The 71,343-nt window shown below is 45.1% G+C and overlaps 2 protein-coding genes and 1 long non-coding RNA gene across 3 annotated transcripts; 2 read left to right on the forward strand and 1 right to left on the reverse strand.

The window, feature by feature from the left end:
- The first annotated feature begins 13,305 nt into the window (after positions 1–13,305).
- On the forward strand, positions 13,306–16,500 carry LOC123733152 (CD5 antigen-like). Its single transcript, XM_045712520.1, has 7 exons — positions 13,306–13,345; positions 13,572–13,877; positions 14,304–14,609; positions 14,728–15,042; positions 15,500–15,820; positions 15,924–16,012; positions 16,140–16,500. The coding sequence occupies exons 2-7, from the start codon at positions 13,676–13,678 to the stop codon at positions 16,272–16,274; spliced, it is 1,368 nt and encodes a 455-aa protein (XP_045568476.1). The 5' UTR covers positions 13,306–13,345; positions 13,572–13,675; the 3' UTR covers positions 16,275–16,500.
- Positions 16,501–30,427: 13,927 nt separating this feature from the next.
- LOC123733151 (CD5 antigen-like) lies at positions 30,428–39,575 on the forward strand. The gene is made up of 8 exons (XM_045712519.1): positions 30,428–30,576; positions 36,364–36,393; positions 36,625–36,933; positions 37,361–37,666; positions 37,792–38,070; positions 38,527–38,847; positions 38,951–39,039; positions 39,167–39,575. Exons 1-8 carry the CDS (start codon positions 30,486–30,488, stop codon positions 39,299–39,301), a joined length of 1,560 nt encoding a protein of 519 aa, XP_045568475.1. The 5' UTR covers positions 30,428–30,485; the 3' UTR covers positions 39,302–39,575.
- Positions 39,576–41,214: 1,639 nt separating this feature from the next.
- On the reverse strand, positions 41,215–42,583 carry LOC123733155 (uncharacterized). The gene is made up of 3 exons (XR_006763627.1): positions 42,488–42,583; positions 41,665–41,719; positions 41,215–41,442 (listed from the first exon to the last, which is right to left on the reverse strand). It is a non-coding gene; the product is annotated as an uncharacterized lncRNA (long non-coding RNA).
- Positions 42,584–71,343: the final 28,760 nt, after the last annotated feature.

A 71,343-nucleotide genomic window follows, 5' to 3' on the forward strand; every position in this document is an offset into this window, starting at 1 on the left:
TCTAAATGAATGAGAGTATATTTTATATATTATATTGGTGTTATGTTAGAGTAGGAGAAGGGAGGGGTGTAGAAGCTAGAGGTCTATGAGTCAAGATCAACAGGTCTGATGCTATATGTCAGGAGGAGAGAGAGAGAACGAGGGAGAGAGATTTGTGGAGGAGAGAGAAAGAGTGAAGGGGAGGAGAGAGAAAGAGTAGGGGAAGGGCACCACTAGGGCCCTCTCAGTCAGCTGGCTCCACTAGGGCCCTCTCAGTCAGCTGGCTCCACTAGGGCCCTCTCAGCCAGCTGGCTACACTAGGGCCCTCTCAGCCAGCTGGCTCCACTAGGGCCCTCTCAGTCAGCTGGCTCCACTAGGGCCCTCTCAGCCAGCTGGCTACACTAGGGCCCTCTCAGCCAGCTGGCTACACTAGGGCCCTCTCAGCCAGCTGGCTCCACTAGGGCCCTCTCAGTCAGCTGGCTCCACTAGGGCCCTCTCAGCCAGCTGGCTACACTAGGGCCCTCTCAGCCAGCTGGCTACACTAGGGCCCTCTCAGCCAGCTGGCTACACTAGGGCCCTCTCAGCCATCTGGCTCCACTAGGGCCCTCTCAGCCAGCCGGCTCCACTAGGGCCCTCTCAGCCAGCTGGCTCCACTAGGGCCCTCTCAGCCAGCTGGCTCCACCAGGGCCCTCTCAGCCAGCCGGCTCCACTAGGGCCCTCTCAGCCAGCCGGCTCCACTAGGGCCCTCTCAGCCAGCTGGCTCCACCAGGGCCCTCTCAGCCATCTGGCTCCACTAGGGCCCTCTCAGCCAGCCGGCTCCACTAGGGCCCTCTCAGCCAGCTGGCTACACTAGGGCCCTCTCAGCCATCTGGCTCCACTAGGGCCCTCTCAGCCAGCCGGCTCCACTAGGGCCCTCTCAGCCAGCTGGCTCCACTAGGGCCCTCTCAGCCAGCTGGCTCCACTAGGGCCCTCTCAGCCAGCCGGCTCCACTAGGGCCCTCTCAGCCAGCCGGCTCCACTAGGGCCCTCTCAGCCAGCTGGCTCCACTAGGGCCCTCTCAGCCATCTGGCTCCACTAGGGCCCTCTCAGCCAGCTGGCTCCACTAGGGCCCTCTCAGCCAGCTGGCTCCACTAGGGCCCTCTCAGCCAGCCGGCTCCACTAGGGCCCTCTCAGCCAGCTGGCTCCACTAGGGCCCTCTCAGCCAGCTGGCTCCACTAGGGCCCTCTAAGTCAGATGGCTCCACTAGGGCCCTCTCAGCCAGATGGCTCCACTAGGGCCCTCTCAGCCAGCTGGCTCCACTAGGGCCCTCTCAGCCAGCTGGCTCCACTAGGGCCCTCTTAGTCAGCTGGTGTGTGTAGGAGAGTGTGAGCTGTGTGTCCAAAAAGTAGAAGTACAAATGTCAAGGGAAATGAACTAAAGCTAGCATATAATGTCACAAAAACCCAGAAGACAGCTAAATGCAGCACTAACCTTTGATGATCTTCATCAGATGACAACCCTAGGACATTATGTTATACAATACATGCATGTTTTGTTCAATCAAGTTCATATTTATATCAAAAACCAGCTTTTTACAGTAGCATGTGACGTTCAGAACTAGCATACCCCCCGCAAACTTCCGGGGAATTCGCTAACATTTTACTAAATTACTCATGATAAACGTTCACAAAAAGCATAACAATTATTTTAAGAATTATAGATACAGACCTCCTCTATGCACTCGATATGTCCGATTTTAAAATAGCTTTTTGGTGAAAGCACATTTTGCAATATCCTAAGTACATAGCCCAGGCATCACGGGCTAGCTATTTAGACACCCGGCAAGTTTAGCACTCACCATAATCAGATTTACTATTATAAAAGTTTGATTACCTTTTGTTGTCTTCGTCAGAATGCACTCCCAGGACTGCTACTTCAATAACAAATGTTGGTTTGGTCCAAAATAATCCATCGTTATATCCGAATAGCGGCGTTTTGTTCGTATGCTCCAGACACTATCCGAAATGGTAAAGAAGGGTCGCGCACATGGCGCAATTCGTGACAATAAAATTCGAAGTATTCCATTACCGTACTTCGAAGCATGTCAACCGCTGTTTAAAATCAATTTTTATGCCATTTTTCTCGTAGAAAAGCAATAATATTCCGACCGGGAATCTCCTTTTCGGCAAACAGAGGAAAAAATCACAAAGACGGGGGCGGCCAGGTCACGCGCCTAAGCCCAGAGTCACTTGATCGGCCACTTGAGAAAGGCGATAATGTGTTTCAGCCTGGGGCTGGGATGACAACATTCAGGTTTTTCCCGGGCTCTGAGCGCCTATGGACGACGTAGGAAGTGTCACGTTAGAGCAGAGATCCTTAGTAAAAGATAGAGATGGCAAAGAAGTTCCAGAAATGGTCAGACAGGCCACTTCCTGTAAAGGAATCTCTCAGGTTTTGACCTGCCATTTGAGTTCTGTTATACTCACAGACACCATTCAAACAGTTTTAGAAACTTTAGGGTGTTTTCTATCCACGCTAGCGGAGGAATTTTAAACGTGTTACGGGGAGAGGAAATGTTCCCTCTCTGTTAGCTTGCCCGTAATGCTAAGCTATTGCTACTTGGTTCAGGAGTATCCTTCCAAGCACCAAAATAGGATCCTTTCACTATGGAAAGGGTGGGTTTTCTAGTGACGTCTCACCTTAACCCCATTCCGCATATTCTGCTAGCGTTTATGCTGACCGGAGCGACACGGTACTTAAATACCGATACGCATACGGTCTGCCCACACTGTCTTAATGCGGTAGGCAAATTATTCGGCTCGGTTACCGGACAGTTAACTTCTAATTTCTAACCTTACTCTAGAAGTTAATATTGACCGACAGAAATAGTACCGTTTGGCCTAACGGACTAAAACTGGAATTTATCCCTCACTGCTATCGACATAAGACCGGAGCTACTCTAAATAGCTTCTCTCAATGGAAAATGCACAATCACTTTGTTTAGATAGCAGGCTGTTTGTACAATTCTGTTTGCACAATTGATATATAGAATTTCACAGCAAAGTCCAATTCTATCTTAGATTCCTCACACGGGGCACCATATATGTCGTGTCTTTGGGGTACCATTAAACTGAAGACATGTTTATCAATTAGCTCCCTGTAATTATTATCACGCGATTAAACTGATTAATCGTTTAATTGTAATTAACTAGGAGATCGGGGCACCAAGGAGAATATTCAGATAACAAAGCTATAATTTTCCTAATATAACTTTCCTGTACTATAATATTATATTCTATTATAGTATAGGCCGATTATCTTCAGGTTTAAATGGTGTATTTTACCTCGCGTCCAGTCTCATTCCAAACGTCGTAAATTGTTGTATCTGCACGAACCCAGTCTTTACTAAGAGTCATCCATACATCAATTGTCTTAAAATCATTTATTTACTACACTAAGTAATTAACAGAAAACATACAAACAGTAATTATTGTCACAAAGGATTGGTATAGTAATGTGCGCTAATGGCTAACAGGCATGGCTGGTCTGTTAGACAATGGGTCATAAACGGTCAGCTGAGAAGGTACACAGAGTTCATTAATATTAACAATTGACAATTGAAGGCTCGCTCATTCGGGAACAATTGCAATCAATATATATTTACGCTCATGTGTCGTCGTTCTTTGTTGGAGCTTCGTTCTTTGGAGAGTTTTGTCTCTCTCTCTCTCTCTCTCTCTCGGTTAGAATGGATCTTTCAAAGCGACATTCATTAATGTCGTCATAGAATGGTTGTTTCGTTGGTCTTCGCGTTCGATGATATAATTTACTTAGCCTGTTAGGGCTAGGGGGCAGCATTGACACGGCTGGATAAAAAACATACCCGATTTAATCTGGTTACCACTCCTACTCAGTAACTAGAATATGCATATACTTATTACATATGGATAGAAAACACCCTAAATTTTCTAAAACTGTTTGAATGGTGTCTGTGAGTATAACAGAACTCAAATGGCAGGTCAAAACCTGAGAGATTCCTTTACAGGAAGTGGCCTGTCTGACCATTTGTTGAACTTCTTTTCCATCTCTATCATTTACTAAGGATCTCTGCTCTAACGTGACACTTCCCACGTCTTCCATAGGCTCTCAGAGCCCGGGAAAAAACAGAATGTCGTCATTCCAGCCCCAGGCTGAAACACATTATCGCCTTTCTCAAGTGGCCCATCAAGAGACACTAGCTTATGCGCGTGACCCCGACCGCCCCGCCTTTGGGATTTTTTCCTCTGTTTGCCGAAAAGGAGATTCCCTGTCGGAATATTATCGCTTTTCTACGAGAAAAATGTCGTAAAAATTGATTTTAAACAGCGGTTGACATGCTTCGACGTACGGTAATGGAATACTTAGAATTTTATTGTCACGAATTGCGCCAAGCGCGTGACACTTCTTTACTATTTCGGATAGTGTCTGGAACGCATCGAACAAAACGCCGCTATTCGGATATAACGATGGATTATTTTGGACCAAACCAACATTTGTTATTGAAGTAGCTGTCCTGGGTGTGTATTCTGACGAAGACAACAAAAGGTAATGACATTTTTATAATAGTAAATATGATTATGGTGAGTGCTAAACTTGCCGGGTGTCTAAATAGCGAGCCCGTGATGCCTGGGCTATGTACTTAGAATATTGCAAAATGTGCTTTCACCAAAAAGCTATTTTAAAATCGGACATATCGAGTGCATAGAGGAGGTCTGTATCTATAATTCTTAAAATAATTGTTATGCTTTTTGTGAACGTTTATCGTGAGTAATTTAGTAAAATGTTAGCGAATTCCCCGGAAGTTTGCGGGGTGCTAGTTCTGAACGTCACATGCTAATGTAAAAAGCTGGTTTTTGATATAAATATGAACTTGATTGAACAAAACATGCATGTATTGTATAACATAATGTCCTAGGGTTGTCATCTGATGAAGATCATCAAAGGTGAGTGCTGCATTTAGCTGTCTTCTGGGTTTTGGTGACATTATATGCTGGCTTGAAAAATGGGTGTCTGATTATTTCTGGCTTGGTACTCTGCTGACATAATCTAATGTTTTGCTTTCGTTGTAAAGCCTTTTTGAAATCGGACAGTGTGGTTAGATTAACGAGAGTCTTATCTTTAAATGGCTGTAAAATAGTCATATGTTTGAGAAATTGAAGTAATAGGATTTTTAAGGTTTTGAAAATCGCGCCACAGGATAGCCGTGGCTGTTACGTAGGTGGGACGAATTCGTCCCGCCTAGCCTAGAGAGGTTAGCTGCAGACTAATAATTAATATCAAAGACTTGTTCTTATTCTGTCAGTATCAATAGTCTAAAAGTTAACCACGTGGTCTAGTTCACTTTCAGTAGAGGAATTGGATGGTAAAACCTATTGGCCATGGAGTGGAGGCCTGGTCTAAAGAAATGTAAATCAGGGAGTGTTTTATAGTGCCCATAGAACATCTTGTCAAATGACGCCTGGTCCTGTATGTGTCCCTGGGGGCGTGCCTATGACTGAGTTAGACTTGGTTACAGAAATACAATTCTATCACATTACATCAGTACATAGCATCTCAATGTATTACAAAAGCTTTATCCTTATTAATACATTCTATACAACCATTATGATGCAAGTCTCAAGCTGAGGCTATTATATAAACAGTTTTATGGTAATATGGCTATATTGTCTCTTCTGAGTATCACAAAATTGTACCAAGCGGATCAGTTCGTAGCTGGATTCTTCACCAATCTTCCATACCTTCTCCCGAACACACATGTCGCTCGGTTCTCCAATTCTATGAGTTGGAAGAATTTCCTTTGTCTCTCTATGGGCCATGTGGTAGGAGATTCTCCTCTTAGGGTTTTTACAACCCTTTCACACAGGGCCTGGGTTGGGGGGAAGGTAGGTTGGGTGGTGGTGCAAAAGGGAGGGGGTCAACAGTCCTCCCTGTACCAAAAGAGGCCAACGTCATGACAATGGGGAGGGGGAGAAGAGGAGAGGGGGAGAAGAGGAGAGGAGGAGATGAGAGGGGGAGAAGAGAGGGGGAGAGGAGAGGGGGGAGGAGGGAGGGGGAGAAGAGGAGAGGGTTGGAGAAGATGAGAGGAGAGGGGAGAGGTGTAGAAGAGGAGAGGGGGAGAAGAGAAGGAGAGGGGGAGAAGAGGAGAAGAAAGGGGAGGAGAGGAGAAGAAAGGGGGAGGAGAGAGAGAATAGAGTGTCGAAAGAGGAGAAGGGGAGAAGAGGAGAGGAGGGAGAAGAGAGGTGGAGAACAGGAGAGGGTGAGAAGTTTAAAGGGAGAGAAGTGGAGAGGGGCAGAAGAGGAGAGGGGCAGAAGAGTAGAGGGGCAGAAGAGTAAAGGGGGAGAAGAGGAGAGGGGGAGAAGAGGAGAGGGGAGGAAAGGGGAGGGGGAGAAGAGTAGAGGGGGAGAAGAGTAGAGGGGGAAAAGAGGAGAGGGGCAGAATGTGAAAGAGGAGAGGAGAGGAGAGGGAGAAGAGAAGAGGAGAAGAGAGGGGGAGAAGAGAGGGGGAGAAGAGATAGGAAGAAGAGGAGAGGGGAAGGGAGAGGAGAGGAGAAGAGAAGTGAGGAGAGGAGAGGATAGGAGGGGGTAAAAGGGGGGAGAAGAGAAGAGTAGAGGGGGAGAAAAGCAGAGGGGGAGAAGAGGAGAGGAGGGGAGAAGAGGAGATGGGGAGGAAAGGAGAGGGTGAGAAGAGTAGAGGGGGAGAAGAGGAGAGGGGCAGAATGTGGGAGAGGAGAGGAGAGGAGAGGGAGAAGAGAAGAGGAGAAGAGAAGAGGAGAAGAGAGGGGGAGAAGAGAGGGGGAGAAGAGAGAGGAAGAAGAGGAGAGGGGAAGGGAGAGGAGAGGAGAAGAGAAGTGAGGAGAGGAGAGGAGAGGAGGGGGGAAAAGGGGGGAGAAGAGAAGAGTAGAGGGGGAGAAAAGCAGAGGGGGAGAAGAGGAGAGGAGAGAAGTGGAGAGGGGAGAAAAGGAGAGGGGGAGGAAAGGAGAGGGAGAGAAGAGTAGAGGGGGAGAAGAGGAGAGGGGCAGAATGTGGGAGAGGAGAGGAGAGGAGAGGGAGAAGAGAAGAGGAGAAGAGAGAGGAAGAAAGGGAGAGGGGAAGGGAGAGGAGAGGAGAAGGGAAGTGAGGAGAGGAGAGGAGAGGAGAGGAGGGGGGGAAAGGGGGGAGAAGAGAAGAGTAGAGGTGGAGAAAAGTAAAATGGAGGGGCAGAAGATGAGAGGAGAGGGGGAGAAGAGAAGAGGGGAGAAGAGCAGAGGGGGAGAAGAGGAGAGGGGAGAAGTGTAGAGGGGGATGGAGAGGAGAGGAGAGGAGAGGGGGAGAAGACGAGAGGGGGAGATGAGGAGAGGAGAGAGGGAGAAGACGAGAGGGGGACAAGAGAAAAAGAGAGGGGAAGAAGACGAGAAGAGAGAGGTAGAAGGTGGGAGAAGGGGAGAAGAGAGGGGGAGAAGAGAGGAAGAAGAAGAGACTGGGAGAAGACGAGAGGGGCAGAAGAGGAGAAGAGAGGGGGAGAAGACGAGACGGGGAGAAGAGGAGAAGTAAGGGGGGAGAAGGTGGGAGAATAGGAGTGGGGGAGAAGATGAGAAGAGAGGGGAGAAGAGAGACTGGGAGGGAAGAGGAGATGGGGAGAAGGGAAGAGGAGAGGGGCAGAAGAGGATAAGCGAGGGGGAGAAGACGAGAGGAGGACTAGAGAAGAGGAGAGGAAGGAGGAGGAGAAGAGAGGGGGAGAAGAGGAGAGGAAGGGGGAGCAGAGTCGAGGGGAGAAGAGGAGAAGAGAGTGAGAGAAGAAGGGGGAGATGAGAGGGGGGAGAAGAGGACATGGGGAGAAGAGCAGAGGGGGAGAAGAGGAGAGGTGGGAGGGGAGGGGAAGAAGAAGATGAGAGGGGGAGATGAGGAAAGGGAGAGAAGAGAGGGAGAGAAGGGGGAGAGAAGAGGAGAGGGGAGTGGGAGAGGAGAGTCGGAAGGACAGGAGAGGGGAGGGGAGAGGGGAGAGTGGCAGAAGGGGAGAAGAGGAGAGGAGAGGGGAGGGGAGGACAGGAGAGGGGAGAAGTGTAGAGGGGGAGGAAAGGAGAGGGGGAGAAGAGGAGAGGGGGAGAAGGTGGGATGAGAGGAGAGGAGAGGAGGGGCGAGAGGGGGAGAGAAGAGGAGAGGGGAGTGGGAGAGGAGAGGAGAGTCGGAAGGACAGGAGAGGGGAGGGGGAGGACAGGAGAGGGGAGAAGTGTAGAGGGGGAGGAAAGGAGAGGGGGAGAAGAGGAGAGGGGGAGAAGGTGGGATGAGAGGAGAGGAGGGGGGGAGAAGAGGAGAATAGACAGGGAGAAGAGAGGAGGAGAAGAGTAGAGGAGAGGGGAGGAGAGGGGAGAAGAGGAGAGGGGGAGAAGATGGGTGGAGGGAGGAGAAGAGAGGGGAAGAAGAGAGACTGGGAGAAGAGGAGAGGCAGGGGGAGGAGAAGAGGAGAGCGGCAGAAGAGGATAAGAGAGGGGAGAAGAGGAGAAGAGAGGGGGAGAAGACGAGAGAGGGGGAGAAGACGAGAGGGTGAGAAGAGGAGAGGAAGGGGAGGAGAAGAGAAGAGAGTGAGAGAAGAGGGGGGAGATGAGAGGGGAGAAGAGCAGAGTGGGAGAAGAGCAGAGTGGGAGAAGAGGAGAGGGGGAGAAGAGAGGGGAGAAGAGGGGGGAGAAGAGCAGAGGTGGGAGGGGAGGGGAAGAAGATGAGAGGGGGAGATGAGGAAAGAGAGAGAAGAGACGAGGGGGAGAAAAGGAGAAGAGAGGGGGAGAAGAGAGACTGGGAGAAGAAGAGAGGGAGAGAAGGGGGAAAGAAGAGGAGAGAGAGAGAGGAGAGGAGAGGAGAGGAGAGTCGGAAGGACAGGAGAGGGGAGGGGCGAGGGGCAGAAGGGGAGAAGAGGAGAGGAGAGGGTGAGAAGAGAAGGAGAAGGGGAGAGAAGAGGAGAGGGAGGGGAAGAAGCGGGGTGGGAGAAGAGAGGGGGAGAAGGGGAGAGGGGGGGAAGAGAAGAGGAGAGGGGGAGAAGGGGAGAAGAGAGGGGAGAAGAGGAGAAGAGAGGGGGGAAGAGAAGAGGAGAAGGGGAGAAGGGGAGAAGAGAGGGGGAGAAGAGGAGAAGAGAGGGGGAAGAGAAGAGGAGAAGGGGAGAGGAGAGGGTGAGAAAAGGAGAAGAGAGGGGGAGAAGGGGGTAGAAAAGGAGAGGGTGGAGAAGAGGAGAGGGGCAGAAGACGACAGGGGGAGAAGAGGAGAGGGTGAGAAGAGAAGGAGAGGTGGAGAAGGGGAGAGAAGAGGAGAGGGGAGGGGAAGAAGAGGGGTGGGAGAAGAGGAGAGGGGGAAGAGAAGAGGAGAGGGGGAGAAGAGGAGAAGAGAGGGGGAGAAGAGGAGAAGAGAGGGGGAAGAGAGGGGGAGAAGAGGAGAAGAGAGGGGGAAGAGAAGAGGAGAAGGGGAGAGGAGAGGGTGAGAAAAGGAGAAGAGAGGGGGAGAAGTGGACAGGGGGAGGGGGAGACAAGAGGAGAAATGGAGAAGCGGAGGGTGAGAAGAGGAGAGGGGGAGGAGGAGAGGAGAGTCGGAAGGACAGGAGAGGGGAGGGGAGAGGGGCAGAAGGAGAGAAGAGGAGAGGGGGAGAAGAGGAGAGGGGAAGAAGAGGGGTGGTAGAAGCGAGGGAGAGGGGGAGAAAGGGAGAAGAGAGGGGGAGAAGAGGAGAGGTTGAGAAGGGGAGAAGAGAGGGGAGGAGAGGAGAGGAGAGGGGGAGCAGAGGAGAGGTTGAGAAGGGGAGAAGAGAGTGGGAGAAAAGTAGAGGAGAGGGGGTGAAAAGAGAGGGGAAGAAGAGAGGGGGGATGGGTTGGGAAGAAGAGGAGAAGAGACGGGGAGAAGATGAGAAGACAGGGGGATGAGAAGAGGAGAGGGCGAGAAGAGAAGAGGAGAGGTGGAGAAGAGGAGAAGGGGAGGAGAGGGGGAGAAGGGGAGAAGAGAGGGGGAGAAGAGGAGAAGAGGGGGAGAAGAGGAGAGGATAAGGAGAGAAGAGAGGGGGAGAAGAGGGGTGGGAGAAGAGAGGGGGAGAAGAGGAGAAGAGAGGGGGAAGAGATGAGGAGAGGGGGAGAAGGGGAGAAGAGAAGAGGAGAGGGGGAGGGGAAGAAGAGGAGTGGGGAGAAGGGGAGAAGAGAGGGGGAGAGGAGGAGAGGAGAGTGGGAAGGACATGAGAGGGGAGAGGGGCAGAAGAGGAGAAATGGAGAAGAGGAGAGGGGGAGGAGAGGGAGAAGAGGAGAAGAGAGGTGGAGAAGAGGAGAAGAGAGGGGGAAGGGAAGAAGGGTAGAGGGGGAGAAGAGGAGAATAAAGGGGGATGAGAGGAGAGGGAGGAGGAGAGAGGAGTGAAGGGGAGGAGAGAGGAGGAAAGGGGATGAGAGAGGATGAAAGGGGAGGAGAGGGGAAGGAGAGGAGGGAGCGAGAATAGGAGAGGGGGATAAGAGGAGATTGAGGAGAGGGGCAGGAGAGAAGGGGAGAAGAGGAGAGGGGCAGGAGAGGAGGAGAAGAGACTGGGAAAAGAGGAGCGGGGGAGAAGAGGAGAGGAGGAGATGAGAGGGGGAGAAGAGAGGGGGAGAGGAGAGGGGGAGGAGAGAGGAGGGAGGGGAGGAGAGGGGAGAAGAGGAGAGGGTTGGAGAAGATGAGAGGAGAGGTGAGAGGTGTAGAAGAGGAGAGGGGGAGAAGAGAAGGAGAGGGGGAGAAGAGGAGAAGAAAGGGGGAGGAGAGGAGAAGAAAGGGGGAGGAGAGGGTAGAGGAGAGGAGGAAGTGGGGAAAGAGGAGAGGAGGTGGAGGAGAGGAGAAGAGAGGGGAGACGAGGAGAATAGAGTGTCGAAAGAGGAGAAGGGGAGAAGAGGAGAGGAGGGAGAAGAGAGGGGGAGAAGAGGAGAGGAGAGGAGGGAGAAGAGAGGGGAGAAGAGAGGGGAAGAACAGGAGAGGGTGGGAAGAGTAGAGGGGGAGAAGAGGAGATGGGGAGAAGAGGAGAGGGGAGAAGAGGAGAGGGGGAGGAAAGGAGAGGGGGAGAGGAGAAGAGGGGGAGAAGAGTAGAGGGGGAGAAGAGGAGAGGGGCAGAATGTGGGAGAGGAGAGGGAGAAGAGGAGAAGAGAAGAGGAGAAGAGATGGGGAGAAGAGATGGGAGAAGAGGGGGGGAGAAGAGAGGGGGAGAAGAGAGAGGAAGAAGAGGAGAGGGGAAGGGAGAGGAGAGGAGAAGAGAAGTGAGGAGAGGAGAGGAGAGGAGGGGGAAAAGGGGGGAGAAGAGAAGAGTAGAGGGGGGAGAAAAGCAGAGGGGGAGAAGAGGAGAGGAGAGAAGAGGAGAGAGGAGAAGAGGAGAGGGGAAGGAAAGGAGAGGGAGAGAAGAGTAGAGGGGGAGAAGAGGAGAGGGGCAGAATGTGGGAGAGGAGAGGAGAGGAGAGGGAGAAGAGAAGAGGAGAAGAGAGAGGAAGAAAGGGAGAGGGGAAGGGAGAGGAGAGGAGAAGGGAAGTGAGGAGAGGAGAGGAGAGGAGGGGGGAAAGGGGGGAGAAGAGAAGAGTAGAGGTGGAGAAAAAGGAAAATGGAGGGGCAGAAGATGAGAGGAGAGGGGGAGAAGAGGAGAGGGGAGAAGAGCAGAGGGGGAGAAGAGGAGAGGGGAGAAGTGTAGAGGGGGATGGAGAGGAGAGGAGAGGAGAGGGGGAGAAGAGAGGGGGAGAAGAGAGGAAGAAGAAGAGACTGGGAGAAGAGGAGAGGGGGAGAAGGTGGGATGAGAGGAGAGGAGGGGGGGGAGAAGAGGAGAATAGACGGGGAGAAGAGAGGGGGAGAAGGTGGGAGGAGAGGAGAGGGGGAGAAGGGGAGAAGAAGGGAGAAGAGGAGAAGAGACTGGGAGAAGAGAGGGGGAGAAGAGTAGAGGAGAGCGGGAGGAGAGGGGAGAAGAGGAGAGGGGGACAAGATGGGGGAGGGAGGAGAAGAGAGGGGGAGAAGAGAGACTGGGAGAAGAGGAGAGGCAGGGGAGGAGAAGAGGAGAGCGGCAGAAGAGGGATAAGAGAGGCGAGAAGAGGAGAAGAGAGGGGGAGAAGACGAGAGGGTGAGAAGAGGAGAGGAAGGGGGAGGAGAAGAGAAGAGAGTGAGAGAAGAGGAGAGGAGAAGAGAGGGAGAGAAGGGGGAAAGAAGAGAAGAGAGAGAGGAGAGGAGAGTCGGAAGGACAGGAGAGGGGAGGGGCGAGGGGCAGAAGGGGAGAAGAGGAGAGGAGAGGGTGAGAAGAGAAGGAGAAGGGGAGAGAAGAGGAGAGGGGAGGGGAAGAAGAGGGGTGGGAGAAGAGAGGGAGAGAAGAGGAGAGCGGGGGAAGAGAAGAGGAGAGGGGAGAAGGGGAGAAGAGAGGGGGAAGAGAAGAGGAGAAGAGAGGGGGAAGAGAAGAGGAGAAGGGGAGAAGGGGAGAAGAGAGGGGGAGAAGAGGAGAAGAGAGGGGGAAGAGAAGAGGAGAAGGGGAGAGGAGAGGGTGAGAAAAGGAGAAGAGAGGGGGGAGAAGGGGAGAGGGGGAGGGGGAGACGAGAGGAGAGGAGAGGAGAAATGGAGAAGCGGAGGGTGAGAAGAGGAGAGGGGAAGGAGGAGAGGAGAGTCGGAAGGACAGGAGAGGGGAGGGAGAGGGGCAGAAGGAGAGAAGAGGAGAGGGGGAGAAGAGAAGAGGAGAGGGGAAGAAGAGGGGTGGTAGAAGTGAGGGGAGGGGAGAGGGGGAGAAGAGGAGAGGTTGAGAAGGGGAGAGGGGAAGGAGGAGAGGAGAGTCGGAAGGACAGGAGAGGGGAGGGGAGAGGGGCAGAAGGAGAGAAGAGGAGAGGGGGAGAAGAGAAGAGGAGAGGGGAAGAAGAGAGGGAGAAGAAGATAAGAGAGAGGGGGAGGGGAGGGTAAGAAGAGGAGAAGAGACGGGAAAGTAACTGAGCTCTTCATTAAGGCCATTCTACTGCCAATGTTTGTCTTTGGAGATTGCATGGCGGAGTGCTTGATTTATCCATCTGTCAGGAAGGGGAGTGGCTGAAATAGAATCCACTAATTTGAAGGGGTGTCCACATACTTTTGTATATATAGTGTATGTACACATGGGTGTTGTTGCACCATACCAACGATAAGCCTGTCTTCCCCATCACATCATGAAAGGTCATGTTGATGTTCATTTAACCTCTGTCTCTCTCTTCCTCTGACTCCTCCCTTTCTCCTTTGTTTCTCTCTATCTCTCTGTCTCTTTCTCTCTCTTTCTCCTCTGTCTCTCTCTTCCTCTGACTCCTCCCTTTCTCCTTTGTTTCTCTCTATCTCTCTGTCTCTTTCTCTCTCTTTCTCCTCTGTCTCTCTCTTCTCCTCAGATCTCCAGGCTCAAAGCGTCAGTCCACCAGGTAGGTAGAGTATAAATCTACAGTGATAATAGCAGTTCAATATAACTTTATTATCCCACATGGAGAAATTCATGTGTCCATACAAACCATTCTAAACCCCAATAACAAGTAGTGTTTTATGGAACTACTAATACTTGTCAACCACAAAGCACTACTGCTGTTAGAATAACAGAATCACTGTCATCATCTGTCCTCACCACTGTGTTTTCCTCTCTGCTGTTTACAGCTGAACTCTCAGTCAGACTGGTGGATGGGACCACTTCCTGTTCTGGGACAGTGGAAGTCTTCCACGAAGGAGAGTGGTTGGGTCTATGTTCTGTGTTGTGGAGCATGAGAGATGTTATGGTTGTGTGTAGAGAGCTGGACTGTGGGAATCCTGTAGCTGAATCTAGAGGACCTCTGGCTGAAGATGGAAGAAGAAGAGTCTATCTATATAGTTGCTATGGAAATGAGTCTTCTATTAGACAGTGTGACATCATAGGAGAACCTGGTGACTGTATTGGTAGATATTATCATCATGTGACCTGTTCAGGTAAGAGACTGGTCATATTGAGAGATTTATTTATACATTATACAATATTACCATGTATCATGTTTTATGTGTTTTTATTTCATTTAAATAGAGGGAGATGTCAGATGTATTTAAACATTATATTTGTGTTTGTCATATTGGTTTATGGGAGATGTTCATGGGCAGATCATTGTAGTTCAGATGGTACTGAAGTGAAGCTGCCTGATGGATGTCCAGCTGTTTATTTTCTATAAAGTGAAGTGAACTTATTCCTGTCTCCTGCCTGCATTATTCCCAACCCTATCCTGAGTGACTAAGAACCCATTTCTACCTCTTACAGTATCAAACATAGCAAACTACAATCTTTTATCCAACATATTTGTGTTTAGTCCTTGACAGTGTCATCAACAAAACTGATTGAATGTTCAACCAAGTCTTTTTCTCCAGAGTCTGTGCGGCTTGTGGATGGAGCTGGTCTCTGCTCTGGGAGAGTGGAGGTGAAGTCCAATCAGTCCTGGGCCTCAGTGTGTGAAGCTGACTTTGACCGGCAGGATGCAGAGGTAGTCTGTGGGGAGCTTGGCTGTGGGGCTCCTGCAGCTCTACAGGGGGGGCTCTATGGAGAAGGTGAGGGTCAGACCTGGGATAAAGAGTTCCAGTGTAAAGGCAAAGAGTCCCTTCTCCTGGACTGTGACACCTCAGACAGAGAAAACAACACCTGTCTACCTGGTAATGCTGTTGGACTCACCTGCTCAGGTAAGAAACAGTTTGTCACTCAATCAACATTGTTTCTCACCTGGAGTGAAGAATATGAGAGACAATATAGGTGTGTTTAGGTGAGAAAATAGTAAGATTACTGTCTTTCTATTCTCAGAGCCTGATGATGTGAGGCTGGTGGGAGGAGGCAGTCGCTGTGCTGGTGGAGTGGAGTGGTACTACCAGGGAGAGTGGAGAATTGTGGGAACTGACTGGCTCTTACCTTGGGGATACACATACAGTGGCAGTGCCAAGATCAGGAAGAATTTAGCTGTAGTAGTGTGTAGACAGCTGGGTTGTGGCTCCACTGTTTCAGTACTACCTGGAAAAACCACTCGAGGGTTTGGAGTTCACTGTGAAGGTTTTGAGCCTTCACTGAGGGAGTGTTTGTCAATTTATGATCTCCTTCCTGGACTCTCAGTGATCTGCTCAGGTAATAACAAGATATTATAATTATATTCAACTGATTTCCTTCATTTATACAACTTCCTCTGCACCTCTCATGATGACTGTTTAGCTTGTCAGTCTGCTTTACTAAATAGATCACTCAGTCAAGTAGGAATCAAATACAACTTAAATATCCCAGAATGCTTTTGTATTTGCGTGTTATCTCAGTGAACGTCTCTACTCACTACCACTGTCACATGTCATGTTATTGTCATATCTAAATGAGGAAAGTAGTTGAGGAGCTACGTTTTCTTTTTCTCTCCTCTTGTTCCAGATGTCCTGCTTAAGCCTGATATCAACATATGTTGTCTCAGTGACTGTAGGCCCACTACTCATGTTGCCCTGTGAGGGAGGGTGGCCAGCACTGTTACATGCTGATGTTATTGTCATATCTATAGGAAACTAGTTGAAGAGGTTTTTCTTGTTCTCTTTTATTGTTACAGATCTCCTGGTCCAGCCTGATATCTCCCTGACTGACTCAATGGGAGGGGTCTCCAGGGGCCACCAGGGGCCCGAGATGTTCAGGGGCTACAGCTTCACCATCTCCTGCTCCACTCAGCCACAGTACCCAGGAGGCTCCTTCCTCCTCACGTTCACCAGCTCCAACAGAACCCAGACCCAGCCAGCTGTCAATCACTCTGCTGCCTTCCTCTTCCCTGCTGCAGATGACTCCCACCAAGGGAACTACAGCTGTGTTTATGACAATTATGTTTTCTCTCATGACTTCTCCTCTGAGAGTGAGCTCCTCTCCCTCACCATCACAGGTAACTGAACATGAACCAGACTTATAACTTTGTTATTGACAGATTTCCCACAGATCTATGTGATGATGATCAGTCCCCTCATCAAATGTGTTTCTGTTTGCAGCCTCTCCTCTGCCAGCCTTCATCATCAGACATGTTGTAGTGCTGCTGATCCTACTAACAGCCATCACCACCTCCTACCTGTACTACAAGGTAAAGACATTTACTCAGACGTTACAAGTCATTTAAACTAGAGGGAGAGGGTGAGGGGGAGAGGGAGGGAGAGAGAATGGAGATACTAGAGAGTAAATGTCTGACTGTTGGTGCTGTGTCTCCCTAGCCCACCAGGAGGCAGAAGAGAGTGAACAGGGTGAGCAGCATGGATCTTTATGTCAATGCCATGGAGATGGTCTCTCTGAGCTCCAGAGCTGAAGCTGGACCGGGAGAGGAGAGAGCAGCCCAGGGGACGGAGTAGGAGTAGAATGAAGCTGACCCTACATGCTGATCTTAGGTCAGTTTTGTGTTTTAAATGGATGGTCAGCAGTGGACTGGTGTTTAAAATGTGGTGACAAACCTGAAGTGGTTCTAATTTTAATAACAAGTTCAGAATTAGTTTCTCTTTCTAGAACCTTGGAAGAAATCTAAAAGGAGTGACTGCAACCACCATTATTCCTTTTAGTTTGGTTTTTACCACTAGAGAAACATGGGGTTCTGGGTAACATGGGGTTCTGGGTAACATGGGGTTCTGGGTAACATGGGGTTCTGGGTAACATGGGGTTCTGGGTTACATGGGGTTTGGGTAACATGGGGTTCTGGGTAACATGGGGTTCTGGGTAACATGGGGTTCTGGGTAACATGGCGTTTTGGGTAACATGGGGTTCTGGGTAACATGGCGTTTTGGGTAACATGGCGTTTTGGGTAACATGGGGTTCTGGGTAACATGGGGTTCTGGGTAACATGGGGTTCTCGGTAACATGGGGTTCTGGGTAACATGGGGTTTTGGGTAACATGGGGTTTTGGGTAACATGGGGTTTTGGGGTAACATGGGGTTCTAGGTAACATGGGGTTTTGGGTAACATGGGGTTTTGGGGTAACATGGGGTTCTCGGTAACATGGGGTTTGGGGTAACATGGGGTTTTGGGGTAACATGGGGTTTTTGATTATTTTAAGAGAGTATCTCAATTACGTCTGTTTTGTGTTCCAGAATAAATTGGTTTTTGCATTTGTCTTCATGTCTTTATCTTATTTAGTGTCTTAATGTCTTTATCTTATTTAGTGTCTCTTAGATTCTTTATCTTATTTAGTGTCTTAGATTCTTTATCTTATTTAGTGTCTCTTAGATTCTTTATCTTATTTAGTGTCGCTTAGATTCTTTATCTTATTTAGTGTCTCTTAGATTCTTTATCTTATTTAGTGTCTCTTAGATTCTTTATCTTATTTAGTGTTCTCTTAGATTCTTTATCTTATTTAGTGTCTTAGATTCTTTATCTTATTTAGTGTCTCTTAGATTCTTTATCTTATTTAGTGTCTCTTAGATTCTTTATCTTATTTAGTGTCTCTTAGATTCTTTATCTTATTTAGTGTCTTAGATTCTTTATCTTATTTAGTGTCTCTTAGATTCTTTATCTTATTTAGTGTCTCTTAGATTCTTTATCTTATTTTGTGTCTCTTAGATTCTTTATCTTATTTAGTGTCTCTTAGATTCTTTGTCTTATTTAGTGTCTTAGATTCTTTATCTTATTTAGTGTCTCTTAGATTCTTTATCTTATTTAGTGTCTCTTAGATTCTTTATCTTATTTAGTGTCTCTTAGATTCTTTATCTTATTTAGTGTCTCTTAGATTCTTTATTTTATTTAGTGTCTCTTAGATTCTTTATCTTATTTAGTGTCTCTTAGATTCTTTATCTTATTTAGTGTCTCTTAGATTCTTTATCTTATTTAGTGTCTCTTAGATTCTTTATCTTATTTAGTGTCTCTTAGATTTTTTATCTTGAAGTGTTTCCATTATTAGTCCATGTATTATTATAATCATCTGGTCATTCTTTGTATTTAAAAAAAAAAAATTATAAAGGGGTTTGTTGTTGTTTACCTCTCATGATGTTATTGATTATAAATGTTATGATATTGATTATTGATTACGATGTAGATTATTGTTATGATGTTGCTCTCTAAACTGCCATGTAATCAACTGAATGCTTTTAATAAAATTACAGGCTGTCAGTCTTGTGTGATTCTCCTCTTGGACAGACTACAACATACAGTATGAATTAACTGAGATCAGTCTTGTGTGATTCCCCTCTTGGACAGACTACAACATACAGTATGAATTAACATACATTAACAAACATTTGTCAGGAGGTTAGGAAGTGCATCTCAGTTTACCCCTCAGTTTGTGGGCTGTGTGCACATAGCCTGTCTTCTCTTGAGAGCCAGGTACCACCTGTATATAGTCTTGCTATTGTTATTTTTCTGCTGCTCTTTAATTACTTGTTACTTTCATTTCTTATACTTATCCATATTTTTTTTAGCTGCATTGTTGGTTAGGGGCTCATAACTAATACAATTTGATTTGATTTGAGGTCTGCCTACGGCAGCCTTTCTCAATAGCAAGGCTATGCTCACTGAGTCTGTACGTAGTCAAAGCTTTCCTTAAGTTTGGGTCAGTCACAGTGGTCAGGTATTCTGCCACTGTGTAGTCTCTGTTTAGGGCTAAATAACATTCTAGTTTGCTCTGTTTTTTGTTAATCCTTTCCAATGTGTCAAGTAATTATCTTTTTTGTTTTCTCATGATTTGATTGGGTCTAATATGTTTGCTGTCCTGGGGCTCTGTGGGGTCTGTTTGTGTTTGTGAACAGAGCACCAGGTCCAGCTTGCTTAGGGGACTCTCCTGTCTGTCTGTCTGTCTGTCTGTCTGTCTGTCTGTCTGTCTGTCTGTCTGTCTGTCTGTCTGTCTGTCTGTCTGTCTGTCTGTCTGTCTGTCTGTCTGTCTGTCTGTCTGTCTGTCTCTCTCTCTGTCTCTCGCTCTTTCTGTCTGTCTGTCTGTCTGTCTGTCTGTCTGTCTGTCTGTCTGTCTGTCTGTCTGTCTGTCTGTCTGTCTGTCTGTCTGTCTGTCTGTCTGTCTGTCTGTCTGTCTGTCTGTCTGTCTCTGTCTGTCTGTCTCTCGCTCATACACAAATGAGGGGCTAATGATAACACCTGCTAATTCAAACAGTGGGAAACTACAAACAAACAGAAAGAGAGAAGATAAGACATCATTGTAGTTATTTATCCTCCACATAGACTATGATGTATTGTTGTCCTGGTGTGTAGTTATTTATCCTCCATAGACTATGATGTAATGTTGTCCTGGTGTGTAGTTATTTATCCTCCACATAGACTATGATGTATTGTTGTCTTCCTCCTTCCTGCACACTTCAGGAAGCAGTAAATAATTTTGGGACACACCCCTGGCCCAGGCCGGAGGATCTCCAAATTGACCACCTGGCAAAGGGAGCCTATAAATTCTGTGGGGCTCTATTCTGGAATATTAACTGGCGTTTGTTGCCCCCTTGTGGAAAGAACCTCTTATTGATCTGGCTCGCTCTATGTACATAGATCTCTGCAGTTTGTACCTCGCAGCACACCATACAAATATTCAACGTTAAAAGCCTATATTACCGTTCTGCTAGCAGCAGGATAATATGCTGGCAGCACAACATCAGATTATTTTCTTCTAAATAAGTGTCCCCCTGCAAAGACAAGATCAACTTTGAGAATATCAATTATTTTAAGACTGTAGTTCAGTACAACTGTTTTTCACAGCAGTGCAACCACTTTTGAAACAAATAAATGGATAAGACGTATTTTAATATTATATTATTTCTACCAGCATTTCTTTAGAAAGTTTCCAAACTAAATACTGGTATGTTGAAAGCTGTTGTGTAGGCCAGTGGTTTAGTGGTGCCTGGAGAAGTGGGTATACAGTACTCTAATTTAGTAAAACATTTTCCAAACGGCCCAGTGAAGGAAAGGCCCTCTGTGTGAAAAGCATGAGAAATAGTGACATACACTCTGAATGACCTAAAATGATGAATCCCATATTGGTCTTTCACAGTCAGGCCAACCCAAGCTGTTCTGTTCAGTAGGATAATAGTAGACCAACCCAAGCTGTTCTGTTCAGTAGGATAATAGTAGACCAACCCAAGCTGTACTGTTCAGTAGGATAATAGTAGGCCAACCCAAGCTGTACTGGTCAGTAGGATAATAGTAGACCAACCCAAGCTGTACTATTCAGTAGGATAATAGTAGACCAATCCAAGCTGTACTGTTCAGTAGGATAAGAGTAGACCAACCCAAGCTGTACTGTTCAGTAGGATAATAGTAGACCAATCCAAGCTGTACTGTTCAGTAGGATAATAGTAGACCAATCCAAGCTGTACTGTTCAGTAGGATAATAGTAGACCAACCCAAGCTGTACTGTTCAGTAGGATAATAGTAGGCCAACCCAAGCTGTACTGTTCAGTAGAATAATAGTAGACCAACCCAAGCTGTACTGTTCAGTAGATTAATAGTAGACCAACCCAAGCTGTACTGTTCAGTAGGATAATAGTAGACCAATCCAAGCTGTACTGTTCAGTAGGATAATAGTAGACCAATCCAAGCTGTACTGTTCAGTAGGATAATAGTAGACCAACCCAAGCTGTACTGTTCAGTAGGATAATAGTAGGCCAACCCAAGCTGTACTGTTCAGTAGAATAATAGTAGACCAAACCAAGCTGTACTGTTCAGTAGGATAATAGTAGACCAACCCAAGCTGTACTGTTCAGTAGGATAATAGTAGACCAACCCAAGCTGTACTGTTCAGTAGGATAATAGTAGACCAACCCAAGCTGTACTGTTCAGTAGGATAATAGTAGACCAACCCAATCTGTACTGTTCAGTAGGATAATAGTAGACCAAACCAAGCTGTACTGTTCAGTAGGATAATAGTAGACCAACCCAAGCTGTACTGTTCAGTAGGATAATAGTAGACCAACCCAAGCTGTACTGGTCAGTAGGATAATAGTAGACCAACCCAAGCTGTACTGTTCAGTAGGATAATAGTAGACCAACCCAAGCTGTACTATTCAGTAGGATAATAGTAGACCAACCCAAGCTGTACTATTCAGTAGGATAATAGTAGACCAACCCAAGCTGTACTGTTCATTAGGATAATAGTAGACCAACCCAAGCTGTACTATTCAGTAGGATAATAGTAGACCAACCCAAGCTGTACTGTTCAGTAGGATAATAGAATAACTATTATTGAAACAGAGAAACTGAGTCAGAAATTCACAGGTTTCAAAATTTCTTTAATTTTTTTTCAGGTTTTTGTTCTCAAAGTCTAACTTTTTTTAAACAGAAAAACAATACAATTGTATGTTCTAAGTACATAACAATGCTTAAACCACATCAGGAGACCACGTTTGAGGTTTGGGAAAAATGCAAAATGTTGATTTTTGCGAGTAGTTCCCCTTTAATTAAAGGGGAACATAGCACTAATGGTTGGATTAGCAGTGTTTATATAGTACAGGCACCTAGCACTATTGTTGGATTAGCAGTGTTTATATAGTACAGGCACCAAGCACTAGTGTTGGATTAGCAGTGTTTCTGTAGTACAGGCTCCTAGCACTATTGTTGGATTAACAGTGTTTCTGTAGTACAGGCACCAGCACTATTGTTGGATTAGCAGTGTTTATATAGTACAGGCACCAAGCACTAGTGTTGGATTAGCAGTGTTTCTGTAGTACAGGCTCCTAGCACTATTGTTGGATTAGCAGTGTTTATATAGTACAGGCACCTAGCACTATTGTTGGATTAGCAGTGTTTATATAGTACAGGCACCAGCACTATTGTTGGATTAGCAGTGTTTCTGTAGTACAGGCACCTAGCACTAGTGTTGGATTAGCAGTGTTTATATAGTACAGGCACCTAGTACTATGGTTGGATTAGCAGTGTTTCTATAGTACAGGCACATAGCACTATTGTTGGATTAGCAGTGTTGATATAGTACAGGCACCTAGCACTATTGTTGGATTAGCAGTGTTTCTATAGTACAGGCACCTAGCACTATTGTTGGATTAGCAGTGTTTATATAGTACAGACACCTAGCACTATGGTTGGATTAGCAGTGTTTCTGTAGTACAGGCACCTAGCACTATTGTTGGATTAGCAGTGTTTCTGTAGTACAGGCACATAGCACTATTGTTGGATTAGCAGTGTTGATATAGTACAGGCACCTAGCACTATTGTTGGATTAGCAGTGTTTCTATAGTACAGGCACCTAGCACTATTGTTGGATTAGCAGTGTTTATATAGTACAGACACCTAGCACTATGGTTGGATTAGCAGTGTTTCTGTAGTACAGGCACCTGGTGTAACCAACTTCACACAGCCCCCCAGAAGAAAGGCACACGGACACCCACACTTCAGGTTGACTCAGTTTTTATCTGCAGTAAAATAAATCAAACAGTGATGACAGGCACTGACAGGACAGTCACAGCCACACGTTCACTGGTTAGGTAGGACACAATATACCATTTAGATAGGAGCAACATTAGTGATACATGGTTAGGTAGGACACAATATATCATTTAGATAGGAACAACAGTAGTGATACATGGTTAGGTAGGACACAAGATATCATTTAGATAGGAGCAACTGTAGTGATACATGGTTAGGTAGGACACAAGATATCATTTAGATAGGAACAACAGTAGTGACACATGCCCTCAATGTGAATTGATATTAATCCATAAATACAGAGCACAAGTACAACCCTTTTTATATAAACATTTTAAGGTAGTAATAAAATAAACATGAAGTTAATATTTCAATAAGTCACCTGCTAGTAAATCACCTGCTGGTAATAGCTGCGTGACACATTGTAGTGCAGTGACCAACGGTGCTAGTTAGCTCGTCATTAACACGGCTAGCTAAACAAGCAGAAACCTGGTTAACTTGCTGAAATAGGTCTTCAATTTATGAACGGCAAAATAAATATATACATAGCCACATTCGCCATTGACTTTAGGATATATGAACCAGTTTTCCAAAACCACTATTGTGTTATAGAGTTTTAAACAGTTTTTATATACAGAGGAAGAGGACTGGAACCTGCTGTCAGAATATCTCTCTCAGCCTGAGGAGCAGGCAGACCAACTTCCCAAATAGGGGAGAACCACTCAAAACCCACTAGCTCTAGTTAATAACACAGCATAGTAGGCTATTGGTTGACAGACTGCCGCTGATCACATCACCGCCAGCCAGGGACGTCACTAGACATTAATGATTAGGGGGGCTAAGTCTCTTTTAGGGGGTCTGGCATACTCCCTCCGGTCCGTTTATTGTTAGCTAGCAGTCTCAAGCCACAGAAGTAGCTAACGTTAACTTAAACGTTGCATGTACACTAGATAGTGGTAAACTGCTGAGGCCGCCCATTGTGACTCGCTTGTGGGCGTGCTGGCAGCATATGGCAGCATATTTGATTGTGCGTCAAGAATTCAGCACAGCAAGTTTGTATGAAGATCTGGTTATTAAAGGGGTACATAGTTCAATAGTAATATCCTCTAAAACGCTCTGGTGACTAACAAACTGCTGCCCTGTTTCCAATTATCCACATGGCTTGCAGAACCTATTCAACTAAGTAAATACATTACAAAAATGTTTAAAAAACGATGTATTATTAGCTAACTAGCTACAGTGCAGGCTAACACAAATTAGCTGCTAAATTAACTAGCTAGTTAGCTATCTTGCCAACGTTATATACTGTATAGATAGCTAGCCAAGTGAATTAAATATCACCAGCTTCCTAACATCATATTAGCTCGGTATCTTGATGTATTTATCACTGTAAAAAACTAACTCCAAATGCATTTGTAGGTAGCTAGCTAACAGCCTTGGAGGGTGAAACGATAGCAGCCCCAACTGTCAAAGTGAGAGAGTAGACTATTCTGGATAGGGAAGGTACTTTTGTGTAGTTCCTGTCCCTAGAAGTGAGGATGGAGATAATAGTAACATTATATTCAGTACGGTATAATTTGACTATAATGAAGTCTGTTTCTTGTGAGGTTTTCGGTGCTCAGATAAAGAGAGCTGTGAAAGCCTGTCTACATATGAAGAGGTCCCAATGAAGAGCAGTGGTTCTCGCTTTAACTACCTTATTTTCTCAATAACAGTCTCTCCTTCACTTCATCCCTCTCCCCTTCTCCCTAAATCCTCTAGGTTATATCAGCTGTGTCGGTGAACCCCTCCTGCATCTGAACTGGCTACATAGGGGGCACAGCATGATCAGATTTGAGAGGTCACTTGGTCAGGTCAACAGGAAGTATTATTAAAGAGATGCTTGACATTGAAATACAGATAGGTCAGTTTTGCATTTCACCTCCTGATTGATGTTAGAATAAAAAATAAAAACGAGGCTTAAATATGCTCTCTCTCTCCATCTGTCTCTCGTCTGCAGATATGTTTTGATGTGAGAGGATGCCAACCCCCAGTCCCATCATCGCCACCTCACCTGCTTTTAAGAACCTTTGGGCCGACGAGAGACACTATTGTGTAATTGTGATGAACTGAGAGAATATTTAGGTAGCACTGTGATTCATTAATCATGTGCTGCCTTCCCTGCTCCTGTGTGCTTACCTCTTTCCCTTTCTGTCTTTTACACCTCTTTCTTCCTCTGTTTTTATAATGCACAACACATGTGCATTGAAGTACAGATTGAACTTGTATTTATAACACTTGGATAAATGAGCTTTTCAATAAAGCATTTCACATTCTCTACTGATTGAAATGAAGTCTCATTTGATGAAATACTACACCTATCCTGTGTTCATCAGATCATCTACTTTGTGCATGACACAAGTAATTTTTGTTTACAGACAGATTATTTCACTTATAATTCACTGTATCACAATTCCAGTGAGTCAAGTTTACATACACTAAGTTGACTGTGCCTTTAAACAGCTTGGAAAATTACAGAAAATTATGTCATGGCTTTATAAGCTTATGATATGCTAATTGACATAATTTGAGTCAATTGGAGATGTACCTGTGGATGTATTTCAAGGCCTACCTTCAAACTCAGTACCTCTGTGCTTGACATCATGGGAAAATCAAAAGAAATCAGCCAATACCTCAGAAATAAATTGTAGATATCCACAAGTCTTGTTCATCCTTGGGAGCAATTTCCAAATGCTTGAAGGTACCACATTCATCTGTACAAGCAATAGTATGCAAGTATAAACAACATGGGACCACGCAGCCGTCATTCCGCTCAGGAAGAAAACACATTCTGTCTCCTAGAGATTAACATTGGTGCGAAAGTGCAAATCAATCCCAGAACAGCAAAGGACCTTGTGAAGATGCTGGAGGAAACAGGTACAAAATTATCTATATTCACAGTAAAACGAGTCCTATATCAACATAACCTGAAAGGTCGCTCAGCAAGGAAGAAGCCACTGCTCCAAAACCGCCATAAAAAAGCCAGACTATGGTTTGCAACTGCACATGGGGACAAAGATTGTACTTTTTGGAGAAATGTCCTCTGGTCTGATGAATCAAAAATAGAACTGTTTGGCCATAATGACTAGAGGTCGACCGATTATGATTTTTCAACACCAATACCGATTATTGGAGGACCCAAAAAAGCCAATACCGATTAATTGGCCGTTTTTTATATATATTTGTAATAATGACAATTACAACAATACTGAATGAACACTTTTATTTTAACTTAATATAATACATCAATCAAATCAATTTAGTCTCAAATAAATAATGAAACATGTTCAATTTGGGTTAAATAATGCAAAAACAAAGTGTTTTGGAGAAGAAAGTAAAAGTGCAATATGTGCCAGCCTAATCTCAGGAATTGATAGGCTTGAAGTCATAAACAGCACAATGCTTGAAGCACAGCGAAGAGCTGCCTTGTAAATGCAGGAAAGTGCTGTTTGAATGAATGCTTACGAGCCTGCTGCTGCCTACCACTGCTCAGTCAGGCTGCTCTATCAAATATCAAATCAAAGAGTTAATTATAATATAATAACACATAGAAATACGAGCCTTAGGTCGTTAATATGGTCAATTCCGGAAACTATAATTTAGAAAACAAAACGTTTATTCTTTCAGTGAAATATGGAACCGTTCAATATTTCATGTAACGGGTGGCATCCCTAAGTCTAAATATTCCTGTTACATTGCACAACCTTCAATGTTATGTCATAATTATGTACAATTCTGGCAAATGAATTACGGTCTTTATTAGGAAGAAATGGTCTTCACACAGTTCGCAACTTGTCAGGCTGCCCAAACTGCTGCATATACCCTGACTCTGCTTGCACAGAACGTAAGAGAAGTGACACAATTTCCCTAGTTAAAAGAAATTCATGTTAGCAGGCAATATTAACTAAATATGCAGGTTTAAAAATATGTAATTGTGTATTGATATTAAAGACAGGCATTGATGTTTATGGTTAAACCCCCTAAAATAGGCCTAGCGACGTCCCTGCCACCAGCTAATTAACTAAAGATGCTGAAAATTGAGAGACTCGGGCCGAAGATGGACCCGGAAGAGATGAAGAGGAAGATGTGGTGTCATCGGTCAGGAACTTTCTCCTCTATGTCTCCCTGCTCCGAGTCAGTAAGTATTGGACCAGAAGCTAGTCGGGTTTCCCTATGATGTCAACTGTGTAGCCCGGCAGGTCCCAGATCTGTTTGTGTTTTTGCCCAGAGTCATGTATTCATATCTAAATACATGGCTCTGCTTTGGTCTATTCCATTGATATTGTCAAACTGAACATTACATTGAACATGTGAGTCATTTAGCAGACGCTCTTATCCAGACAGACTTACAGTAGTGAGTGGATACATTTTCATACGTTGCATTGGCAGGACAATTCCATTAGTAGTAGGGAGGAGAGCAGAAACAGCCTAACACCTACGCTGATACTGTGTAACCTGTCTGCAGTCAACTAGCCATCCCGACTGAAGTGAAGGCCTTATTACAGAATGACAACACCTTCTCTTTCGTCGGCATGGCAACCTGTAAACATGTCAGTGGTGTCACAATGTTGCACAACAGCAGCAGAACATTCCATGGAGGGTCATTGTATCATTACACAGTGTCACTGTCAATTCTACTGTATTGGTACATGTGGTATTACAATACATTAGAAGATCTGTAGACGGCAGCATTGAAACAATTTCCAACACATAGTCAACTAGCAACCTGCTTTGTTTCAGTGCTGTTTAAATATCCCAATTATTTTATTCTGCTGTTAGAGGCCATCAGTAGAGACAGTCAGGAAAATAGTATTTTTTCTGTCAAACCATGGGAAGTGTGTCTATATAGGTAAGTACATATACAATTAGGATTTTACTTTAAGGTTAAATGTACTGTAACTGTCTAGTTGTGAAGAGAATCTAAATATGTTGTTTATTGATCTCCTCTCCATTCTAGCACCATACGTTCTGTTGTTTACTGATCTCCTCTCCATTCTAGCACCATACGTTCTGTTGTTTACTGATCTCCTCTCCATTCTAGCACCATACGTTCTGTTGTTTACTGATCTCCTCTCCATTCTAGCACCATACGTTCTGTTGTTTACTGATCTCCTCTCCATTCTAGCACCATACGTTCTGTTGTTTACTGATCTCCTCTCCATTCTAGCACCATATGTTCTTCAGAAGCTGGTCAGCATGTGAATAGAATCCATCTTCTCTCACCCTCTCCCCACAAGACCTACATCACACAAGATGCTTCAGAATAACAACAACAACAAGCTGGTGAAGTTGCTACCCAACAGGAACAGCCATGACAACAACAACAAGCTGGTGAAGTTGCTACCCAACAGGAACAGCCATGACAACAACAACAACAACAAGCTGGTGAAGTTGCTACCCAACAGGAACAACCATGACAACAACAACAAGCTGGTGAAGTTGCTACCTAACAGGAACAACCATGACAACAACAACAAGCTGGTAGATGCTTCTAGAAAAAACAATCAATTTGGAAACATTATGAAAAAATTAATGTCTCCACCATGGATGTTTAAGTTATATAGTCTACCAAGTGTTAATGTCTCCACCATGGATGTTTAAGTTATATAGTCTACCAAGTGTTAATGTCACCAGCATGGATGTTTAAGTTATATAGTCTACCAAGTGTTAATGTCTCCACCATGGATGTTTAAGTTATATAGTCTACCAAGTGTTAATGTCTCCACCATGGATGTTTAAGTTATATAGTCTACCAAGTGTTAATGTCTCCACCATGGATGTTTAAGTTATATAGTCTACCAAGTGTTAATGTCTCCACCATGGATGTTTAAGTTATATAGTCTACCAAGTGTTAATGTCTCCACCATGGATGTTTAAGTTATATAGTCTACCAAGTGTTAATGTCTCCACCATGGATGTTTAAGTTATATAGTCTTCCAAGTGTTAATACCATGGATGTTTAAGTCTATATAGTCTACCAAGTGTTAATGTCACCACCATGGATGTTTAAGTTATATAGTCTACCAAGTGTTAATGTCTCCACCATGGATGTTTAAGTTATATAGTCTACCAAGTGTTAATGTCACCACCATGGATGTTTAAGTTATATAGTCTACCAAGTGTTACCCTTTTTTGGATAGGGGGCAGTATTTTCACGGCTGGATAAAAAACGTACCCGATTTAATCTGATTATTACTCCTGCCCAGAAACTAGAATATGCATATAATTATTAGCTTTGGATAGAAAACACTCCAAAGTTTCTAAAGCTGTTTGAATGGTGTCTGTGAGTATAACAGAACTCATTTGGCAGGCCAAAACCTGAGAAGATTCTGTACAGGAAGTACCCTGTCTGACCATTTCTTGGCCTTCTTGATCATCTCTATCCAAAACAGGGGATCTCTGCTGTAACGTGACACTTCCTACGGCTCCCATAGGCTCTCAGAAGGCGGCAAAAAGCTGAATGGTGGCTTTGCAGGCCCTGGCTGAAAAACATTAGCGCATTTGGATAGTGGTCGATCAGAGAACAGAGACTGGAGGCGCGTGCACGAGGCGACACCATGTTTTTATTCTTTCGTCTTTGAACGAAAACAAAGACTCCTGGTCGGAATATTATCGCTTTTTTACGAGAAAAATAGCATAAAAATGTATTTTAAACAGCGGTTGACATGCTTCGAAGTACAGTAATGGAATATTTATAATTTTTTTGTCACGAAACGCGTCGGGCGCGTAACCCTTCGTCACCCTTGGATAGTGTCTTGAACGCACGAACAAAACGCCGCTATTTGGATAAAACTATGGATTATTTGGAACCAAACCAACATTTGTTATTGAAGTAGAAGTCCTGGGAGTGCATTCTGACGAAGAACAGGAAAGGTAATCAAATTTTTCTTATAGTAAATCTGAGTTTGGTGAGGGTCAAACTTGGTGGGTGTCAAAATAGCTAGCCTGTGATGGCGAGCTATCTACTCAGAATATTGCAAAATGTGCTTTCACCGAAAAGCTATTTTAAAATCGGACACCTCGATTGCATAAAGGAGTTCTGTATCTATAATTCTTAAAATAATTGTTATGTTTTTTGTGAACGTTTATCGTGAGTAATTTAGTAAATTCACCGGAAGTGTTCGGTGGGAATGCTAGTTCTGAACGTCACATGTTCTGTCCTTTTGTTATTCTACTTGAATAAACTCAAGTCTTGAATGTAGTTTGAATTAATTTATTTCCATGTAAGGTTGTTGTTTACAGACACAGCTGTAAACTGACCTGACCCCAACCCTGACATACAACATCAGGTCTGTCGAAGAGGAGGGAGAAGGGTGGAAGTGAGCAACTGGGGGAGACAGGACATGAGGGAGAGAGAGGACTAACTGACAGACTGGTTTGGTAGAAGGAGACAGGACAGGAGGGAGAGATAGGACTAACTGACAGACTGGGTTGGTAGAAGGAGACAGGGGAGGAGGGAGAGAGAGATGAGAGAGAGATAGGACATATTGACAGACTGGGTTGGTAGAAGGAGACGAGAGGAGGGAGAGAGAGGGTGAGGAACATAGTGTGTAAAAGGTGAATAACTTGTCTCTGCAGATGAAGATAGCTGACGTTGACAGCACCAGGGCTCAGCCGTCTAGTTACCACAGCTCACACTATTCTCTGATCCGTTCTGCATGTTTCCACATAACTGAGTTCCTGCAGATTGTGAAAAACAGGATGTGTCACACACTGCGGTCACACCAAAACAGCTCTTGGCTGTACGCCCAGACTTATCAATAAGTCACACAAGACAAGTTTGTATCAGTGAAAAAACACTAGCATTTAACAACATACAATTATCTAAGTAACAAAAACAGCATAGCATGTCTAATTTGTAATTTACCACCACACCTGTTTTGTTGACTTGGGTAACAGTCCTCTAGCTTCTACACCACAGAAAGTTAGAGGTGACTTTCCCAAGTCAAGCACTGACAATTAGGTAAGATATTATAGGACACACTATGTGTAACAGCTGCTCTGTCAGCAGTTTCCTGTGGAGTTTTTCTAATGTCAATGTTTCCTGTAGGTAGGTGGGTTTAACTGATCTGATTTGCTTAAAAGTTTGTCACATCATAGAAGTCAGGAAGTATTGAGATAGAAGTAATATAGCCGAGCAGTATTTCTCACTCTCAGTCCACTCACTCATGACAGTACACTTGTTTCGGTCAGTGGAGCCCCAGTTAGAGGCAGATATGATACCTGCAGTGATATTGACGATCCTGTTCTGGTGTACAGGTAAGATGCTGTTATACTGATATACACTTGTGACAGTTACTGAGAAATGTTTTGATATTGTAAGATATATTATCATTTGCAGGGTTAGTAAAGAACATGCAACTGGAAGCAGACAGTAAAAATCTGTCACAAAGCAGGACAATGATGTGATCACCTGTAAATGTACTTTACTGTAGCCTAACTGTCCATCTGGGGACAGGCACTAATGTCAGTTAACTTGTTATGGATAGGGGGCAGTATTTTCACGGCCGGATAAAAAACGTACCCGATTTAATCTGATTATTACTCCTGCCCAGAAACTAGAATATGCATATAATGATTAGCTTTGGATAGAAAACACTCCAAAGTTTCTAAAACTGTTTGAATGGTGTCTGTGAGTATAACAGAACTCATTTGGCAGGCCAAAACCTGAGAAGATTCCTTACCTGAAGTGCCCTCTCTGACCATTTCTTGGCCTTCTACACTTCTTTATTGAAAACTGAGGATCTCTGCTGTAACGTGACACTTCCTACGGCTCCCATAGGCTCTCAGAAGGCGGCAGAATGTTGAATGATGACTTTGCAGGCCATGGCTGAAAAACAGTAGCGCATTTGGATAGTGGTCGATCTGAGAACAATGAGACTGGGGGCGTGTGCACGAGCCGACACCATTTTTTATTTTCAGTTTTTGAACGAAAACAACGACTCCCGGTCGGAATATTATCGCTTTTTTACGAGAAAAATCGCATAAAAATTGATTTTAAACAGCGTTTGACATGCTTCGAAGTACGGTAATGGAATATTTTGAAATATTTTGTCACGAAACGCTACCGGCGACGTCACCATTCGGATAGTGTCTTGAATGCACAACAAAACGCCGCTATTTGGATATAACTATGGATTATTTGGAACCAAACCAACATTTGTTATTGAAGTAGAAGTCCTGGGAGTGCATTCTGACGAAGAACAGCAAAGGTAATCCAATTTTTCTTATAGTAAATCTGAGTTTGGTGAGGGCCAAACTTGGTGGGTGTCAAAATAGCTAGCCTGTGATGGCGAGCTATCTACTCAGAATATTGCAAAATGTGCTTTCACCGAAAAGCTAGCGGAACGTCTAGATGTAAGAGGTTGGTGTGATGGTCAGTGTTATTAGAACCAAGGTAAGACCCAAATGCAGACAACAGGAGCAGGCAAAGACAGGTCAAGGCAGGCAGGGGTCGATAGTCCAGAGTAAGCGGACAAAGGTACAGGATGGCAGGCATGCTCAGGGTAGGCAGAGGTCGGTAATCCAGAAGAGGGCAGAGGTACAGATCAGCAAGCAGGCTCAGGCAGAGTGGTCAGGCAGACGGGCTCAGAGTCAGGACAAGCAGAGTGGTCAGGCAGGTGGGCTCAGAGTCAGGGCAGGCAAGGGGTCAAAACCAGGAGGACAAGAAAACAGAGACTGGGGAAAAAGCAGGCGCAGACACAAACCACTGGTTGACTCAAACAAATACACAGGGGATAATGGGGAAGATGGGCTACACCTGGAAGGGGGGTGGAGATAATCACAAAGACAGGTGAAACAGATCAGTGTGTGACACAATGTTCCCCTCTAAACTGCAGATAAATCAGCCAACAGTGAGAAGCACGAGATTGAACTTCACTAAATGTTCTAGAACAGTGGTCACCAACCGGTTGATCTCCATGGCATTCCTAGTGGATCGCCAAGCATTTCTGTAAAAACCCACGATAAAGCCTTGTGTTCCTATTAATGGGGGGGTCTCGGGCTGATGGCAGTAGGTGCACCTGATTCAGTTGCCCTGCACGCCGGGTAGGCAAACTGTTGCCATATTGAACCATTTGATGTGTCTGAATGTACAAACTGCCTTTCTGGCTGGCCCAGAGAGCAAATCAAGTGCACTATAGGGCTACCGCTGGCCAATCGGATGTAGCCAGGAGTGGTATGGTGTTGATATCGTGTAGTCATAGTAACCAGGAGTGGTATGGTGTTGATATGGTGTAGACATAGTAACCAGGAGTGGTATGGTGTTGATATTGTGTAGTCATAGTAACCAGGAGTGGTCTGGTGTTGATATTGTGTTGTCATAGTAACCAGGACTTGTATGGTGTTGATATGGTGTAGTCATAGTAACCAGGAGTGGTATGGTGTTGATATGGTGTAGTCATAGTAACCAGGAGTGGTATGGTGTTGATATTGTGCAGTCATAGTAACCAGGAGTGGTATGGTGTTGATATGGTGTAGTCATAGTAACCAGGAGTGGTATGGTGTTGATATGGTGTAGTCATAGTAACCAGGAGTGGTATGGTGTTGATATGGTGTAGTCATAGTAACCAGGAGTGGTATGGTGTTGATATTGTGTAGTCATAGTAACCAGGAGTGGTATGGTGTTGATATTGTGTTGTCATAGTAACCAGGAGTGGTATGGTGTTGATATGGTGTAGTCATAGTAACCAGGAGTGGTATGGTGTTGATATGGTGTAGTCATAGTAACCAGGAGTGGTATGGTGTTGATATTGTGTAGTCATAGTAACCAGGAGTGGTATGGTGTTGATATTGTGTAGTTATAGTAACCAGGAGTGGTATGGTGTTGATATGGTGTAGTCATAGTAACCAGGAGTGGGATGGTGTTGATATTGTGTAGTCATAGTAACCAGGAGTGGTATGGTGTTGATATTGTGTAGTCATAGTAACCAGGAGTGGTATGGTGTTGATATTGTGTAGTCATAGTAACCAGGAGTGGTATGGTGTTGATATTGTGTAGTCATAGTAACCAGGAGTGGTATGGTGTTGATATTGTGTAGTCATAGTAACCAGGAGTGGTATGGTGTTGATATTGTGTAGTTATAGTAACCAGGAGTGGTATGGTGTTGATATTGTGTAGTCATAGTAACCAGGAGTGGTATGGTGTTGATATTGTGTAGTTATAGTAACCAGGAGTGGTATGGTATTGATATTGTGTAGTTATAGTAACCAGGAGTGGTATGGTGTTGATATGGTGTAGTCATAGTAACCAGGAGTGGGATGGTGTTGATATCTCTGGCGTACCGTTGGACACTGCTGTTTATCTGTATTATTGCCCTGTCTGGAGAATGTAGCTGGGATCATATTTCTGAATTCCCAGAATGCCCTGTTAGGGTGAAAGAGGTTGAGGAGTCAAGGATCAGGGCTGCACAGCAAGTCTCCTATGTGGAGGTGGTGAAGAGAGTTGAAGGGAAAGAGGCCACAGTTCTGAAGAAGATATGGAGGTGGATGTACCACAACCAGTTGTAAATGTTATATGTCAATCAAGTGATCTGGATACACTTATTGTGGAAAAGGTGGATTTTATAGCATTTACAGCCACAGTTATTCATTGTACTGCACATTATTATAACTGCAGCAGAGAAGTTTTTGGGCCTCCAAGACTTACGGCAGAAGCACTTCAAGGACTACTGTCACCAGGAAATGTCCCTCCATCACAGGATCCCTCTGAGCCTGTGTAGGGACCTGATTAAAATAGAAAAGCAGGCTGATTTAGGGAGATAGGGAGGAGAAAAGAGAGGAGAGGAGAGGGGGAGGAGAAGCGGAGAGGGGAATAAGAGAAGGGGGGGAGATGCAGAGATGGGAATAAGAGAAGCGGGGAGAAGCGGAGAGGGGATAAGAGGAGCGGGGAGGAGAAAGGGAGGAGAGGAGAGGGGGAGGAGAGGAGAGGAGAAGAGAGGAGAGGGGGTAGGGGAGTAGAGGACATGAGAGGGGCTGAAGAGAGAGACGAGGAGGGGGGGGAGAATAAGAGGGGGAGGGGAGAAGAGGAGAGGGGGAAAGAGGAGAGGGAGAGGAGAGGGGAGAAGAGGAGAGGGGGTGAGCGAGAGAAGAAGAGAAGGAGAGAATAGTAGAGGGGGAGAAGAGTAGAAGAGGAGAGGGGGAGAAGCGGAGAGGGGGGAAAGAGGAGGGGTGGTGGAGAGGGGGAGGAGAGGAGAGAGGGAAGAGAGGAGAGGGTGAGAAGGGGAGAGGAGGAGAATAGGAAAAGAGTAGATGAGAGTTGGAGAAAAGAAGAGGAGAAGAGAGGGGGAGAAGAGGAGACTGGGAGAAGTGAAAATGGAGAGAAGAGGAGAAGAGAGGGGTAGACTAAGAGGAGGAGGAGAAGAGAGGGGAGGAGAAGAGGCGAGTGGGAGAACAGGAGAGGGGGAGAAGAGGAGAGGCGAGGGGAGAAGAGAAGAAGAGGAGATGAGAGAGGGGAGAAGAGGAGAAGAGGCGAACAGAGTAGAGGAGAAGAGGAGAAGAGAGGGGGAGGAGAAGGGGGGAGAAGGGGGAGAAGAGGAGAAGAGAGGGGAGGAGAAGAGGGGGGAAGAGGAGAAGAGTGGGGGAGGAGAAGAGAGGGGGAGAAGAGGAGAAGAGAGGGGGAGGAGAAGAGAGGGGGAGAAGAGGAGAAGAGAGGGTGAGGAGAAGAGAGGGGGAGAAGAGGAGAGAAGGGGGAGAAGAGGAGAAGGGAGGGGAGGAGAAGAGGGGGAGAAGAAGAGAGGGGGAGGTGAAGAGGAGGGTGGGAGAAGAGGAGAGGGGGGTTAGAGATTGGAGAGGGGGAGAAGAGTAGAGGCGAGGGGGAGAAGAGTAGAGGCGAGGGGGAGGAGGAATGGGAGAGAAGAGGAAGAGGAGAGAAGAGGAGAAGAGAGGTGGAGAAGAGGAGGATAGAGGGGGAGAAGATCAGAAGAGAGAGGAGGAGAGGGGAGAAGAGAAGAGGATATGAGGAGAAGGGGGAGAGGAGAAGGGGAGGAAAGGAGTGGGGGGACTACCACCTAGTGGCCATAAGTGGAACTGTCCTGTCAGTGTGTTTTACTGCTGGCTCAAAACAACACATGACCTGCATACATGATATGATTCATGTGTGAGTACTAAAAGCATATGAATATAGTATTTTATAGTATATTTATTATATATGTGGGTCTGATAAGTAAACACTCTTAATGTTTAATGTTTTAGCACATTGTTTGCTGTAGCGTTAACAATCATTTAAAACATCCCCAAACCCTTTTTCCTCCTCCACCAAACTTTACAGTTGACACTACGCATTGGGGCAGGTAGCGTTCTCCTGGCATCCGCCAAACCCAGATTTGTACGTCGAATTGCCAGATGGTGAAGCGTGATTCATCACTCCAGAGAACACGTTTTTACTGCTCCAGAGTCCGATGTAGGCGATCTTTACACCTTTCCAGCCGACCCTTGGCATTTCCCATGGTGATCTTAGGCTTGTGTGCGGCTGCTCACCATGGAAACCCATTTCATGAAGCTCCCAACAAACAGTTATTGTGCTGACGTTGCTTCCAGAGGCAGTTTGGAACTCGTTAGTGAGTGTTGCAACCGAGGTCAGCCGCCGTTGTTCCTAGATGTTTCCACTTCACAATAACAGCACTTACAGTTGACCGGGGCAGCTCTAGCAGGGCAGAAATTTGACCATCTGAAAGTTGGCATCCTATGATGGTGCCATGTTGAAAGTCACTGAGCTCTTCATTAAGGCCATTCTACTGCCAATGTTTGTCTATGGAGATTGCATGGCTTGATTTTATACATCTGTCAGGAAGCGGTGTGGCTGAAATAGAATCCACTAATTTGAAGGGGTGTCCACATACTTTTGTATATATAGTGTATGTACACATGGGTGTTGTTGCACCATACCAACGATAAGCCTGTCTTCCCCATCACATCATGAAAGGTCATGTTGATGTTCATTTAACCTCTGTCTCTCTATTCCTCTGACTCCTCCCTTTCTCCTTTGTTTCTCTCTATCTCTCTGTCTCTTTCTCTCTCTTTCTCCTCTGTCTCTCTCTTTCTCCTCAGATCTCCAGGCTCAAAGCGTCAGTCCACCAGGTAGGTAGAGTATAAATCTACAGTGATTATAGCAGTTCAATATTAGTCAACTTTATTATCCCACATGGAGAAATTCATGTGTCCATACAAACCATTCTAAACCCCAATAACAAGTAGTGTTTTATGGAACTACTAATACTTGTCAACCACAAAGCACTACTGCTGTTAGAATAACAGAATCACTGTCATCATCTGTCCTCACCACTGTGTTTTCCTCTCTGCTGTTTACAGCTGAACACTCAGTCAGACTGGTGAATGGGACCACTTCCTGTTCTGGGACAGTGGAAGTCTTTTCCAGAGGAGAGTGGTTGGGTCTATGTACTGTGGGGTGGAGAATGATGATAGAGGTTAAGGTTGTGTGTAGAGAGCTGGACTGTGGGAATCCTGTAGCTGAATCTAGAGGACCTCTGGCTGAAGATGGAAGAAGAGGAGTCATACTATTTAGTTGTAGTGGAGATGAGTCTTCTATTAGACAGTGTGTCATCATAGGAGAACCTGGTGTCTGTATTGGTAGATATTATCATCATGTGACCTGTTCCGGTAAGAGACTGGTCATATTGAGAGATGTATTTATACATTATACAATATTACCATGTATCATGTTTTATGTGTTTTTATTTCATTTAAATAGAGGGAGAGATGTCAGATGTATTTAAACATTATATTTGTGTTTGTCATATTGGTTTATGGGAGATGTTCATGGGCAGATCATTGTAGTTCAGATGGTACTGAAGTGAAGCTGCCTGATGGATGTCCAGCTGTTTATTTTCTATAAAGTGAAGTGAACTTATTCCTGTCTCCTGCCTGCATTATTCCCAACCCTATCCTGAGTGACTAAGAACCCATTTCTACCTCTTACAGTATCAAACATAGCAAACTACAATCTTTTATCCAACATATTTGTGTTTAGTCCTTGACAGTGTCATCAACAACACTGATTGAATGTTCAACCAAGTCTTTTCTCCAGAGTCTGTGCGGCTTGTGGATGGAGCTGGTCTCTGCTCTGGGAGAGTGGAGGTGAAGTCCAATCAGTCCTGGGCCTCAGTGTGTGAAGCTGACTTTGACCGGCAGGATGCAGAGGTAGTCTGTGGGGAGCTTGGCTGTGGGGCTCCTGCAGCTCTACAGGGGGGGCTCTATGGAGAAGGTGAGGGTCAGACCTGGGATAAAGAGTTCCAGTGTAAAGGCAAAGAGTCCCTTCTCCTGGACTGTGACACCTCAGACAGAGAAAACAACACCTGTCTACCTGGTAATGCTGTTGGACTCACCTGCTCAGGTAAGAAACAGTTTGTCTCTCAATCAACATTGTTTCTCACCTGGAGTGAAGAATATGAGAGACAATATAGGTGTGTTTTAGTGAGAAAATAGTAAGATTACTGTCTCTCTCTTTTCTTTTCTCAGAGCCTGATGATGTGAGGCTGGTGGGAGGAGGCAGTCGCTGTGCTGGTGGAGTGGAGTGGTACGACCAGGGAGAGTGGAGGACTGTGGGAGCTGAAGACAGGAACCAGAGGGATGTAGCTGCAGTAGTGTGTAGACAGCTGGGTTGTGGCTCCACTGTTTCAGTTCTACCTGGAAACACCACTGGAGGGTTTGGAGTTGACTGTCATGGGGATGAGCCTGTACTGAAGGAGTGTAGGAGAATGTATGATCTCTATCCTGGACTCACAGTGATCTGCTCAGGTAATAACAAGATATTGTAATTATATTCAACTATTTCCTTCATCCATACAACTTCCTCTGCACCTCTCATGATGACTGCTTAGCTTGTAAGTCTGCTTTGCAAAATAGATCACTCAGTCAAGTAGGAATCAAATACAACTTAAATATCCCAGAATGCTTTTGTATTTGAGTGTTATCTCAGTGAACGTCTCTACTCACTACCACTGTCACATGTCATGTTATTGTCATATCTAAATGAGGAAAGTAGTTGAGGAGCTACGTTTTCTTTTTCTCTCCTCTTGTTCCAGATGTCCTGCTTAAGCCTGATATCAACATATGTTGTCTCAGTGACTGTAGGCCCACTACTCATGTTGCCCTGTGAGGGAGGGTGGCTAGCACTGTTACATGCTGATGTTATTGTCATATCTATAGGAAACTAGTTGAAGAGGTTTTTCTTGTTCTCTTTTATTGTTACAGATCTCCTGGTCCAGCCTGATATCTCCCTGACTGACTCAATGGGAGGGGTCTCCAGGGGCCACCAGGGGCCCGAGGTGTTCAGGGGCTACAGCTTCACCATCACCTGCTCCACTCAGCCACAGTACTCAGGAGGCTCCTTCCTCCTCACGTTCACCGGCTCCAACAGAACCCAGACCCAGCCAGCTGTCAATCACTCTGCTGCCTTCCTCTTCCCTGCTGCAGATGACTCCCACCAAGGGAACTACAGCTGTGTTTATGACAATTATGTTTTCTCTCATGACTTCTCCTCTGAGAGTGAGCTCCTCTCCCTCACCATCACAGGTAACTGAACATGAACCAGACTTATAACTTTGTCATTGACAGATTTCCCACAGATCTATGTGATGATGATCAGTCCCCTCATCAAAGGTGTTTCTGTTTGCAGCCTCTCCTCTGCCAGCCTTCATCATCAGACACGTTGTAGTGCTGCTGATCCTACTGACAGCCATCACCACCTTATACCTGTACTACAAGGTAAAGACATTTACTCAGACGTTACAAGTCATTTAAACTAGAGGGAGAGGGTGAGGGGGAGAGGGAGGGAGAGAGAATGGAGATACTAGAGAGTAAATGTCTGACTGTTGGTGCTGTGTCTCCCTAGCCCACCAGGAGGCAGAAGAGAGTGAACAGGGTGAGCAGCATGGATCTTTATGTCAATGCCATGGAGATGGTCTCTCTGAGCTCCAGAGCTGAAGCTGGACTGGGAGAGGAGAGAGCAGCCCAGGGGACAGAGTAGGAGTAGAATGAAGCTGACCCTACATGCTGATCTTAGGTCAGTTTTGTGTTTTAAATGGATGGTCAGCAGTGGACTGGTGTTTAAAATGTGGTGACAAACCTGAAGTGGTTGTAATTTTAATAACAAGTTCAGAATTAGTTTATCTTTCTAGAACCTTGGAAGAAATCTAAAAGGAGTGACTGCAACCACCATTATTCCTTTTAGTTTGGTTTTTACCACCAGAGAAACATGGGGTTCCGGGTAACATGGGGTTCTGGGTAACATGGGGTTCTGGGTAACAAGGGGTTTGGGGTAACATGGGGTTGTGGGTAACATGGGGTTTGGGGTAACATGGGGTTCTGGGTAACATGGGGTTCTGGGTAACATGGGGTTCTGGGTAACATGGGGTTTTGGTAACATGGGGTTCTGGGTAACATGGGGTTCTGGGTAACATGGGGTTCTGGGTAACATGGGTTTTGATTATTTTAAGAGAGTAGCTCAATTACGTCTGTTTTGTGTTCCAGAATAAATTGAAGTTTTGAATGTATTGCTTTTTGCTTTTGTCTTAGATTCTTATTTAGTGTCTCTTAATGTCTTTATCTTATTTAGTGTCTCTTAGATTCTTTATCTTATTTAGTGTCTCTTAGATTCTTTATCTTATTTAGTGTCTCTTAGATTCTTTATCTTATTTAGTGTCTCTTAGATTCTTTATCTTATTTAGTGTCTCTTAGATTCTTTATCTTATTTAGTGTCTTAGATTCTTTATCTTATTTAGTGTCTCTTAGATTCTTTATCTTATTTAGTGTCTCTTAGATTCTTTATCTTATTTAGTGTCTCTTAGATTCTTTATCTTGAAGTGTCTCCATTATTAGTCCATGTATTATTATAATCATCTGTTCATTCTTTGTATTTTGAAACAATTTTTAATAAAGGGGTTTGTTGTTGTTGTTGTTCACCTCTCATGATGTTGTTGTAGCTAGTAAAAAATTGATTATAAATGTTATGATATTGATTATGATGAGATTATTGTTATGATGTTGTTAGTAGTCTAGAGATAAAAATTTAATTGATTATAAATGTTATGATATTGTTATGATGTAGATTATTGTTATGATGTTGTTAGTAGTATATAGATAATGATGTTATTGATTATAAATGTTATGATATTGATTATTGATTATGATGTAGATTATTGTTATGATGTTGCTCTCTAAACTGCCATGTAATCAACTGAATGCTTTTAATAAAATGACAGGCTGTCAGTCTTGTGTGATTCCCCTCTTGGACAGACTACAACATACAGTAAGAATATCATGCTGAAACCCTCATAGCCAAGTGTGTGTGTGTGTGTGTGTGTGTGTGTGTGTGTGTGTGTGTGTGTGTGTGTGTGTGTGTGTGTGTGTGTGTGTGTGTGTGTGTGTGTGTGTGTGTGTGTGTGTGTGTGTTCAGAACTCTGGTGGTATTGAAACATGATCTGACTAGGTAGTGTCCACTCCAGTACATGTGTAGTGTAGGATGTGTGTCTGTGTACTCAGTACATGTGTAGTGTAGGATGTGTGTCTGTGTACTCCAGTACATGTGTAGTGTAGGATGTGTGTCTGTGTACTCCAGTACATGTGTAGTGTAGGATGTGTGTCTGTGTACTCCAGTACATGTGCTAGTGTAGGATGTCTGTGTACTCCAGTACATGTGTAGTGTAGGATGTGTGTCTGTGTACTCCAGTACATGTGTAGTGTAGGATGTGTGTCTGTGTACTCCAGTACATGTGTAGTGTAGGATGTGTGTTGATGCCTAAAGAGACTCTGTGTTTAACACACTTCAACCAGACGACTGTAGAAGCTTCTGTTTTATTGAAGAACAACCGTTTCTCCATTGAACACAATGTTGTGGTCAAGGTAGTTGTTTTATGACTGACTGACAGAGGGAGACTTTCAGAATATTTCTTGGTTGGTCAAATGTTGGTTGGCTGAATGTTGGGTCTAGTTGGTTGGTCATTGTCTTGATGGCTGAATGTCAGGTTTGTTGAACATAGATCCTTGTTGATAGGCTGTTAGTTCTCATTAGGTTGTATTTTGGTGGTTTTTGGTAGACTGGTTCCTAGGAGGAGGAAGAGGAAGAGGAGGCTGAGCTGTGACAGTTTGACATCAGTCTCCTGTTACCTGCTGAGAGAGAGAGAGAGAGATGTATGAGATATTTGCTGTACATAGCATCCTAAGACACACACTGTTCCCTATTTAGTGTACTACTTTTGACCAAGTCTCTGGCCAAAGTAGTGTACAATGTAGGGAATAGGCTGCCATTTGGGACGCACAGCAGCTAAAGTAACAGTTAGTGTAGGGGTTTCTCATCACAACAGTTACAGTACATCACCAAGCAGTATCTACCTCTGGTACCAAACATCTTCATGTAACAGTTAGTGCAGTAGGGTTTCTCATCATGCTGAAACACAAAGCACAGAAAACATCTTAGTTCATGAGATACATAGATACACACATACATGTAGACATGTAGACGGATAGACAGACAGACAGACAGACAGACAGACAGACAGACAGACAGACAGACAGACAGACAGACAGACAGACAGACAGACAGACAGACAGACAGACCTTCCCCACCCCACCTCCCTCACTCCCTCCCCACACTACCCCTCCATGTCTTCGTACCTCAGCATGTTGTCCTGGGGTCAGCTGTCTCTGACACAGTTGCACTATCTTCTCCCTCCACTTCTCCATCTCTCCCCCTCACTCCCCCTTCCCTTCCCTCTCTCCCCTCCCCTTCTCTCCCTGACTCACTCTCTCTCCCCTTCCCTCTCTCCTCTCTCCCCTCTCCCTCCTACGTCTCCCCCTCCGCTCTCCTCTCCCTCTCAACCCCCTTTCCTCTCTCCCCCTTCTCTCCCTCCTCCTCTTCCTCCCTCCCTCCCTCTCTCTCCATACCTCAGCATGTTGTCCTGGGGTCCCCCTTCTCTCCCTCCTCCTCTTCCCTCCCTCCCTCTCTCTCCATACCTCAGCATGTTGTCCTGGGGTCCCCCTTCTCTCCCTCCTCCTCTCCTCCATCCCTCTCTCTCCATACCTCAGCATGTTGTCCTGGGGTCCCCCTTCTCTCCCTCCTCCTTCCTCCCTCCCTCTCTCTCCATACCTCAGCATGTTGTCCTGGGGTCCCCCTTCTCTCCCTCCTCCTCTTCCCTCCCTCCCTCTCTCTCCATACCTCAGCATGTTGTCCTGAGGTCAACTGTCTCTGACACTGTTGACACTTCAGACACAGAGGGTGGTAGTCCCGCCCCAATGACCTCTTCTTCTCACCTGGACCAATGGGGGAGAGAGGATACCAAGGGTTAGAGGTCAAATGTCTGTCATGGACCAATCTGGTTAGAGGATACCAGGGGTTAGAGGTCAAATATCTGGCATGGACCGTTGGGGTTGGAGGATACCAGGGGTTAAATAAAAAATGTAATCAAATCAAATTGTATTAGTCACATGCGCAGAATACAACAGGTGTAGACCTTACAGTGAAATGTTGTCACGTCCTGACCAGCAGAGGGAGTTATTGTATTAGTATTTGGTCAGGACATGGCAGAAGGGTTGTGTTTTGTATGTATTTTCTAGTCTGTCTATTTCTTTGTAGTCTGTGTGGCTCCCGATCAGGAACAGCTGCATGTCGTTGTTCCTGATTGGGAGTCATATATTAGGAGTGTGTTTTCACTTGGGTTTTATGGGTTGTTGATTTAGCACTGCTGTTATTTGTATAGCCTGTTATACTGTCTTCTGTTGTTTTCGTTTTTGTTACTTTTTCCGTGCTCGCTTTATTTAAATAAACAATTCAAGATGAGCATCCACATTCCTGCTGCGTTTTGGTCGTCCCTACCCAACGACACCCGTGACAGAAAAACCCACCTCAAGAAGACCAAGCAGCGGAAAAAGGAGCAGCAGGTGGATTACATGGACTATCAGGGGAATTGGACATGGGAAGAAATTCTGGACGGGGCCGGACCTTGGCACCAGGCTGGGGAATACCGTCGCCCACGGGAAGAAATAGAGGAAGCTAAGGCAGAGAGGCGTAGGTACGAGGCTATGAATGCGTTGAGGGAAAAGCACGAGAGGCATCCAATCATTTTTTTGGGGGGGGGCACACGGGTAGTTTGGCTGGGCCAAGGGTGAGCCCTAAGCCAGCTCCCCGTGTTTATATGGAGAAGTGTATGGAGTGGAGGGCGCCGAGTTATGAATAAGTGCGCACGATCTCGCCCATACGCACGCACAGTCCGGTGTGCGTTATTCCAGCCCCTCGCAGATGCCGTGCTAGAGTGGGCATCCAGCCTGGTAGGAGGATGCCTGCGCAGCGCGTCTGGTCGCCGGTACGCCTCCTAGGACCAGGCTACCCTACGCCCGCTCTACGCACAGTAACCATCAAACCCCTGCACAGCCCAGTTCTCCCTGTACTAGCACCCCGCTCGTACAGGGCTGCTAGTTCCATCCAGCCAGGACGGGTTGTGCAGGAGGTGCGATCAAGACCACCTGTGCGCCTCCATGACCCAGTTTTTCCAGTTCCCGCCTCTCGTGCTGACCCAGAAGTGCGAACCTCCAGTCTGGCACGTCCAGTACCAGCACCACGCATCAAACTTCCCGTGAGTCAGCCTAGTCCTACACAGCCTGTTCCCGCTCCTCGCACTAGCCATGAGGTGCGTGTTCTCAAACTGGCAGTTCCAGTACCAGCAGCACGCATCAGGCTTCTAGTGCGTAATATTAGTTCCTCTCGGCCGGTTCCTGCTTCCCGCACTAGCCCTAGGGTGTGTGTCTCCAGCCTGGTACCTCCACTACCAGCCCCACGCATCAGGCTTCCAGTGTGTCAGCCCAGCCTCGAGAGTCTGGAGACAGTGCCCCGTCCTGAGTGTCCGACAACAGTACCCGTCCTGAGTATCCGGTAAGAGTGTTAAGCCCGGAACCGAGTGAGACGGCCTACAGTTCGGAACCAAGGAAAACGGCCCACTGTGCAGAACCGAGTGAGACAGCCTACAGTTCGGAACCTAAGAAGATGGCCCACTGTGCAGAACTATGTAGTTTCTAGTCTGTCTATTTCTTTGTAGTCTGTGTGGCTCCTGATCAGGAACAGCTGCATGTCATTGTTCCTGACTGGGAGTCATATATTAGGAGTGGGTTTTCACCTGGGTTTTGTGGGTTGGTGCCTTTAGCACTGCTGTTATTTTGTATAGCTGTTAAAGGAATGTTATATCTTTGATGATAATAATCAATAATCAATTCGCCTTGACTAATGCCCAAGGTTTGTAAGACAATGGGTTAAAATAATTAGGCAAGGACTCAGCTTTCTGCAAAAGGTTTCTGTAGCTTTATTCAGAGAACGTTCTGAGGTCAGGATAACAAAACAGTCATTATATAGTTCTTGCTTAACTACGCACATGCATTTACACACAATCCGTTGGTGACCTGCAACCCCCATAAACTTCTCACACTGTTTATCACTATCCAGAGCTCAGCCTGTTCTTTTCCCTCAAGGTTAGAAACTCCTTGAAGCTTCCACTCCCTTGACCATATGTTTCTCTATCTCTCTATACTAATTGCATACACACATTTCTTTCCCTCTCCAGTGGTTACTGGACTTTCCGGAACTAATCAGACTAATCGGTCCCTACATTGATCATTACATTAATTATTCATTAACCATGCTGTATGACTAATAATTCATCATGGTTTATTGATTCATTTACCTTTATTAGATAATTCTCTTATCAATTCCACCCTTAAATGATTCAATAATTCACCATGATATGATCAGATGCTATCTGAGAACCCTACTAATCACACGCTATATGTAAATGCAATAATCACCCGCTATATGGAAATAAATCACACGCTATATGGAAATACATCACACGCTATATGGAAATACATCACACGCTATATGGAAATAAACATAATCATACACTATATGGGATTACATAACGATTATCACATACTATGAGTATTCACTAACAATCACATGCTATATGGAAATTAATTGTAATACCATGATTAAACAAGTCCAATACATGAATATTCCTCCTACTCTTCCATTACTGTCCTAGGCCTATTTCCAATTATGGCACTTCTGTTTAGGATTTTCATCATCATTTTCATTAAAGGAACAGTCTATCAAAACGTTGAAAATTCAATCAAAACGTTGAAAATTGTTTCATCAAACATTGGCTCCTCGTTATTGAAAGAGAAGGAGCCATCTTCCTGGCCTGGAGGCCCGCATTCGCCATCCCACTCATCGGAGCTCGGAATCGGTCCATATCTCACCAACTGCTGCGTCATCGATCTCTCGAGAGTCCTGGAGATTAAACCTCTCACACATGGGACGAGACAACATCCACACAACACAAACACACTCATACAGGTGAAAGCAGCCCATAATACAGTTCTTACAACACTTTTCCATTTCCCAAACATGGGATGTGTTATCAGGAATGTACGTGTAGCGCTGAACCTAATCATTCTACCTACACTGCCCTCTTCTGCCAATAACGTATCGAGAGTCAGTCTATTTTACCAGGTCATGAGGGGGTGGTGGATAATTGGTCAGAGAACCTCTTTACTGCATCCCTGTTTTCATTCATGAATCTGTTGATTATAAAAGATGTCATTAATCCCATCCACATTTTAATTTATTGTCAACCACCAAAATAATGTAGTGTTAAAGCCTTCACATATTTGATTCATAGCTTTGTATTCATCTGGAACTTCCCTGAGAATGCCAATAGCATCCATCTAGACAAAGCTACTCCCATCCTGGTCAAAACTCCTCCTGTGCCTACTTTAGCCTCCCATAACTGGCCTCTGATGACTAACTTGACTTGGTTGGACCTATAACCCCAGGGCGCAAGTTCCAACCACCCTTTGTGGTAATTTCCGTCGTATGCGTCCTTTGCTGGTACTAGCCCACCCTTCATCAGTTATAGGTGCTGTGAGGTTAAACATTTTCTATTCATCTTTCAAACCTAAGTCAGTCACATTCACGATTACTTTCAGCCATTAAAGTCATCTAAGTTCTCGGTGCCATTCTTGTATCTATAACACTGGTGCTCATCAGGGGTTAAGGTGAACCGAGGTGGGTTGGCTGAGTACTTCAATCTGGCCAACCCCAATTCCTGTACAGTTGTCTTCTTTCCCAGGAAATTGTTTAATGTTTACCTTAAATCCTACATCTTGATCTTCTTTGACTCCTTATTCTGTAAGTCACTCATCAGTGTATTATATAGTTTATCTTCTACTTCTTCTCAATGACAACGGTATCGTATGATTAGTGCCAGAAGGTGGTGGATCTGAATGTATCAGTCAGATTAGACTATGATGCAGCTGAGTCTCTACTCCTCCCAAGAACCGCCAACCCTCTCCTGCCCTTAGTCTCTCTGCTAGGTACCACCCCATACTCACACCTCTAGGAGCACACACAGTGATGAACGGTCGGGATAGAACATCTTCGTTAAGGAGGTAACCCCCGGACCCTGTTGGTATCGGTTCTTCTCCTAACTCTGTGTGTGATCAACAGTGCTCATATGTGTACATACCTCCTTGCAGTGGGTAACGTGGACCCAAGTGACTCTCTCAGCTTTTCTAATGGCAAAGGCAGTGGTTTAACAGAACCTGGTATGGGCCTTCCCCACGGGGTTGCTTCCAGTTTTTTCTCCTTAGGGACTGGATCCACACCCAGTCTCCTGGTTGTACTGAGTGAATCACCTTCTCCTGTAATTCACCTGTTGGACACAAAATCTTGGACATACGGGTTTGGTTAACAAACAGTCTTCTCATGTGTTCTGCTAGTATTTCTTCAACTTCTATGTCTACCTGTTCTGGTATCTCTAACTCTGTCATTCTATAGGCTCTACCTGATTAGCTAAACTGTCATCCATCATTTAAAGAGATGGCTCCTAGTAAACCAACTCTAGGGATAATATCTTGACTTAATCATGTCCACCAAGTAAGTTGGGAACGCTTCTACCCATTTGCTATACTTATCTGTTACTGTTAAACACCCCTTCTTCGCCTCAATTCGGAATATTTCAATAAGTCCAATTCCAAATGTTGGAATGGATCTTCTTACAAAAAAATTTGTTTAACCTGTTATGGCTAGGGGCAGTATTTTCACGGCTGGATAAAAAACGTACCCGATTTAATCTGGTTACCACTCCTACCCAGTAACTAGAATATGCATATACGTATTACATATGGATAGAAAACAGCCTAAAGTTTCTAAAACTGTTTGAATGGTGTCTGTGAGTATAACAGAACTCATTTGGCAGGCAAAAAACTGAGAAGGTTTCATGCGGGAAGTGGCCTGTCTGACAAGGTGTCGTTCTTCTTGTCTCTGTTTATTGAAGAGTGAGGATCTTAGCTGTCCCGTGACACTTCCTACGGCTGCCATAGGGTCTCAGAAGGCGGTAAAAAGCTGAATCGTGGCTTTGCAGGCTCTGGCTGAAAAAAAAGTAGCGCGTTTGGGTAGTGGCTGGTTACAGTACTGTGAGACTCAGGCTCGTGCCGCGTCGACCGAAAGCTTTGTTTACTTTCCTCTGTTTAGCTAAATGGACATTCCCGGTCAGAATATTATCGCTTTTTACGAGAAAAATGCCATAAAAATGGATTTTAAACAGCGGTTGACATGCTTGAAGTACGCTAATGGAATATTTAGATTTTTTTTGTCACGAATTGCGCCATGCCGCGACCCTTATTTACCCTTTCAGATAGTGTCTGGAAGCATACGAACAAAATGCCGCAATTTGGATATAACGATGGATTATTTTGGACCAAACCAACATTTATTATTGAAGTAGCAGTCCTGGGAGTGCATTCTGACGAAGACAATAAAAGGTAATCAAACTTTTATAATAGTAAATCTGATTATGGTGAGTGCTAAACTTGCCGGGTGTCTAAATAGCTAGCCCTGTGATGCCGGGCTATGTACTTAGAATATTGCAAAATGTGCTTTCACCAAAAGCTATTTTAAAATCGGACATATCGAGTGCATAGAGGAGTTCTGTATCTATAATTCTTAAAATAATTGTTATGCTTTTTGTGAACGTTTATCGTGAGTAATTTAGTAAATTGTTAGCAAATTCCTCCGGAAGTTTGCGGGGGTATGCTAGTTCTGAACGACACATGCTAATGTAAAAAGCTGGTTTTTGATATAAATATGAACTTGATTGAACAAAACATGCATATATTGTATAACATAATGTCCTAGGGTTGTCATCTGATGAAGATCATCAAAGGTTAGTGCTGCATTTAGCTGTCTTCTGGGTTTTTGTGACAGTTGAATCCTGTGGCGCGATTTTCAAAACCTTTGAAATGCTATTACTTCAATTTCTCAAACATATGACTATTTTACAGCTATTTAAAGACAAGACTCTCGTTAATCTAACCACACTGTCCGATTTCAAAAAGGCTGTACAACGAAAGCAAAACATTAGATTATGTCAGCAGAGTACCAAGCCAGAAATAATCAGACACCCATTTTTCAAGCTAGCATATAATGTCACCAAAACCCAGAAGACAGCTAAATGCAGCACTAACCTTTGATGATCTTCATCAGATGACAACCCTAGGACATTATGTTATACAATATATGCATGTTTTGTTAAATCAAGTTCATATTTATATCAAAAACCAGCTTTTTACATTAGCATGTGACGTTCAGAACTAGCATACCCCCCCGCAAACTTCCGGGGAATTCGCTAACAATTTACTAAATTACTCACGATAAACGTTCACAAAAAGCATAACAATTATTTTAAGAATTATAGATACAGAACTCCTCTATGCACTCGATATGTCCGATTTTAAAATATCTTTTTGGTGAAAGCACATTGTGCAATATTCTAAGTACATAGCCCAGGCATCACGGGCTAGCTATTTAGACACCCGGCAAGTTTAGCACTCACCAATATCAGATTTACTATTATAAAAGTTTGATTACCTTTTGTTGTCTTCGTCAGAATGCACTCCCAGGACTGCTACTTCAATAACAAATGTTGGTTTGGTCCAAAATAATCCATCGTTATATCCGAATAGCAACGTTTTGTTCGTGCGTCCCAGACACTATCTGAAATGGTAAATCAGGGTCGAGCGCATGGCGCAATTCGTGACAAAAAAAATCTAAATATTCCATTACCGTACTTCGAAGCATGTCAACCGCTGTTTAAAATCCATTTTTATGCCATTTTTCTCATAAAAAAAGCGATAATATTCCGACCGGGAATGTCCAATTAGCTAAACAGAGGTAAGAAAACACAGCTTTCGGTCGACGCGGGCACGAGCCTGAGTCTCACAGTACTGTAACCAGCCACTACCCAAATGCGCTACTTTTTTTCAGCCAGAGCCTGCAAAGCCACGATTCTGCGTTTTGCCACCTTCTGAGAGCCTATGGCAGCCGTAGGAAGTGTCACGGGACAGCTAAGATCCTCACTCTTCAATAAACAGAGACAAGAAGAACGACACCTTGTCAGACAGGCCACTTCCTGCATGAAACCTTCTCAGTTTTTTGCCTGCCAAATGAGTTCTGTTATACTCACAGACACCATTCAAACAGTTTTAGAAACTTTAGGGTGTTTTCTATCCATATGTAATAAGTATATGCATATTCTAGTTACTGGGTAGGAGTGGTAACCAAGATTAAATCGGGTACGTTTTTATCCGGCGGTGTAAATACTGCGCCCTAGCCCTAACAGGTTAACCCATACGGCATGACGAGGTACTCATAGTGCCCAGAAGTAGTGCTAAATGCCGTCTTCCACTCATCCCCTCCCCTGATACGCACCAGGTTGTACGCGCTCCTGAGGTCCAATTTTGTGAAGAAGCGCGCCCCGAGCAATGACTCTGTCATACTGGCTATCAGAGGCTGCGGGTAACTGTATTTAACAGTAATCTGGTTGAAACCTCGATAGTCAATGCACAGGCGTAAACCTCCATCCTTCTTCTTCACAAAAAATAAGCTTGAGGGGACAGGTGAAATGGAGGGCCGAATGTATCCCTGTCCCAGAGATTCAGCGACATATGTTTCCATAGCCGTCGTCTCCTCCTGTGACAGAGGATACACGTGACTCCTGGGAAGTGCAGCACCCTCCAAGAGATTTATCGCACAATCCCCGGTCGATGGGGTGGTAATTGAGTCGCCTTCCTTTTACAGAAGGCGATTGCCAAATCGGCATATTCGGGAGGAATGTGCATGGTGGAAACCTGGTTTGGACTTTCCACCGTAGTGGCACCTAATGAAACACCTAAACACCTCCCCTGAACACTGACAGGTCCATCCCTTGAGAACCCTCTGTTGCCACGAAATAATAGGATCATGAGAAGCCAACCAGGGAAGCCCCAACACAACGGGAAACGCAGGAGCGTCAATCAGAAAGAGACTAATACTCTCTTCATGACTCTCCTGCGTCACCACAGTAATGGGAACTGTGACCTCCCTAATCAGCCCAGACCCCAAAGGACGACTATCTAGGGCATGTATAGGGAAGGGAACATCAACGGGAACAATAGGAATCCCTAATCTATTGGCAAAAGACCGATCAATAAAGTTCCCAGCTGCGCCTGAATCTACTAGCGCCTTATGCTGGGAATGCGGGGAAAACCCCGGAAATCGTATAGATAACCACATGTGAGCAACAGGGGGGTCTGGGTGAGTCGTGTGCCTACTCACCTGAGATGAACCACCAGTGTTCCACCTACCGCCTCGACTACCTGGAAAACCTCCCCAGCACCGACCAGCAGTGTATCCTCTGCGGTCACCTCTGGTGCATGGAACGGTTTCCCCTCTGGTCTCCCTAGAACCAGCCCCGCCCAACTCCATCGGTGTTGGGTCTAAGGGACTGGAGGATGGAACCAACGGACCCCGATCCGGACGTCCGCGGGAGACCAGCAGGTTATCTAGCTGGATAGATAAGTCCACCAGCTGGTCCAGGTGGAGGGTGGTGTCCCTGCAGGCTAGCTCCCTGCGAACGTCCTCTCGCAAACCACACCTGTAGTGATTGATCAGGGCCCGCTCATTCCACCCTGCACCAGCCGCCAGAGTTCGAAAATCCAGTGCCAATTCCCGAGCGCTGCTCATCTCCTGTCTTAAATGGAACAAGCGCTCTCCTGCCGCTCTTCCTTCTGGTGGATGATCAAATACTTCCCGAAAGTGGCGGGAGAAGTCCTCGTAGTTATCCCGAGTCGGGTCTTCCACCTCCCAGATGGCGTTGGCCCACTCCAGGGCTTTACCAGTCAAACAGGAGATGAGGGCGCTCACTCTCTCGCGTCCCAAGGGCGGCGGCTGGACAGCTGCCAGGTAGAGCCCCAGCTGGAGTAGGAACCCCTGACACCCGGCAGCTGCTCCGTCATATGCACCCGGGAGCGAGAGCCGAATCCCACCGGATTCAGACGGCAGTTGGAGGTGTTCCAGAGGTGTGCTGGGCGGTGGTGTGGCTGGGTTGACGGGACATCTTTTCCTCTCCACTCTCTCCATGGTCAGCAGCACGGAATCCATGGCAGTCATAAGATCCTGTATCATATTCGCAGTCTGCTGAACGCGCTCCTCTAAATGAATAGGAGGACTGGCTGCTCCTGCTGACTCCATTGCGTGGTCAGTGATTCTGTAATGGTTTTCTTAGAAGTGGAGGAGTCAGGCGCAGGACACAGGGAATAAGGTAAACAAACTTGTTTACTAAAATTATCAATAAATCTTCTCATCAAAAAATACATAGTCAGGAGAAAACACCTCCAACTACACAAAACAGGCAAACAATCACCGACAAGACAAACAGGAAATGCACAGGTTAAATATTGAACATGATTAGCGAAATGAAAAACAGGTGTACACAATAAAGACAAAACTAAACGAACAGTGAATCATCGATCGGTGGCAACTAGTAAGCCGGTGACGTCGACCGCCGAACGCCGCCCGAACAAGGAGAGGGGCCGACTTCGGCGGGAGTCGTGACACAATATAGCAAAGGTATAACGATTGAGTCTAGAAAAGATTTGCGAGCGAACGATGCCTCTCAAAAACCTGTCCTAATAATCTGTTAACTATTCCATTTTTATATGGCATCTCTGACCCACTGTATGACACTGCAAACAGACAGACAGAGACAGACAGAGACAGACAGACAGACAGACAGACAGACAGACAGACAGACAGACAGACAGACAGACAGACAGACAGACAGACAGACAGACAGACAGACAGACAGACAGACAGACAGACAGACAGACAGACAGACAGACAGACAGACAGACAGACAGACAGACAGACAGACAGACAGACAGACAGACAGACAGACAGACAGAGAATAGGAAAGGTAAAACGATTGAGTTTAGAAAAGATTTGCGAGCGAACGATGCCTCTCAAAAACCTGCCCTAACAATCTAGCAACTATTCTATAATTCTATGGCATCTGTGACACACTGCAAACACACACACACACACACACACTGCACTCAACAAAGTAGACGGGTTTCCCACAGATCGGACAGTAGCCCACCATGATAGATGGTATTCCTGACACAGTTATTTATCAGACAGGAAGTGTGTACGTAGAGAGTGTGAGATGGAGAAAGTGTGTGTAGATTGAGATAATGTGTGTGTGTGAGAGTGTGTAGAGAAAAGGTGTGTGTGTGTCAGAGAGATGTACAGGAAATAGGTTCAACTCTGTGAACGTGGCGTGTTGTGATGACAGAACCAGGATGTGGTGAGAACCTTGTCACAGCAAGACAAAGAAACATCACTTCAAAATAAAATACAATATGAACACATTGGTGTCACTGGTAAAACTAAATATACATAGATATATAGAACTAGAAGGATATGATAGATTGAACTAGAAAGATATGATAGATAGAACTAGACAGATATGAAACATAGAACTATAATAATCTTTAGATAGAAGATGATTAAAGATATGTATATTCTGGACTGTTATGTCTGAACAGAACATCAGGTGGGACTAGATCTGGACTGTTATGACTGAACAGAACATCAGGTGGGACTAGATCTGGAGCAAGCTGTCTATGGCTGAACAGAACATGAGGAGAGGATAGATGGAGAACAGAAGATGAGGAGAGGAAGAGAGAGAAGAGAGAAAGAGAGAGAAGAGGAGAGAGAAAGAGAGATGAGAGAGAGAGAGAGAGAGAGAGAGAAAGAGAGAGAAAGAGAGAGAGAAAGAGAGAGAGAGAGAGAGAGAGAGAGAGAGAGAGAGAGAGAGAGAGAAAGAGAGAGAGAGACAGACTCTTGGTGCTGAAAAGAGGGACTCAATAAAAGGAGTCAGCATATCAAGTTACCTGTTCAGTCCTCTTTTCATCTTTAAACACTTTTCTCTCCAACAGCAAAGATTGGGAGCCTCTCAAATGAAAAGGGAAACTTGACACCAACCCCCACTTCACACACACAGAGGGATGAGGGGAGTGGAGGGGGAGATTAGGTGAGGATGAGTGAATGGGGGAGACAGATGGGGAGAGAGAGGGGTGAGAATGGATGGACGGGGAAGGCAGAGGGGGAGAGAGTGGTGAGGATGGTTGGATGGTGGATGGGGAGACAGATGTGAGGATGGATAGATGGGGAGACAGAGGGGAGAGAGGGAGGATGGATGGATGGATGGGTGGATGGATGGTGGGGAGACAAACGGGTAGAGATAGTCTGTGTGTGTGTGCGTCTCCTCTCCTCTCTCTACCTCACCTCTCCCCTAACTCTCCTCTCTCTACCTCACCTCTCCTCTCCTCTCTCTACCTCACCTCTCCAATCCTCTCTCTACCTCACCTCTCCTCTCCCTCTCTACCTCACCTCTCCTAACTCTCCTCTCCCAACTCTCCTCTTCCTAACTCTCCTCTCCCTAACTCTCCTCTCCCTAACTCTCCTCTCCCTACCTCACCTCACTCCTCTCTCTACCTCACCTCTCCTCTCCTCTCTCTACCTCACCTCTACTCTCCTCTCTCTACCTCACCTCACCTCTCCTCTCTCTACCTCACCTCTCCTTAACTCTCCTCTTCCTAACTCTCCTCTCCCTAACTCTCCTCTCTCTACCTCACCTCTCCTCTCCTCTCTCTACCTCACCTCTCCTCTCCTCTCTCTACCTCACCTCATCTCTCCTCTCTCTACCTCACCTCACCTCTCCCCTCTCCTTCTCACCTCACCTCTCCCTACCTCTCCTCTCTCTACCTCTCCTCTCCCTAACTCTCCTCTCTCTACCTCGTCTCTCTCTACCTCACCTCTCTCTTCTCTTACCTCTCCTCTCCTCTCTCTACCTCACCTCTCCTCTCCTCTCTCTACCTCACCTCTCCTTAACTCTCCTCTTCCTAACTCTCCTCTCCCTAACTCTCCTCTCCCTAACTCTCCTCTCTCTACCTCACCTCTCCTCTCCTCTCTCTACCTCACCTCACCTCTCCTCTCTCTATCTCACCTCTCTCCCTCTCCTCTCTCTACCTCACCTCTCCTCTCTCTACCTCACCTCTCTCTACCTCTCCTCTCTCTACCTCACCTCTCTCTACCTCTCCTCTCTCTACCTCACCTCTTCCCTCTCCCTCTCTACCTACCTCTCCTCTCTCTACCTCACCTCTCTCTACCTCTCCTCTCTCTACCTCTCCTCTCTCTAACTCTCCTCTCTCTACCTCTCCTCTCTCTACCTCACCTCTCCTCTCTCTACCTCACCTCACCTCTCTCTACCTCACCTCTCCTCTCTCTACCTCACCTCTCCTCTCTCTACCTCATCTCCTCTCCTCTCTCTACCTCACCTCTCCTCTCTCTACCTCACCTCTCCCTCTCCTCTCTCTCACCTCACCTCTCCCCTCTCTACCTCACCTCTCCCTCTACCTCACCTCTCCTCTCCTCTCCTCTCCCCTCTCTACCTCACCTCTCCTCTCCCCTCTCTACCTCACCTCTCCTCTCCTCTCTCTACCTCACCTCTCCTCTCTCTACCTCACCTCTCCTCTCTCTCCCTACCTCACCTCACCTCTCTCTACCTCTCCTCTCTCTACCTCACCTCTCCTCCTCTCTACCTCACCTCTCCTCTCTCTACCTCACCTCTCCCCTCTCTACCTCACCTCACCTCTCCCCTCTCTACCTCACCTCTCCTCTCTCTACCTCACCTCTCCTCTCCCCTCTCTACCTCACCTCTCCTCTCCTCTCTCTACCTCACCTCTCCTCTCCTCTCTCTACCTCACCTCTCCCCTCTCTACCTCACCTCTCCTCTCTCTACCTCACCTCACCTCTCCTCTCCCACCTCACCTCTCCTCTCCCACCTCACCTCACCTCTCCCCTCTCTACCTCACCTCTCCTCTCCCTCTCTACCTCACCTCTCCTCTCCTCTCTCTACCTCACCTCTCCCTAACTCTCCTCTTCCTAACTCTCCTCTCCCTAACTCTCCTCTCCCTCTCCTCTCTACCTCACCTCTCCTCTCCCCTCTCTACCTCACCTCTCCTCTCTCTACCTCACCTCTCCTCTCCTCTCCTACCTCACCTCTCCTCTCTCTCACCTCTCCTCTCTCTACCTCACCTCTCCTCTCTCTCTACCTCACCTCTCCTCTCCCCTCTCTACCTCACCTCTCCTCTCTCTACCTCACCTCACCTCTCCCTCTCTACCTCACCTCTCCTCTCTCTACCTCACCTCTCCTCTCCCCTCTCTACCTCACCTCTCCTCTCCCCTCTCTACCTCACCTCTCCTCTCCTCTCTCTACCTCACCTCTCCTCTCTCTCTACCTCACCTCTCCTCTCTCTACCTCACCTCACCTCTCCTCTCCCAACCTCACCTCTCCTCTCCCAACCTCACCTCATCTCTCCTCTCCCTACCTCACCTCTCCTCTCCCCTCTCTACCTCACCTCTCCTCCCCTCTCTCTACCTCACCTCTCCCTAACTCTCCTCTTCCTAACTCTCCTCTTCCTAACTCTCCTCTTCCTAACTCTCCTCTCCCTAACTCTCCTCTCTCTACCTCACCTCACCTCTCCTCTCCTTACCTCACCTCACCTCTCTCTACCTCACCTCTCCTCTCTCTACCTCACCTCTCCTCTCTCTACCTCACCTCTCCTCTCTCTACCTCACCTCTCCTCTCTCTCTACCTCACCTCACCTCTCTCCTACCTCACCTCACCTCTCCTCTCTCTACCTCACCTCTCCTCTCCTCTCTCTACCTCACCTCACCTCTCCTCTCCCAACCTCACCTCACCTCTCCTCTCCCTACCTCACCTCACCTCTCCTCTCCCTACCTCACCTCTCCCTAACTCTCCTCTCCCTAACTCTCCTCTCCCTACCTCACCTCTCCTCTCCTCTCCTTACCTCACCTCACCTCTCTCTCTACCTCACCTCTCCTCTCTCTACCTCACCTCTCCTCTCCCTCTCTACCTCACCTCTCCTTCCTCTCTACCTCACCTCTCCTCTCCTCTCTACCTCACCTCTCCTCTCCTCTCTACCTCACCTCTCCTCTCTCTACCTCACCTCTCCTCTCTCTACCTCACCTCACCTCTCCTCTCTCTACCTCACCTCACCTCTCCTCTCTCTACCTCACCTCACCTCTCCTCTCCCAACCTCACCTCACCTCACCTCTCCTCTCCTCTCCCAACCTCACCTCTCCTCTCCCAAACCTCACCTCTCCTCTCCCTACCTCACCTCTCCTCTCCCTACCTCACCTCTCCTCTCCCTACCTCACCTCTCCTCTCCCTACCTCACCTCTCCTCTCGCGTACTCTCCTCTCGCGTACTCTCCTCTCGCGTACTCTCCTCTCGCGTACTCTCCTCTCGCGTACTCTCCTCTCGCGTACTCTCCTCTCGCGTACTCTCCTCTCGCGTACTCTCACTGTCTCAGCTAAGGTGGGATGGGAAATATTCAGTAGTGTCACGACTTCCGCTGAAGTTGGTCCCTCTCCTTGTTCGGGCAGCGTTCGGCGGTCGAATTCGCCGACCTTCTAGCCATCGCTGATCCTCTTTTCATTTTCCTTTGGCTTTGTCTTGTCTTGTATCACACTTGGTTCCAATCCCATTCATTACATGTTGTGTATTTAAACATCTGTTCCCCCTCATTGTCCTTGTCGGTGATTGTTTGTTTGTAAGCAATGTGCAAGATATGTTCTGGTGTGCGACGGGTTTTCTACCCACGTGAATTATTTTGTATATTTTGGATTTTGGAGTTCTTGAGCACTTATTAACTTCTCTAGGGTAGGGGGCAGTATTTTCACGGCCGGATGAAAAATGTACCCAAATTAAACGGCCTACTACTCGGGCCCAGGAACTGAAATATGCATATTATTAGTAGATTGGATAGAAAACACTCTGAAGTTTCTAAAACTGTTTGAATGATGTCTGTGAGTATAACAGAACTCATATGGCAGGCAAAAAACTGAGAAAAATCTAAGCAGGAAGTGAGAATTCTGGTGCTTGTAGTCCTTTCAAGTCATTGCCATTCGAACACACGGTGAGTTAGGCTTCATTTTGCACTTCCTAAGGCTTCCACTAGATGTCAACAGTCTTTAGGAAGTTGTTTGAAGCATCTACGATGAACAGAGGCCGAATGAGAAGACATGGAACTTGTAGACCAGGGAATGACATCACTTCATTGGGGCGCATTCACAAGAGAGGATGCTCCGTTCCAAAAACTTTTTTCAAGACACAGGAACCGTCCGGTTGAAATATTACTGAATCTTCACGTTCTAAAGGCCCTAAAAACTGATGTTTTACAACGTTTGACATGTTTGAACGAACGTAAATAAAAAAAAAAATCAAGTTTCATCTTCGCATTTTCGGCGCGCTTCTGACATTTTGAGTAGCTGACCTGAATGCGCGAACAACAAGGAGCTATTTGCACGTAAATTATGGATACTATTTATGAATTTAGATGACTCCAACATGGTGGCTATCTGTATCGCCTAGTGTATTTTTCTGACCACAGTACTCAGATTATTGCAAAGTGTGATTTCCCAGTAAAGTTATTTTTAAATCTGGCAATGCGGTTGCATTTACGAGATGTTAATCTATAATTCTTTGAATGACAGTTTAATATTTTATTGAGGTTTTTGAATTGTATTTTTGTAAATTGTAGCGCTGATTCACCTGCAGTTTTGGAGGCTAAGTATTTTCTGAACTTCATGCGCCACTGTAAAATGCTGTTTTTGGATATAAATATGAACTTGACAGAACAAAAAATGCATGTATTGTGTAACATGATGTCCTGGGAGTGTCATCTGATGAAGATTGTCAAAGGTTTGTGCTTCATTTTAGCTGGTTTTCTGCTTTTGGACAGCTACCGTTGCTTTGAAAACTCTAAGAAAATGGCTGTTTTGTTACTCTGTTGCTGTGGTGGTATCCTAACATAATGTAATGTTTTGCTTTCGCTGTAAAGCCGTTTGGAAATCGGACAACGTGGTTCGATTCAGGAGATGTGTCTCTATAAAACAGTGTAAAATAGTCCTATGTTTGAGAACTTTGAATTATGACATTTTGTGGTTTTAAATTTTGCGTTCTGATTTCTCACTGGCTGTTGAATAGGGTGGGACGATTTCATCCCACCTTCACGAGAGAGGTTAAACTGCTCCGTTTTATACCAAGTTCAATCTCCTGTGCCTGACTTCCCTGCCACCATCACGCACCCTTACAAGTACTCAGTAGGGAGAGAGAGATAGAACTAACTCAATGACAGACTGGGTTGGTAGAAGGAGACAGGGATGTGGGATAGACAGGGGAGGAGGGAGAGAGAGGGTGAGGAACATAGTGTGTAAAATGTGACTAACTTGTCTGTGCAGATGAAGTTAGCTGACGTTGACAGCACCAGGGCTCAGCCGTCTAGTTACCACAGCTCACACTATTCTCTGATCCATTCTGTATGTTTCCACACAGCGGAGTTCCTGCAGATTGTGAAAAACAGGATGTGTCACACACTGCGGTCACACCAAAACAGCTCTTGGCTGTAAGCCCAGACTTATCACTAAGTCACACAAGACAAGTTTGTATCAGTGAAAAAACACTAGCATTTAACAACAAACAATTATCTAAGTAAAAAAAACATCATAGCATGTCTAATTTGTAATTTACTACCACACCTGTTGAGTTGACTTGGGTAACAGACCTCTAGCTTCTACACCACAGAAAGTTAGAGGTGACTTTCCCAAGTCAAGCACTGACAATTAGGTAAGATATTATAGGACACACTATGTGTAACTGCTGCTCTGTCAGCAGTTTCCTGTGGAGTTTTTGGAAGAGATGTCAATGAAAGCAAATAAATGGTCAAACAGGCCACTTCCTGTAAAGGAATCTCTCAGGTTTTTGCCTGCCAAATGAGTTCTGTTATACTCACAGACACCATTCAAACAGTTTTAGAAACTTTAGGGTGTTTTCTATCCATATACAATAAGTATATGCATATTCTAGTTACTGGGTAGGATTAGTAACCAGATTAAATCGGGTACGTTTTTTATCCGGCCGTGTAAATACTGCCCCCATCCCCAACAGGTTAACTGATCTGATTTGCTTAGCAGTTTGCCACATCATTGAAGTAAGGAAGTAATGAGTTAGAAGTCATATAGCCTAGCAGTATTTCTCACTCTTCAGTCCTCTCTTTATGACAGTAGACCGGTTTCACTCAGTGGAGCCCCAGTTAGAGACAGATATGATACCTGCAGTGATATTGATGATCCTGTTCTGGATTACAGGTAGGATGCTGTTATACTGATATCCACTTGTGACTGAGATATGTTTTGATATATTACCATTTGCAAGACTAGTAAAAGAACATGCAACTGGAAGCAGACAGTAAAAATCTGTCTCAAAGCAGGACAATGATGTGATCACCTGTAAATGAACTTTACTGCAGCGTAACTGTCCATCTGGGGACAGGCACTAATGTCAGTTAAGGTGTGATGGTCAGTGTTATTAGAACCAAGGTAAGACCCAAATGCAGACAACAGGGGCAGGCAAAGACAGGTCAAGGCAGGCAGGGGTCGAAAGTCCAGAGTAAGGGGACAAAGGTACAAGACAGCAGGCAGGCTCAGGGTAGGCAGTCAGTAATCCAGAGGAGGGCAGAGGTATAGATCAGCAAGCAGGCTCAGGCAGAGTGGTCAGGCAGGTGGGCTCAGAGACAGGGCAGGCAAGGGTCAAAACCGGGAGGACAAGAAAACAGAGACTGGGGAAAAAGCAGGCGCAGACACAAACCACTGGTTGACTCAAACAAACAGTGTGAACTGGCAACAGACAAACATTAAACACAGGCATAAATACACAGGGGATAATGGGGAAGATGGGCTACACCTGGAAGGGGGTGTAGATAATCACAAAGACACGTGAAACAGATCAGTGTGTGACACAATGTTCCCTCTAAATTGCAGATAAATCAGCCAACAGTGAGAAGCACGAGATTGAACTTCACTAAATGTTCTAGAACAGTGGTCACCAACCGGTTGATCTCCACGGCATTCCTAGTGGATCGCCAAACATTTATGTAAAAACCCACAATAAAGCCTAGTGTTCCTATTAATGGGGGGGGGGGGGGGCTCTGGCTGATGGCAGTAGGTGCACCTGATTCAGTTGCCCTGCACGCCGGGTAGGCAAGCTGTTGGTTATTTGAACCATTTCATGTGTCGGAATGTACAAACTGCCTTTCTGGCTGGCCCAGAAAGCAAATCAAGTGCACTATAGGGCTACTGCTGGCCAACCGGATGTAGCCAGGAGTGGTATGGTGTTGATATGGTGCAGTCATAGTAACCAGGATTGGTATGGTGTTGATATGGTGTAGTCATAGTGACCAGGAGTGGTATGGTGTTGATATTGTGATGTCTCTGGTGTACCTTTGGGCATTATTATATTATTGTATTGTTTATCTGTATTATTGACCTGTCTGGAGAATGTAGCTGTTTATCTGTATTATTCACCCCTATGGAGAATGTAGCTGTTTATCTGTATTATTGACCCCTATGGAGAATGTAGCTGTTTATCTGTATTATTGACCCCTATGGAGAATGTAGCTGTTTATCTGTATTATTGACCCCTATGGAGAATGTAGCTGTTTATCTGTATTATTGACCCGTATGGAGAATGTAGCTGTTTATCTGTATTATTGACCCCTATGGAGAATGTAGCTGTTTATCTGTATTATTGACCCCTATGGAGAATGTAGCTGTTTATCTGTAATATTGACCCCTACGGAGAATGTAGCTGTTTATCTGTATTATTGACCCTTATGGAGAATGTAGCTGTTTCTGTATTATTCACCCGTATGGAGAATGTAGCTGTTTATCTGTATTATTGACCCCTATGGAGAATGTAGCTGTTTATCTGTATTATTGACCCGTCTGGAGAATGTAGCTGTTTATCTGTATTATTGACCCCTACGGAGAATATAGCTGTTTATCTGTATTATTGACCCCTATGGAGAATGTAGCTGTTTATCTGTATTATTGACCCCTATGGAGAATGTAGCTGTTTATCTGTATTATTGACCCCTACGGAGAATGTAGCTGTTTATCTGTATTATTGACCCCTATGGAGAATGTAGCTGTTTATCTGTATTATTGACCCCTATGGAGAATGTAGCTGTTTATCTGTAATATTGACCCCTATGGAGAATGGGGAAAAGGAGCAGAGTTTATCTGTATTATTGGTGTTTGATGAGTATTTACCACCCTATGTAAAGTTGGGATATATAAGATACGCCATAAGAGCGTTCGTGTAAAAAGTGAAAGAAGTTTTATGTGTCAAGTGTTTTCAGACGGAAGGAATATGTTCTAGAAGAGTCGTGAATATAAAATGTTGTAACTGTGGTAGGGATCATATTTCTGAATTCCCAGAATGCCCTGTTAGGGTGAAAGAGGTTGAGGAGTCAAGGAGCAGGGCTGTACAGCAAGTCTCCTATGTGGAGGTGGTGAAGAGAGTTGAAGGGAAAGAGGCCACAGTTCTGAAGAAGATATGGAGGTGGATGTACCACGACCAGTTGCAAATGTTATATGTCAATGAAATGATCTGGATACACTTGTTGTGGAAAAGGTGGATTTTATAGCATTTACAGCCACAGTTATTAATTGTACTGCACATTATTATAACTGCAGCTGATAAGTTTTTGGGCCTCCAAGACTTACGTCAGAAGCACTGCAAGGACTACTGTCACCAGGAAATGTCCCTCCATCACAGGATCCCTCTGAGCCTGTGTAGGGACCTGATTAAAATAGAAAAGCAGGCTGATTTACTTTAATTAACATTTCGTTACTTATAGTTTGTATTGAATTTATTTTATTTATATTATAAAATGTTTATCCTTTTTGGAGACGTATTATCCACCTGAACAGTAGGTGGCGGAATGCACATATAATTGTTGCGAACGCAATTATACCATAGAAGAAGCTCGTGTCCTTATTCCAGCAAACCCGGAAGCTACAGAGACAGAGAGAGGAACAGAAACAATCAAACAGAGCGCTCTTCCAAAACATTGCAAAGTGTGCTTCCCCGTGAAGCTTTTTGAAATCTGTCACAGCGGTTGCATTAGGGAGTTATCTATAATTCTTTGAATAACAGTTTAACACTTTCAACGTGTCCCTTACTGTGGCAAATGTGATCAATCAATGGAATATTAGCCTCTTTCACTGCAACATACCGAAACAAAGCCAACTATGTAAGAGATGTTGTAGACAGAACACATCGGAGTAGGATTCTATTACATCAACACGACTCATCCCGTACTCTACACAGACCGGTGCTGCATAACCAATCAGAGCTGCAGTAGGCCTACATGCAAATAGACCATTGCCATATTTATATTTAACCTTTATTTAACTAGGCAAGTCAGTTAAGAACAAATTCTTATTTACAATGACGTCCTGGCAGGAGGCAAAAGGCCTTATACGGGGTCAGGGATTAAAAATAAAATCATCAAATATAAATATATGAATATAAAGTTAGATGAACATTGGTGATGGTGTCATGCATCTGACTGTTGTATATTCAGTGTGTCAATGATTGATTGTATCTGTCTCTATGTAAATGAATGAGAGTATATATTCTATATTATATTGGTGTTATGTTAGAGCAGGAGAAGAGGAGGGGTGTAGATGCTAGAGGTCTGTTACTTGAGTCAAGATCAACAGGCATGATGCTATATGTCAGGAAGAGAGAGAGAGGGGAGAGAGAGAGGAGAGAGGGAGGAGGGGGTGGGGAGGGCAGAGGAGAGAGTAGTGGAGAGAGAGAGGAGGGGGTGGGGAGGGCAGAGGAGAGAGTAGTGGAGAGAGAGAGGAGGGGAGGGCAGAGGAGAGAGTAGTGGAGAGAGAGAGGAGAGAGAGAGGAGGGGGTGGGGAGGGTGAGAGATAAGGGGAGGAGATGGAGGGAGGTGTCAAAGAGATGGACTGACATAGTAACAAACAGTCAACTGAATGTAGTCAACCAGTAACCTCTTCCACTATTGGCCCAGCTCAGCTTGACCCTGACCTATGGAACTGAACGATTGAAAAAAAACTAAAATAGATGAAAGCTAATGTATTAAATTATATATAATCTCATCTGTAAAGAGATGTTCACCTTTCCACATTGTGACTTTGTGGTGAGGTCTTGTTGAGAAATGTCACATCATTTCTCAGTGCTCAATGTCTCAACACTGTTTCTCAAAGGACCCACAACCATTTGTCCTGTTCATCTCTCACAGCTTAGTTCAGTCTACTGCTAAATAACAGGATATGGAGAAACAGCATTTGGCTGTGAGTCCAGAACCATGAGTCAGTCATGTAGACAAAGGGGAAGTGTTCTAGCAGAGGGAGCAGGTCTCATCAGTACATCATGTGACTTTAGTTAAATACATAGATACACTGGATAAACATTATAACAGACTAATTAAATACATAGATACACTGGATAAACAATATAACAGACTTTAGTTAAATACATAGATACACTGGATTAACATTATTACAGACTTTAATTAAATACATAGATACACTGGATAAACATGACAGCAGTTTTGCCACCATAGACCCAAGTCAGTAAATACATATCTTGACTTATTAGGTGGAGGCCCTGCACTACATCAAATCACATCACATTTTATTGGTCACATACACATGGTTAGCAGATGTTCATATGAGTGTAGCGAAAAGCTTGTGCTTCTAGTTCCGACAGTGCAGTAATATCTGACAAGTATTCTAACAATTTCACAGCAACTACCTTATACACACAAACGTAGAGGGATGGAATAAGAATATGTACATATAAATATATAGATGAGCGATGGCCGTGCTGCATAGGCAAGATGCAATAGACGGTATAAAATACTGTATATACATATGAGATGAGTAATGTAGGATATGTAAACATTATTAAAGTGCCATTATTTAAACTGACTAATAATTTCGCCCCCGATGATGCGTTGTGCAGAACGCACTACCCTCTGGAGTGCCTTGCGGTTGAGGGTGGTGCAGTTGCCGTACCAGGCAGTGATACAGCCTGACAGGATGCTCTCGATTGTGCATCTGTAAAAGATTGTGAGGGTTTTAGGTGACAAGCCAAATTTCTTCAGTCTCCTGAGGTTGAAGAGGCACTATTGCGCCTTCGTCACCATGCTGTCTCTGTGGGTGGACCATTTCAGTTTGTCCGTGATGTGTACGCTGAGGAACTTTCTCCGCTACTGTCCCGTCGATGTGGATAGTGGGGTGCTCTCTGCTGTTTCCTGAAGTCCACGATCATCTCCTTTGTTTTGTTGACATTGAGTGAGAGGTTGTTTTCCTGACACCACACTACGAGTGCTCTCACCTCCTCCCTGTAGGTTGTCTCGTCGTTGTTCGTAATCAAGCCCACTACTTTTGTATCATCTGCAAACTTGATGATCGAGTTGGAGGCGTGCATGGCCACACAGTCATGGGTGAACAGGGAGTACAGGAGGGGCTGAGCACGCACCCTTGTGGGGCCACAGTGTTGAGGATCAGCTAAGTGGAGATGTTGTTTCCTACCTTCACCACCTGGGGGCAGCCCGTCAGAAAGTCCAGGACCCAATTGCACAGGGCAGGGTTGAGACACAGGGCCTTAAGCTTAATGATGAACTTGGAGGGTACTATGGTGTTGAATGCTGACCTGTAGTCAATGAACAGCAATCTTACATAGGTGTTCCTCTTGTCCAGATGGGATAGGGCAGTGTGCAGTGTGATGGCGATTGCATCGTATGCGTACCTGTTGGGGCGATATGCAAACTGAAGTGGGTCAAGGGTGGCAGGTAAGGTGGAGGTGATATGATCCTTGACTAGTCACTCAAAGCACTTCATGATGACAGAAGTGAGTGTTACGGGGCGATAGTCATTTAGTTCAGTTACCTTAGCTTTCTTGGGAACAGGAACAATGGTGGCCATCTTGAAGCATGTGGGGACAGCAGACTGGGATAGGGATTGATTGAATATGTCCGTAAACACCCCAGCCAGCTGGTCTGTGCATGCTCTGAGGACGCGGCTAGGGATGCCGTCTGGGCCAGCAGCCTTGTGAGGGTTAACACGTTTAAATGTCTTACTCACGTCGGCCATGGAGAAGGAGAGGGGGGCTATGATATGGGGTGCAGTAGGTTACTGTACAACATTACTAAATGATAACAACGTAGCCTTGTGACCAGATAGTAGTTGGTTGATATGGTGCAGTAGGTTACAGTAACAACAGCAGCCTTGTGAGGGTTAACACGTTCATATGTCTTACTCACGTCGGCCACGGAGAAGAAGAGGGAGGGTCCGCAGTCCTTGGTAGCGAGCCACGTAAGTGTCATTGTATTATCCACAAAGCGGGCAAAGAAGGTGTTTAGCTTGTCTGGAAGCAAGACGTCGGTGTCGCAAGATGTCGGTGTCTGTGACGTGGCTGGTTTTCTTTTGTAGTCCGTGATTGCCTGTAGACCCTACCACATACGTCTCGTGTCTTCAACTTCATTTTGTCTCAAAACCGACATTTCGCTTCTTTAATTTCCTTGCAGAGGGAAGAACTACACTGTTTATATTCATCCATATTCCCCGACCTCTTTCCATGGTTGAATGTGGTGGTTCGCGCTTTCAGTTTTGCACAAATGGTTTCTGGTTAGGGTAGGTTTTAATAGTCACAGTGGGTACAACATCTCCAATGCACTTCCTAGTAAACTCACTCACCGAGTCAGCGTATAAATCGATGTTATTGTCTGAGGCTTTATGGAACATTTCCCAGTCAACGTGACCAAAACAATCTTCAAACGTGGATTCCATTAACATGTTGACTACTTACAGACCACCTAGTCTAATACTACTGCCACACACCTAGATACTAGGTCCAAACTGATAGGAACTCAGGTCCCTCAGAAGAGAGGGTTACATGTATCTAGGGGAAAGTTCCCGATGGAGCCTACAGACTTCACTGTAGTTTGGTGGGAGTATGAAACATGAAATATTATCACCCTCATATTACCCAGGCCTAGTACAGTATTTCATCATCCTGTCAGCTAGTTAGATTGCATTTCCTTGATTCCTTGTGTCCTCTCCTTGCCTTCTTTGGGTTTTGAGTTGGATATGTATTCATGACCCCCAATTGTCTAATGTGTATTCATGACCCCCCCCATGTCTAATGTGTATTCATGACCCCCCATGTCTAATTTTTATTCATGACAGATGAAAGCAAAAAAAACTGCCGAAAAACAGACAAAAGCAAATGTATTAACCTCTATGGGCTAGTGTCCCACCCCTGGTACACCCTATCAACAGCAGGTGAAATATCAAGGGCGCCAAATTTGAAAACAATTAAATGTCATGATTCAAATTTCTCAAACATACAACTATCTTACACCCTTTGAAAGATAAACATCTCCTTAATCTAACCACGTTGTCCGATTTTAAAAAGGCTTTACGGCGAAAGCATAAAGTTAGATTATGTTAGGACAGTACATTGAAAATAGCTGTGTGTAATGTTTTGTCAATGCAAAGACACGCGTCACCAAAAGCAGAAAACCAGCTAAAATGATGCACTAACCTTTGACAATCTTCATCAGATGACACTCCTAGGACATTATGTTAGACAATACATGCATTTTTTGTTCTATCAAGCTCATATTTATATCCAAAAACAGCGTTTTACTATGGCGTTGATGTTGAGGAAATATTTTCCCTCCAATACCGCCGGTCAATCAGCACAACAAATTAAATAATTACTATTCGAAAACATTGGTAAAATATTATATTGTCATTCGAAGAATTATAGATTAACATCTCGTGAACGCAACCGCATTGCCAGATTTAAAAATAACTTTACTGGGAAATCACACTTTGCAATAATCTGAGTACTACGCCCAGAAAAATAGGCTTTGCGATACAGACTAGGCGCCATCTTGGAGTCATCTAAAATCAAAAATACTATGTAAATAATACCTTACCTTTGATTATCTTCATCAGAAGGCACTTCCAGGAATTCCCAGGTCCATAACAAATGTAGTTTTGTTCGAAAAAGCTCATAATTTATGTCCAAATATCTCCGTGTTGTTAGCGCGTTTTGGCTACTCAAAAACATGAACTACGCCCGCCGGACTTGTCTTCACCAAAGAGGAGAAAAAATATATTTACGTTCGTTCAAACATGTCAAACGTTGTATAGCATAAATCATTAGGGCCTTTTTCATTCAGAACTTCAATAATATTCAAGGCGGACGATTGCATTCTCTTTTAAAACGTATTGGAATGAGAGTACCCAAACATGCACTCGCGCGCCAGAGCAGTATTGGCCATCCGCTTATGACCAGCATTCCAAGGCTCTTGTTCGGTCAGTTTTCACAGTAGAAGACTCAAACCACTTTGTAAAGACTGGTGACATCTAGTGGATGGCGTAGGAAGTGCTCAATGATTAATACATCCCTGTGTGTTTCAATAGCATAGGCTTAAAAGTAATTCAACACATCAGGTATCCACTTCCTGTCAGAATTTGTCTCATGGTTTTGACTGCCATATGAGTTCTGTTATACTTACAGACACCATTCAAACAGTTTTAGAAAATTCAGAGTGTTTTCTATCCAAATCTGTTAATAATATGCATATCCTAACTTCTGAGTTGGTGTAGGAGGCAGTTAAAAATGGGCACATATTTTTTTCAAAATTCTCAATACTGCTCCCTAGCCCCAAGAGGTTTTAAATGCCTCTCCCTTTCAGAACGCGTCTCCTTCCTGAGCAGTATGACGGTTGCGTGGTCCCATGGTGTTTATACTTGCATACTATTGTTTGAACAGATGAATGTGGTACCTTCAGGTGTTTGGAAATTGCTCCCAAGGATGAAGCAGACTTGTGGAGGTCTACAAATTTTTTCTGGGGTCTTGGCCGATTTCTTTTGATTTTCCCATGATGTCAAGCAAAGAGGCACTGAGTTTGAAGGTAGGCCTTGAAATACATCCATAGGTACACCTCCAATTGACTCAAATGATGTCAATTAGCCTATCAGAAGCTTCTAAAGCCATGACATCATTTTCTGGAATTCTCCAAGCTTTTAAAGGCACAGTCAACTTAGTGTATGTAAACTTCTGACCCACTGGAATTGTGATACAGTGAATTATAAGTGAAATAATCTGTAAACAATTGTTGGAATAATGATCTGTGTCATGCACAAAGTAGATGTCCTCACCGACTTGACAAAACTATAGTTTGTTTACCTGTTGTGGATAGGGGGCAGTATTTTCACAGCCGGGTGAAAAAACGTGCCTGTTTTAATCTGGTCACTATTCTTGCCCAGAAACTAGGATATGCATAGAAAACACTCAAAAGTTTCTAAAACTGTTTTAATGGTGTCTGTGAGTATAACAGAACTCATATTACAGGCAAAGAACTGAGAAGATGTCAACCAGGAAGTGGCGTGTCATCCAAATTGTTGCCCTTGTTTTACCTCTCTATCGAATTTACACCATCTAAGCTGTCACGTTACACTTTCCAAGGCTTCCATTGGCTGTCTATTGCTGCCAGAAAGTGGATTGAAGCATCTGCTGTCTCTGGGCAGGTCACAGGAGCTCATTTTGTGAGAGGTCAGCATGATGACATGGAATGTGGAGAGGCGCATGCACGAGTCCTCGGCATTTTTTCTGTTCCTTTTTGAATGATTACAGCTTCGTCCGGTTTGTATATTATCGCTACTTTATGAGGAAAATAGCATAACAATTGCTTTTACACAGCGTTTGACATGCTTCTAAGTACGGTAAAGGTACATTTTGATTTTTTTTGTCTCGAAATGCGCCCGCGCATCACCGTTTGGATAGTGACCTCGACGCATGAACAAAACGCAGGTTTTTTGACAGAACTATGGACTACTTTGAACAAAAACAACATTTGTTGTTGAAGTAGAAGTCCTGGGAGTGCATTCTGACGAAGAACAGCAAAGGTAATCCAATTTTTCTACTCTTATTTCTGAGTTCAGTGAGCCCCGACGTTGGCGGGTGTCTGAAAAGCTAGCCTGAATAGCTAGCCTGTGATGGCTGAGCTATGCACTCAGAATATTGCAAAATGTGCTTTCGCCGAAAAGCTATTTTAAAATCTGACAAAGCGATTGCATAAAGGAGTTCTGTATCTATAATTCTTAAAATAATTGTTATGTTTTTGTGAACGTTTATCATGTGTAATTTAGTAAATTCACCGGAAGTTTTCAATCAAGTTCATATTTATATCAAAAACCAGCTTTTTACATTAGCATGTGACGTTCAGAACTAGCATTCCCACCAAACACTTCCGGTGAATTTACTAAATTACTAGAGACCAAGGCGCAGCATGGTGAGTGTTCATCATGATGTTTTAATAATACGAAACACTACAACAAAAGAAACAAACGAAAGCCAACAGTTCTGTCAGGTCATATAGAACAAAACAGAATATAACTACCCACAACAACCCTGTGGGAAAAGGCTACCTAAGTATGGCTCCCAATCAGAGACAACGATAGACAGCTGTCCCTGATTGAGAACCATACCAGGCCAAAACAAAGAAATATCAAAACATAGAGAAAAGGACATAGAATGCCCACCCCAACTCACGCCCTGACCAAACCAAAAATAGAGACATAAAAAGGATCTCTAAGGTCAGGGCGTGACAATGTATTAAACCCCTTAGTTTAGTTCCAAAACTATCTCCATATATACTTCCATAAATGTGTTAAACTGGTACCAGGAGACCTTCAGACGAGTCTTGTAAAGCTTGTGGACGTCCTAGATCATAACAACCTGTACGTGTTCCTGAGAGACTCACCTTTCCATAGTGGGGTCATGTTAGTGTGTCCTAGATCATAACAACCTGTACGTGTTCCTGAGAGACTCACCTTTCCATAGTGGGGTCATGTTAGTGTGTCCTAGATCATAACAACCTGTACGTGTTCCTGAGAGACTCACCTTTCCATAGTGGGGTCATGTTAGTGTGTCCTAGATCATAACAACCTGTACGTGTTCCTGAGAGACTCATCTTTCCATAGTGGGGTCATGTTAGTGTGTCCTAGATCATAACAACCTGTACGTGTTCCTGTGAGACTCATCTTTCCATAGTGGGGTCATGTTAGTGTGTCCTATCACAAACTTAACCTGTATGTTGAGACTCACCTTTCCACAGTGGGCCATGTTAGTGTAGATCATAACAACCTGTACGTGTTCCTGAGAGACTCACCTTTCCATAGTGGGGTCATGTTAGTGTGTCCTAGATCATAACAACCTGTACGTGTTCCTGAGAGACTCACCTTTCCATAGTGGGGTCATGTTAGTGTGTCCTAGATCATAACAACCTGTACGTGTTCCTGAGAGACTCACCTTTCCATAGTGGGGGTCATGTTAGTGTGTCCTAGATCATAACAACCTGTACGTGTTCCTGAGAGACTCACCTTTCCATAGTGGGGTCATGTTAGTGTGTCCTAGATCATAACAACCTGTACGTGTTCCTGAGAGACTCACCTTTCCATAGTGGGGTCATGTTAGTGTGTCCTAGATCATAACAACCTGTACGTGTTCCTGAGAGACTCACCTTTCCATAGTGGGGTCATGTTAGTGTGTTGTCCAAACGGTTCTGACACTACAGACAGAAGTTGGCAGATGGACTGTATGACTTCAGACGATGCTTATGGGGTCGTAGAGCAAAACGGAGAACATCATCGTGTTCCTG

The sequence above is a fragment of the Salmo salar genome, unplaced genomic scaffold, assembly GCF_905237065.1.
Source record: "Salmo salar unplaced genomic scaffold, Ssal_v3.1, whole genome shotgun sequence".
NCBI lineage: Eukaryota > Metazoa > Chordata > Actinopteri > Salmoniformes > Salmonidae > Salmo > Salmo salar.

Excerpts from the sequence above, each read along its gene's own strand:
- LOC123733152 (XM_045712520.1), top strand. The coding sequence starts at position 13,676 with ATGAGAGATGTTATGGTTGTGTGTAGAGAGCTGGACTGTGGGAATCCT. Across the intron at positions 14,610-14,727 it reads TGTTGGACTCACCTGCTCAG|AGCCTGATGATGTGAGGCTG; the intron begins GTAAGAAACAGT and ends TTCTATTCTCAG. Across the intron at positions 16,013-16,139 it reads CCTCCTACCTGTACTACAAG|CCCACCAGGAGGCAGAAGAG; the intron begins GTAAAGACATTT and ends GTGTCTCCCTAG.
- LOC123733151 (XM_045712519.1), top strand. The coding sequence starts at position 30,486 with ATGACAGTACACTTGTTTCGGTCAGTGGAGCCCCAGTTAGAGGCAGAT. Across the intron at positions 36,934-37,360 it reads TCATCATGTGACCTGTTCCG|AGTCTGTGCGGCTTGTGGAT; the intron begins GTAAGAGACTGG and ends TCTTTTCTCCAG. Across the intron at positions 37,667-37,791 it reads TGTTGGACTCACCTGCTCAG|AGCCTGATGATGTGAGGCTG; the intron begins GTAAGAAACAGT and ends TTCTTTTCTCAG.